At 36.9% G+C, this 72,089-nt stretch overlaps 3 protein-coding genes across 7 annotated transcripts in view; 1 reads left to right on the top strand and 2 right to left on the bottom strand.

Moving 5' to 3' along the window:
- LOC121384345 (solute carrier family 23 member 1-like) overlaps nucleotides 1-1,581 on the bottom strand; it is a 33,940-nt gene extending 32,359 nt beyond the window's left edge. The window contains exon 1 of the mRNA XM_041514699.1: nucleotides 1,273-1,581. The gene's annotated coding sequence lies outside the window, so the exon portion shown is untranslated. The remainder of the gene's footprint in view (nucleotides 1-1,272) is intronic.
- A 17,173-nt stretch (nucleotides 1,582-18,754) lies between these two features.
- LOC121383039 (H/ACA ribonucleoprotein complex subunit 2-like protein) lies at nucleotides 18,755-24,600 on the bottom strand. Its single transcript, XM_041512798.1, has 4 exons — nucleotides 24,381-24,600; nucleotides 22,979-23,048; nucleotides 21,857-21,962; nucleotides 18,755-19,677 (listed from the first exon to the last, which is right to left on the bottom strand). The coding sequence occupies exons 1-4, from the start codon at nucleotides 24,544-24,546 to the stop codon at nucleotides 19,552-19,554; spliced, it is 468 nt and encodes a 155-aa protein (XP_041368732.1). The 5' UTR covers nucleotides 24,547-24,600; the 3' UTR covers nucleotides 18,755-19,551.
- A 6,951-nt stretch (nucleotides 24,601-31,551) lies between these two features.
- Nucleotides 31,552-63,954, top strand: LOC121383125 (poly(U)-binding-splicing factor PUF60-like). Of its 5 annotated transcripts, none has more exons than XM_041512925.1 (14): nucleotides 31,552-31,616; nucleotides 35,093-35,129; nucleotides 46,992-47,106; nucleotides 47,569-47,762; nucleotides 48,412-48,470; nucleotides 50,718-50,931; nucleotides 52,012-52,139; nucleotides 52,639-52,710; nucleotides 53,628-53,730; nucleotides 54,113-54,247; nucleotides 54,778-55,075; nucleotides 55,920-56,107; nucleotides 58,711-58,900; nucleotides 61,070-63,954. In XM_041512925.1, exons 4-14 carry the CDS (start codon nucleotides 47,706-47,708, stop codon nucleotides 61,177-61,179), a joined length of 1,554 nt encoding a protein of 517 aa, XP_041368859.1. In that variant the 5' UTR covers nucleotides 31,552-31,616; nucleotides 35,093-35,129; nucleotides 46,992-47,106; nucleotides 47,569-47,705; the 3' UTR covers nucleotides 61,180-63,954. The 5 variants fall into 5 exon arrangements, with proteins under 5 accessions (XP_041368859.1, XP_041368860.1, XP_041368857.1 ...); XM_041512926.1 differs by having other exon boundaries at nucleotides 31,553-31,616; nucleotides 46,989-47,106; XM_041512927.1 differs by having other exon boundaries at nucleotides 31,588-31,616; nucleotides 35,093-35,133; nucleotides 46,989-47,106.
- The last annotated feature ends 8,135 nt before the right edge of the window (nucleotides 63,955-72,089 follow it).

Raw genomic sequence — 72,089 nt, 5'->3', positions numbered from 1 at the left:
AAACATGTTGTGTATGGAAGAGAAGGAAAAACATTGAAAGAAGGCGATATTGTGACAGACAATTAAGAAGGTTTGCTTTGGACGAAATTATTTCCAGACAAGCTACATTTCTGCTTTTTGTCTGTTGGTAAAAAGAGTGGTATTGTTAAGTTTGATTTAAAATAAAAAAGGTCAAGCCAAGAAATCCATTTTTTATTAAATGTTTCATAGCTATAATTTTTAAAAAGAAGATATTTTTCGATATCAAATTAATTTTTTAACATATTTTAACGCTGTTTATTTATTTTTTGTGCATTTTCATACTGTAGATATAATACTTGATGTTTTAGTTAACCAATTTATAAATCTACTTTTTTTGTTATTATTTATACCAAATATGACAATATATTTGCTGAAATTGATTTCGTTTCCTGTTTTACATAGAATCCTTGTTTTACATCGAATCCATTTATAGATAATAGGTAAACGAATGGATGGATGGATGGATGGACAGTTGGATGGATGGATGGATTGATGTATAGATAGATATAGATATATCAGGCGCCACTGATCGATCGCGCTGCGCCATCAATGGATCCGGGTTGGGGTTTTTTAATATATGAAATATTAACCGTGTCTCCTTTATCAGTAGGGGCGGGACGTGGCCCAGTGGTAAAGCGTCCGCCTGATGCGCGGTCGCTCTGGGACCGATTCCCGTCGGTGGGCCCATTTGGTTATTTCTCGCTTCAGCCAGCGCACCACGACTGGTATATCAAAGGCCGTGGTATGTGCTATCCTGTCAATGGGATGGTGCATATAAAAGATCCCTTGTTACTAATAAAAAGATGTAGCGGGTTTCTTTCTAAGACTATGTCAAAATTATCATATGTTTGACATCCAATAGCCGATGATTAATAAATGAATGTGCTCTAGTGGTGTCGTTAAACAAAACAAACTTCTTCCTTTATCAGTGATGTTTCGATACAGGCTCAATTAAAGCTGCAATCTCGAATATATTTCTAGCATTTGGAATATATCATTTATTTTTGTGTAATGACGCGACATTCTTCGATTTGTGTTGGTTGATATTTGTAACTTGTAAAATACACAGTAAACAAATATATAGAGAACTAATAGGAAACTCTGAGAGCGAGATATTTCTGAATTGTATAGTAAAAGTATGTTTTTTTAATATAAATTGTAAAATAAAAGTATGCAATTTACACAAATATTAACATATTTAAATAGCAACGAGAATGAACAATTTGGATGTAAAATAAAGAAGACACTTACCTCGTGTTTGGGAATCTGTGAGCTCTACCACACGCGTGTCAAATGAGGTCTACCATCAGTGAGTCCTAATATTAAGATGCAAGATCTTGAGTCCCAGTATCAGAATACAAGGTTTCAGGTACAGAATAGAAAGTATGAAGTCACAATCCCTCTGTTCGTGCGGGTATGAGCTTCCATATCGTCGTCACGTCTTCCACTGTGGATGATTCTGTGATCAGGCCTATTCCTTCACATTTGGGTGATTAAAATTCCCACTTCTCGTTGTCTTGCATATTCATATATTTCTCTCTTCTAGCCATTTTGGCGCTGATAATCGTGTCCCTTTGAAATACACACACAATGCAGCAACGCATAATAAATGTTTAAGCATCAGTTCCTCCGTGTTTTAAATATGTAAAATCGTGACATTTGAAACTAGGCTTTCTTTTCGTTCTTTTTTAAATGGTTACCGCAATGACCTATAACAGACTTCAATATATCGATTCTAGGCGTTTAGCGGGCGGGGTGGAGTTCAGTGATGTAACGCTCGCTTTACCAAAGAGGTAAAGATATTTTATGTTAAAGAGAAGATGAACATGTGTATATTATATATATATATATATATATATATATATATATATATATATATATATAGGACAGTGTATATATATATATATATATATATATATATATATATATATATATATATATATAGGACAGTGTATATATATATAGGACAGTGTATATATATATATATATATATATATATATATATATATATATATATATATATCAGGGCTCATGCGACCGGGCGAAGTGAGCCCAAACTTCGCTCTAACCAGCCTGACTTCGCCGTGCTAGTCACCGTAAGGCGAAATTTGTGTCGCCTTTTTGAAAACAGCCATCACTTGCAATTACACAATCAAGGATGAATGGTGAAGAACCCGAGGAACACTTATTCATAGATAATAATTAAGTGTAAATGGCCTGAGAGTTGGAAGAGACGTTTGCGCCACAAACTCATGCGACATGCTCACAGATAGATGGTCTAGCTCAGACAACACCCGTGGCTGGCACTAATAGTTGAAGTAATTATTTAGTTTTATGTAGACTTTGTCATAATGAATAAATTCAACATACAAAACAGATGTAAACAGACCTGTCCTACATAACCAACGGCCACTTGATCCCCAAGTCGCTAAAGTGTCCGTGTTAAGCGGTCACTAATTTTTTTTTTTAAACAACAGTGACAAGGTACAGCATATAAGCAATGTGCACACCTTCCCGGATACTAGTACTCATTCAGTCTGACAACTCCAGTGTATTAATTACGAAAGTGTGACGGTGGAACGCATTTAATTGCCTCTTAGCTTGACAGTGGTAGATTAATCTACTAGGACAATACTCTACATGGAGTAGGTATTAAATGAAATGAGAATACAAACTTGTGAGAGAATGAATTCTAAACGGTTAAATTAGTGCTTCTCAATTACATTTCATTATTTCTAAAGAAGGAAATATTAATAATAATACAGAATATTTAACCTATCCTCGGTTCAGTACCAACAATCACTCGCGGGTGCTACCGATGACCGACTTGTACTCGTATGGTTTAACATTAACACTATTGCACTCGCTCGATATTATGTGGAAAGGTGATTTAAAAAAAACTATAGAGCACATATTCATCAATTAGCAGTACAGACGGTAAATAAAATAAAATAAAATAAAACAAAATACAGATTGTAAAATGTGCACCTGTATTAAGATAACTTCTCTCCTTTTTTAAATTAAAAAATCAAGTCTCCCTGTTGTTAAAAACGTCGCCCTCTCTAAAGTTTGAGAGAGAAGTGACTTCGCTCTATGAAACTACGATAACTCGATCTTGAAGGGGACGAGGAAATAGTTCGAGTTTCAGGGAGTTCGAGTTTTCGAAATTAATATATAAGAGTTCAAATTTGAAACTGCATTGCAGCTGGTTTATTTCGCTTAATATTATAAGAAGCGTGCACTTCGCTGCCTACCCAGTTGGAAGGCTAATTAATATATCAATCACTTCACCCCCACGCCACCCTATCTCATCACACCCCACCCCAGCTGTTGGCATTTTCGACGCCTGTCGTACATTCATTTTGCGTATATTGTAAGTAAATAAACAAAAAGGATCACCCAGATGAATTTGAAATATATGCTTGGGCATATAGGCTACATGTATTTATTGACAGAAAAAAATAACGAAAAAAGAAGGCATTTACATACATATATAAATAACAAAAAGTAACGTTGATGCATAATTCACTGAACATGCGCCTGCTTTGTCAATTTTTCTAATTTTCAAACATTAATTTGGTTTAACATATGACATGTCAGACTCTGGGCTCTATGATATCTTGGTCCGAACCAACTATATCAACGATAAAAAAAAATGTTAATATGTAGAGCTACTGTTTGACAATTATTATTCAATATTTTTATATGAATTATAACTGTATTCATTATGAACTTACATGCCAGTTGATCGGTTTCCTTTTGAAGGAAACAGACTATATACGGTGGGCTGTGCATTTAAATTACAATGTGATAATTGGAGGACTAATTTGAGAAGGGCCAGTAAGATTTGTCTTCAACTGGCCCTGCTGGCGACCATGATTTTCATATTCATTTTCAACCCTGACATTCTGCACTACTGAGTGGCCTAAAACCTTACGGTCTATCAACTAAATTTGGTTGATACATCCATGATGATATGTAGGCAAACACCTAAGCCTGCTTTGAATTTCAATTGCGATGTGATCGAGTTTCCTTTCGCGGTGACCCAACGAATGAAGTCATTGTTCGGTCATTACCGGCCTCGGTGGCGTCGTGGTTAGGCCATCGGTCTACAGGCTGGTAGGTACTGGGTTCGGATCCCAGTCGAGGCATGGGATTTGTAATCGAGATACCGACTCCAAACCCTGAGTGATTGTTCCGCAAGGCTCAATGGGTAGGTGTAAACCACTCGCACCGACCAGTGATCCATAACTGGCTCAACAAAGGCCATGGTTTGTGCTATCCTGCCCGTGGGAAGCGCAAATAAAAGATCCCTTGCTGCTAATCGGAAAGAGTAGCCCATGTAGTGGCGACAGCGGGTTTCCTCTCAAAATCTGTGTGGTCCTTAACCATATGTCTGACGCCATATAACCGTAAATAAAATGTGTTGAGTGCGTCGTTAAATAAAACATTTCTTTCTTCTTTTTTGTTCGGTAATTAGTCCTAATGTTAATTTTTCAGCAACGCATAAATACTACGTCTTAAGTAAAATAAAACAAACCAATAACAGAATGTGGTCTTTATGAATTTATTATTTATGATTTCACTACCTAGCAACATTATTTTTAAAAACTAAAGGTATGTTATTACAGCTAAACTGCACGCACGAATACAGGCATCCATAACCCCACCCCATCACACACAAGCGCGCGCGCGCACGCACACGCACACACACACACACACACACACACACACACACACACACACACAAACATGCATACATACACATACATACATACATACATGGGTGTCTCAATAGCTCAGAGCGTATCGTGCTTAGTCTGCAATTTGCGGGTGATTCGGTGTCACAGGTTCGAGTCCCAGCAACGGCATGGGACAATTTGTGAGGCCAGATAGGATTTAATTATCCCCTGTGCCAGTGCGTTAATATCTATGTATGTAACAGTCAACATCGACATACATACAATATATAGATATTCATACATCAATACATACATACATACATACATACATGATGATTATATATACGTATATTATTTAGTTGTTTGGCAGTATTGTTAATACGAATAAATGTTATCTACATTCGGGCATTTTCGTTCAATTCGGGTAAAAATAGGCCTGTAACCCTAAATAACTTAGAGCCTGTACGTCTATGCGCTAGCTCGCTCTCTCGCTCTCTCTCTCTCTCTCTCACACACACTCATTGACTTTTGACTGTGTGTGTGTGTGTGTGTGTGTGTGTGTGTGTGTGTGGCATTGCATTTGAAACTATTTTTACACATGTATTGCCTGCACTCGTCTCCCTATACAACAACAGGGGCTTTTTTTTAATATGCCACCATTAGTAATGCTGAAAAAAATGCTGCTTTATAGCGAAACAAATCGAGCTGTGTTTGATTGTTTCAAATGTATTTTATTCCACTTTTTCCCAATTTGAACAATATCTTCTTTCACTTACAGTTATTAATATATATATATGACTTCTGTGAGAAAATATCAGCGAAATACCCATTGCGTTATTTATGCCTCTCAATGTGTGTGTGCGTGTGTGTGTGTGTGTGTGTGTGTGTATAAACTGACGAACAAAATAAAGTATACCAATTATTTTTTCAAAGTATTAAAAACAACAAAACACAAGTTGATGCAAATGTTATATTTTGAAAGTATAATAATTTGGCGATAAATAAACACCAGTATACTCAATAAAACCCATAAAATTATAATATCACAGTTCACAACAGCACTACGGGTGAAATGTGCGATTTCATAACGGACCACTCATAACGAAGGTGAATAAATTTGACCACAAAGAACATGTTTCAATAGCGTGTATGTCCACCATGTGCAAGTATGCAAGCATGGACCCGACGTCGGACAGATTTCCGTCAATGACAATAAGGTCTGTCCGCTGTTGGCCACAGATACCGCTCCAAACCATCACAGATCCACCACCAAACAGTTCAGTCTCCTGAACACAGCACAGAGCTGTTCTCTCTCCTGCACGTCGGTATATCCGAGTCCTGCCATCAGCTCTGAATAACTGGAACCTGCTCTCATCAGAAAAGAGTACACGTTGCCAGTTCCGATGTTGCCAACGTTGAAACTGACATGCCCAACGTAAACGTCTAGGTCGATGTTGCTTTGTCAATGTCATCCCTCTGAACGGTCGATAGGCCCTGATACCATGCTGTCGTAGTCGACGACGTACAGTATGACGACTGATGACATGTCCAAGGCCAGTCGCTGCAGATGACGTCATAGTGAGGAATGTGTTACGTAAGTGTAAGATGCAGAGATGGCGGTCCTCGTTGGCTGTTGTGACGTGGGGTTTTCCACTTCATGGTCTGTCTGCAGTCCTGCCAGTCACCCTGTAAAGCTGTATCGATCGTCAGTTTTGTGCAATTCAGGATTCTTGCCACATGGGCATAACTCGCACCCAACTGCACCATACCAATAGCTTTCTTTCTTTCTTCAGCAATTAGCCGTGCCATGTTCTAAGCAATGGCACCCTTTTTTACACCCTTATGTGCACGAGTATCATGTTTCTCGTGCAGTATAAATTTGATAAATAAACTCATTTTGCAAGTGCGGCATTGCCCAAACGTAGCAATGTGCGATTATTCGTCATTGATTGCATTATAACGAACAATACTGGAACCTATCTAACCTTCCATGAACGTGTATTGTGTTTATTTATAATAAAAATACATCATCCTTTTCCGAGAGATTTGTCTAGTGAGACCACGGTTTTTGCGGCCGTTGAGTGACGGGTGTAATGATCGAGGGCGATTTAGCTTGTACCACGCCCCCATTACAGATTTATATTGTAGCTTTATTACTAATTTACTTCCTGCTGAACTATATGTGACCTGTAGGCGTAACTTTCTTCATGATGATGATGATAACTAGTTTAACGTGCCCATATACCACTAGGGTTTCGAACACGCCCATCCCGAGTTCCGGCATCCGATAAGATCGGTGGCCTGACTCGAGATGGAGGGGGGGGGGGGGGGGGGGAGAGAGTTGAAAATGGGCAGAATTTAGAAAATAGCAATTAGTAAAGAAGTTAATAGATTAAATAAAAAAAATAAAAAAGGTTACAAGCCACAAATAAAAAAGAATTGACTGCTCGGCCGAATATTTATATAATTTGGAGCATTTTAGAAGGACAGTCCAAAATTAAATATGAGAAAGAAGAGAGGATCGGACTATTTAATAATATTTAATCTAAAAGTTTAAAGTCCGATCGATATGTCCACGCGAGTGGCCTAGTTAAGGCCGTTTGGGTGCACAGCTTAAAGGGACGAGATGGGTTGCATCCCGTCAAGAAAACCCCTAGATTGACAGTCGATAGACGTTGAAGGTGTAGTGCTGTGCTGAAATACAGATCTTGAGAAGCCGGATCCGTCTGAACGAGAGAGAGTATCAGACTAGGGTATAGTCCAGTCGTCATGGGTTGGTATAGTGGTGCGGACGGGCCCGACTCCGGAGGATACGAGATGGTATCACTATAAAGCAAGGTAAAGTCTAGAAAAAGAGTAGATGGGGCCGACCCCGCTTCCTATTTCTTCTTAGAGTGGGGCGGTCAATCTTCCAGTGCTGCTAGGACAGGTTCGGACATGTAGAGACTAAACGCGAACAACCGTGGCGTTCTGCAGAATGGCCGTCATACGAGTCACGAAAAAAACAAGTCGACAGTCAGACGGAGAAATGACGTGGATGCAAGGAATCTCGCTAAAAAAGAATCCAACCTGGTGGTGCAGGCTGTCGAAACGAGAAGCGTTCCAGCGTTCAATCAGTTCCAATAGCCGCATACATCCCAGTAGAAAACTTCATTTCGCTGACAAAAACAACGAAATGAAGGACCCCCAAGTCGAGCACACGAAAGCACGTGCAGTGTGTACAAGCGAAACAAACGTCTTACCGCGTGGAGCTCCAGACTGGGAATGAACTTTCTTCAGCCATTCGGCAATCGCTAAAATTTAGGTCAGACACGCCCGTGGTCTAACTATGGGATACACCACGGGTAAAATCAAAGGGACCGACACCAAAGGGTGGTACAAATATATATATATATATATACTCTTCAAAAAAAGAAACGCAAAAGGGTACAAATGGGTTATAACTCCGATTTTATGTTTCCTACCGGTTCATGCTTTGTGAATATAAGGTCATTGCATGTTCCAAACACATTCCCACGGTTACATTCGATAAAACGCAGCTACTGTACAATAAAGTTCCAAAATTGAATATTCGCAAAAACGCAGCCACGTGCAAACCATGTCACCACTGCACGTGCGTTGTCTGCACGTGCAACATGAACACCGACAGTATAAAAGTGCAGGGTGTTCGCTTGCCTGGCCTCTGTATCTGGCCGACAGTTGACAATCCAGGACATGCCACGTCTCAGTGAACCGCAGAGAAACAATGCCATCGGCCGACTAGACGCAGGCGAATCCAGAACGGCCGTTGCCAGGGCATTCCATGTGTCCCCAAGCACCATCTCCAGACTGTGGGACCGTTACCAGCAACATGGATCAACACGTGACCTCCCTAGATCCGGTCGACCACGGGTCACTACCCCCGGGCAGGACCGCTACATCCGGGTATGCCACCTTCGGGAACGACTGACTACTGCCACCTCCACAGCCGCAGCAATACCAGGTTTGCGCAGGATATCCGACCAGACCGTACGGAACCGCCTACGTGAGGTAGGAATTCGTGCCAGACGTCCAGTTCGAGGTGTCATCTTAACACCACAACACCACAACACCACAACACCGTCGACTCCGACTGCAGTGGTGCCAGATTCATCGAAAATGGTCTCAACTGCGATGGAGACAGGTGTGGTTCAGTGACGAGTCCCGATTTCTGCTCCGACGTCATGATGGAAGATGTCGCGTGTATAGGCGTCGTGGTGAACGTTATGCGGCAAACTGCGTGCAGGAAGTGGACAGATTCGGCGGGGGTAGTGTCATGGTGTGGGCAGCCATCTCACACACTGGCAGAACTGACCTGGTCCACGTGCAGGGCAACCTGAATGCACAGGGCTACATTGACCAGATCCTCGGCCACACATCGTTCCAGTTATGGCCAACGCCAACGCAGTGTTCCAACATGACAACGCCAGGCCTCACACAGCACGTCTCACAACGGCTTTCCTACAGAACAACAACATTAATGTCCTTCCTTGGCCATCGATATCACCGGATTTGAACCCAATTGAGCATCTATGGGACGAGTTGGACCGACGCCTCCGACAGCGACAACCACAGCCCCAGACCCTGCCCGAGCTGGCAGCAGCCTTGCAGGCCGAGTGGGCCACCATCCCCCGGGACGTCATCCGTACTCTGGTTGCTTCAATGGGCAGGCGGTGCCAGGCAGTTGTCAACACACGCGGAGGCCACACCCGGTATTGACTCCAGATGACCTTGACCTTGGTGGTGTGTCCTATCAGTTACTCACAATGGACTAGAGTGAATTGTGAACAATCCTGCAACATTTGGTAATTATCGGACTTACCATTCAATAATTAAATCAATTCTCCAAATGTTACGACAATGTGGTTTTGCGTTTCTTCTTTTGAAGAGTATATATATATATATATAAGCTTTTTCGGGAACAAAATTATATTGAAACAGATAATGACATTCATTGCCAACGAGAAACACGTGACACAAAGAACATTTGGTTTCACTTCTAGGAATAGTTTTTGATCTTTTAATTTCGACTGGTGGTTTTAGTTTTAGTTTACCTTTAATTTAATGTATTATGATTAATATCCAATTACATAATTTGCATCTAATTGAAAAAATACAAAACTTCATTTAATATTTGATGTTAATAATTCCAATGCTTATTGGTTACTGCAGTGTACTCGGTGTACAGGTAAAACAATTTATTTAAAATGTCAACAAATTTAATTATATAATGTAGCGTGATTCATGCATAATTACTTCTAACCATCCAAGCTAGTACCCCACGACTGTTATATCAAAGGCCATGGTACTATGTTTTTTCTGTCTGTGGAAAAGTGCATATAAGAGATCCCTTGCTACTAATGGAAAACTGTAGCAGGATTCCTCGGACTACGTGTCACAATGACCAAATGTTTGACATCCAATAGCTGATGATTAATAAATCAATGTGCTCTAGTGGTGTCGGTGTCGTTAAACAAAAACAAACTTTAAATTACTGTTAAAGTATTTTATTTAAACAATGCATGTATACAAGTCTCCATTAAATTTAATCTGACATTTGCCAATGGAAATTATCATTTGCATTAATTACTAGTATAAACTTATGGCGGGGTTTAGCTCAGTCGACAGAGTGCTCGTCTGCGGTGCTTTGGTCCTAGCATCGAACCTCCTCTGTGGACCCATTCTCGGATTGGTTTTTGTCATGTTACACGACTGGTATATCAAAGGCTATGGTATGTACTATCCTGTGTCATTAATAACTGTTTGCAAGTTTTATTAATCCTATTCCAGATCATTTAAAAATTTAGCAGAGTTTCACAAATAATTATATTTAAAAAAACTGATAACATGCTTAGCATCCATCATAAATACATCACATTTGAGAACGAGATTGCTAGTATACCATTTGCAAAAAACAATCTAGTGTATATTATGACGCGCTGTAGGGCTCGCTGGATTGTTGGCGGGCTCTCAAGATTTGTAAACAGGGAGTCCTTATGGCATTTTAATTTTTGAAACCAAAATCGCACACTGTATAGTGTGACATTGTTGGTGTTATTTATTGCTATTTATTTACTACATTCAGTTTTGAGAATTTGTTATTGTTTCAATTAATATCTGTTTCGGACAATGACACACTTGAATTTAATAACTGGGGTTTTTTTCTGACGAACTATTTTTTTTTCTCATCTGATTGCCGTCGTTTCCGCGTAGTCATGTTTTTAGTATATAAATGACGGTTAGTAGTTCTTAGTCCTTACAGGGGGCGGGACGTAGCTCAGTGGTACAGCGTTCGCTCCATGCGCTCGGTGTACGATCGATCTCCGTCAGTGGGCCCATTGGGCTATTTTTCGTTCCAGCCAGTGCACCACGACTGGTATATCAAAGGCCGTGGTATGTACTACCCTGTCTGTTGGATGGTGCACATAAAAGATCCCTTGCTGCTAATCGGAAAGAGTAGCCATGAAGTGGCGACAGCGGGATTCCTCTCTCAATATCTGTGTGGTCCTTAACCATATCTCTGACGTTATATAACCGTAAATAAAATGTGTTGAGTGCGTCGTTAAATAAAACATGCCTTTCTTTCTTTCTTTCGTCCTTACAGTTTGGCGTTAATTTGTTATTGTTAATAATTATTGCTTACTAGTTAAACATGTCGGCAAGATAACTTCCTTTGTAGAAACATCACTTGGGGTTTATGGATTTCTATACTCTCTTCGGCTCGAGGTACAAGAGCATACAGAGGGTATAAAAATTCATAAAACCCTAGTGATGTTTCTACAACCGGAAAGGACTATAAGTTTTATCTCCATCATTCTGTATGTCTGTCTGTCTGTCTGTCTGTCTGAAATTGTGTGTATAGCTTTATCATGTACTTTTTCCTCATATAATAAATACTGGAGATAGCTGAAAAAAGTGGAAGTCGAAGTTTATTCCTTTCTCCATTGGGTCGACGACTCGGAGGACATGGAATTGGGACGGTGATGTGAGGCAGGTACAAAGCAAACACAAGAACGAGGATCGTGCAACTGAAAGAATAAAAACAAAAATACAGTCAAAGCTTGGTCTAGACTACACTTTAGGTTCAGAAGACAGGACTGGTTGATCATACTTCAATCTAATTAAAATTAGCTCCAGCCAGTTGGAGCTCATGTCCACCAATCAAAACCTTACCTGCAGAATCCTGCCAGTGATTTAAAACTAACAACACTGCGTAGTCCCCAATGTCCAGGTAACATTTCGTCTGTAAATAATAATTTATTTCATTTCAACTTATTTTCGTGCTTATATCCAATTAAGGTTCAAGCACGCTGTCCTGGGCACACACCTCAGCTATCTGGGCTGTCTGTCCAGGACAGTAGGTTAATTGTTAGTTGGTTAGTAGTTAGTGAGAGAGAAGAGGGTGTAGTGGCCTTACACCTACCCATTGAGCCCTTAAGAACTCGCTCTGGGTTGGAGCCGGTACCGGGCTGCGAAGCTGTACCTACCAGCCTGTAGTCCGATGGCTTAACCACTACGCCACCGAGGCCGGTAATAATAATTTAAATATTGACCAGTCACACTTCGCCTTTTATAACGTTATTTGGGAGCATACAAATTCTAAAAATATCGGGCGAGTCTATTTTAGTGGCCGCAGTACAGTGAACCATACCAATACGTACGGGTGGGTTATCAGTCTTCAATTTTACATTAAAAATTATTTATTTATTTATTAAAAAAACCCAACTAAATCAGTCTTCAGTTTTACATTACAAATTATTTATTTTATAAAATAAAACATGTTTTAAGGCATTCGTAATTCATACGAAACATGTCGTATACCCTCAAGATAATTCGGAATGTTTTCAAATTATTTTTAAATCACTGGCAGGATTCTGCAAGTAAGGTTTTGATTGGTGGACATGAGCTCCAACTGGCTGGGGTTAGATCCACATGTAATAGTGGAGCTAATTTTAATTAGATTGATCATACTTTTAAAGGGACAGAGCCTAATTTTTAAACACTGCAGCATATTGTTCACTATTAGAGCCCTTTATGATCACTGAAATCCCCGTCTGCGGGATGGTGCATATAAAAGATCCCTTGCTGCTAATCGGAAAGAGTAGCCCAGGAAGTGGCGACAGCGGGTTTCCTCTCTCAATATCTGTGTGGTCCTTAACCATATGTCTGACGCCATATAACCGTAAATAAAATGTGTTGAGTGCGTCGTTAAATCAAACATGTCTTTCTTTGTTATCAGTTAGTATTACATATTACAGGTAATTTCAAACCAATGAGTTATTTAATTACTACACAGGTCTACCTACTTGTAATCATCAAAGATTTAAAAATTCATATCAGAATTTTGTAGTATTTTTATATGAGGAACAGTACCTCATTATGTCATAACCGGACTATATTAAGGAGCTACAAGAAACAACAAATGGTGATAGGTTCGCTGTACATGTAGCTTTAAACGAGTAGCCTACTCCTTTTAAGTGGGAAATGTTGTTCTTGTGCATTATAAACCCAATTTGAAGTAATAAAATTCATTTTATTCATATGCAATTTCCAGAAATGACACCCATTAGTTTGATTGTCACATAGTGCTAAACAAATTCAGAGCTTCTTTTTTTTTCTTTTTTTTTTAGAACTAACAATTATGGAGTAGACTTCTGGTCTATTTTTAAAGGGACATACCCTAGTTTTTAAAATATATACTACTCAAAAGAATTTAAGGGTCAGACGATATTTTCGACATTATTTTCTGAATGTCAATTATATTAGCTAGACCATAATGTCACGCATGGTATTGTTCCATTTTGACGAAAGTGGGTCTAAGCAACCCATAAATGAATTAAAATCCGCTGTCATTGACACTGTCGACTAGTTCTAATGGCGAAAACATGCTTACATCTGCACGTAAATTAGGGCGAAAGCGAAAGGTCTGCTAAGTGCCCATAACTTGCTTTTTCACAAAGCGCTTCATTTGCACGCTTTGCATGTGTATTCCATGTTCCCAATGCTGAATTTCCGTATAATTGGAGCCTGCGTTCGTGTACGGTGCACACTCCAAATTCAACAATGGTACGACGTCAACTGACTATCGAAGATCGAGGAAGGGCTATTGCTTGGCTTCGGGATGGCAATACGCAAAGAAATGTTGCTCTGAGACTTGGTGTCAGTCAGAGTGTCGTTGGCCGACTGTGGCAACGGTACCAAGCAACGAATTCTGTTCGAAATCGTCCACGTTCGGGAAGACCCCGAAGCACTACAAATAGAGAGGACCGCTACATCACCAATATGGCTCTACGTCAACGCACAACCACTGCACGCCGATTACGTGACAATCTGCGGACTGCGACTGGAACTCGAGTGTCTGATCAAACCATACGCAATCGTCTGAGAGCCAATAATCTACGCTGCCGTCGCCAGGCTGTTCGACCACCACTCCTACCACGTCACAGAACGGCCAGACGTCACTGGTGCACGCTTCATCTGCGGTGGCAACGTGTTCAGTGGGGTCGAGTGATGTTCACTGATGAGTCCAGGTTTAGTCTCCAGTTCAACGACGGTCGGGTTCGTGTCTACAGACGTTCTGGGGAGCGCTTCGCTGACGTTTACGTTACACAACTTCACCGGTTCGGTGGTGGCAGCGTCATGGTGTGGGGCGGCATCTCTATCCACCACAGGACCCCCCTCTATGTGGTGGATGGCAATCTGAATGGAATCCGCTATCTGAATGAGATTATCCGGCCGTTGGTTCTCCCAGGCCTTCAGCAGATTGGCGGCGGGGCAGTTCTGCAGCATGACAATGCCAGACCCCACAGCGCCAGGGTGGTAACGGACTTTCTCAGACAACAAGGTATCGCCAGGATGGATTGGCCAGCATATTCGCCTGACTTGAGGCAGGAGAGTTCGGGATAACCATGCCCCTCCGGCCAACCTTCATGATCTGGGTCAACTTCTTATGGCAGAGTGGCAGGCCATTCCCCAAGAGTTCTTCAGACGTCTGATCAACAGCATGAGGCAACGATGTGTCGAGTGTATTTCGCGCCAGGGGTGGATTCACACACTATTAAACGAATGTTCTAATGTGTAAAATCCATGTTTGACAACCTTCAACTTTGACAGCATGTCATGTGACTTTCTTGTATACAGTGACGTTTATTTGTGGGTTTTTGTAAATATGGAACAATAAATTAAATTTTTGGTGTAGTTTACATCATCAATCTAATACACTCTGAAACTTATTTGGTTATAACTTTTTGACCCTTAAATTCTTTTGAGTAGGAAATCAAACATTACTTATATTACAACCGAAGTGTTTCTGGTCATCCTGGTGTTTGTAACATCACAAAATGCACTTTTCATATATTTTGTTTAATGCACCTACATCTGAGAAGTAACTGTTACGGAGTCGCATTTTAGTCTATTTTTAAGGGTTTCATTCTATTGTATCCACATTTGTTACAGGCTTGTAAATTAACCAAACTTATATTGGTTGTGCTAGCACTAGGTAGAAGAGAAGAGCATTATCTCCCGTCGTCTCACATGCCAGTTTGATGGTTGCAGCAATCCATCTAGATAAAACATTTTTGGTTATATCTCTCGCCTGTTTAGTATAAGAAATAAACAGTCTCTTCTCTCCACAGTGAAGACGTTTAGTACAATGCAGAACCTTGCTGTGTAAAACTGGGGTTGGGAAGGTATACAGATACAATTCCATCCAGTTCATGCTCAACGCATAGTACTCCAATGCCAGAGTATCGGAAACCGATTACACAAACACCAACAACTCGTGGTTCAGTCTGGTTGCGAACATATCCACTTGTGAACTTCTCGACAACTTCAGAAACCTGTAAGCTATCTCCTTGTGCAAAATCCACTATGTATGGACAGGTGAACGACGACTCGGGGCGTCTGCCAAGACGTTGACTGAAGAAGGAATGTGTTTAACTGTCAACACAACTCCTCGCTTGTAGCACAACTGCATGATCTCCAAGGCCCTGCGATGGTGCGAGACGTAGCCCAGTAGTAAAGCGTTCGCTTGATGCGCGGTCGGTCTAGGATCGATTCCCGTAGGTGGACCCATTTGGCTATGTCTCGTTCTAACCAGTTCTCTACAACTGGTGTAACAAAGGCCGTGGTATGTACTATCCTGTCTGTGGGATGGTGCATATAAAAGATCCCTTGCTGCTGATCGAAACGAGTAGCCCATGAAGTGGCGACAGCGGGTTTCCTTTCTCAATATCTGTGTGGTCATTAACCATATGTCTGACGCCATATAACCGTAAATAAAATGTATTGAGTGCGTCGTTAAATAAAACAGTTTCTTCCTTCCAAGGACCTGCGACTCAGTGCCTCCCCATCGATTGATGTACAATAAAAGATATCGAATAATGCTCCGAAACTGGAGGCAAGCACAACGAACAGCTCCCAACTCGAACAGGTTGATGTGGAGGCTCGTCCCGAAGGTAGTCCACACACTTAACAGATGTTGATCCACAAGGTGTGCACCGAGCCCCTCGGGGAAGCACTGGTGAACAGAACTAACTCCTGAGCATGTGGATGTAAAGGAACGACCAGGCACTCTCGGATCGAATGAACGAGCCAAGATCCCAACAGAATCATTATATCCCAACAACGGCCGTCCCAAACACGGGATAGATGTCACTGGAGAGGTATCTTGAATTGCCTGCACCAACACATTTAGTGCGGCCAGCGACTCGAGATGTTCCAACAACCTGTGCAGCATGCGCATCGAAATACGCTTCTCTCGAGTAAGACCCTGCGCCAGCGTCTTGTCGTGGAGAAAACAATCCATCGGTTGAATGGATACCTCCACCAGCTCAGATTTCATTCAATTGGGAATAATTCCCAATCGAAGAATCATGCCATGCCGGTCAGACATACCTGCTGTCACCACCTCATGGGCTACTCTTTTCGATTAGCAGCAAGGGATCTTTTATATGCACCATCCCACAGACAGGGCAGTAAATACCATAGCAATTTGATATACCAGTCGTGGTGCACTGGCCGGAACGAGAAATATCGAATGCCCAACAGATGCACACGACCTACCACAGCCGTGACTACTTTAGTGAAGACTTGAAAACGGCAGTACTGGAAACTCAAAAGCTTTGTTGCCGCACACTACCAAACCTGGAGGGAACGACCCCAAATTATTCAGCAGCTTCAGGTTGAGAATCGGCCTCCACTCTCCATTTTTCTTTTGGGCAAAGTTAAAGTTTGCTTTGTCTAACGACACCATTAAAGCACATTGATTTTATTAATCACCAGATATTGCATGTCGACCATTTGGTAATTCTGACACATAGAGAAAATCCGCTACATTTTTCAGACAGAAAAGCACATACCATGGCCTTAGACAAGTTGTGGTAAACTTGTTGGAACTAGAAGAAAAAAAACAATCTGTTGAATGGATCCATAGAGGTGGTTCGATCCTCAGACGCAAGCACTCAATCAACTGAGCTAAATCCTGCTCCTCTTTTGGGCAAAGAACAAATAGTAAAACTCATTTGGTGGATGGCACCTTTGCCAAGAAATTCGGCAATCGTATTTTCCACCAGAACCCACCTGTCTAACGATGTCATCGGAAGTGTCTGGAAAGATGAAGTGAAAGGGGGAACCGATGAAAAGGGTACCCTGCATCCCTCCTTGCAGACACAGCGCCGCACCAACAAATCGAGTACCCCTTTCCGAAACAGAAGTAACAAGCGCCGACATCACTGACAAAGACTTGGAAGCCTCCCTTGTAGGTAAACCTTTCTCCGTTTCAGCCAAGACAGAGGACTTTTGTAAAACACTAGCATTGCCGCCAGAGTGACGGGAAGAAGAGGCCTAAATCCAACTACCACTCTTCCTAGATCGTAACTTTGCATGGAGGACAACCCCTCTCGATTCTGTTTCGGGAGTGCTAACATGGATGTCAATAAAATTCATTAATTTTACCATGTACGCATGGATCTATGATAAAATTTAACATAAACAAGTGTTGATTCTGTCAACTAACCAATTCAGGTTGAAATATCGTTTACTGTCCATCTGTTGTCAACTCTTCACCGCCTAAATGTAGAAAAACGCAACACAGCCCCAAATGTCACGCAAATTAGAAAGATGATTCGTAACCCATTAGTGCATAAATGAACGAGATACTGAAGCAGCACATTGTTCCACTAATTAAAGCCACTGGTGATATATCTGCACACAAGTTAAAGTGTTTTGTTCCAACGACACCAATAGAACTCACCGATTTATTAATCAACGACTATTGGATGTCCAAGCATTTGGTAATTTTGACAGTCTTAGAGGAAACTGCCACATTTTTCCATTAGTAGCACGGGATCTTTTATATGCACCATCCCATAGTCAGGATAGCACATACCTCGCCTTTGCTATACCAGCCATGGTGCAGTGGCATATACGAGAAATAGCCCAATGGGCCCACCGATGGGGATCAATCCCAGACCGACCACGCATCAAGCAGGCGCTTAACCATTGAGCTACATCCCATTCCTTCACTGAAGTCACTGGTGATATCTTTGGGCACAAGTTAAAGTTTGTTTTGTTTAACAACACCACTAGAGTACATTGATTTATTAATCATCGGCTATTGGAAGTCAAACATTTGGTAATTCTCCGACAGTCTTGGAGAGGAAACCTGCTACAGTGTCAGTTTCCGATTAGTAGCAAAAGTTCTTTTATTTGCACCATCACACAGACAGGATAGTACAAACCAAATCCTTTGATATACCAATCGTGGTGCACTGGCTGGACCAAAAAAAACAGTCCAATGGCCTACAGACGGAGATCAATCCCAGACCGACCACCTATCAGGTGAGCATTCAGCACAATACCAGGTCCTTGTTAGTGGTCGGCCAAGACTTTGTACAGCAAAACAATATTTGTGTGATGTCAGATTTATCCCCAACTGAACATCTCTGGGACATCACACGACACACCTCAAGTTTAACACTTTAAATAAAGTAAATAAAACATTTTAGATAAAAGAAAGTTTAACAAACTAATCATTGATTCTAAAAAAATCAGTTGGCTTTATTTTGTATAATAATCATACAAGCCCAAAACTGGGTAAATGAAATAAGAAAGGCATTGTTAAAATAAATGTTTGCCGTCAGTAATAACGTTCTACCATATCATTAGATGCTATTAACCTACAAATTTCTGAAGTAGGCATCGAATTTACAACCAAGCACAGTGGCTGGTAACCACAAAATACAGATCTAGTAACCTACAGGTTACTTCAAATTTATCAAGTTTACAATTCCCATTGCAATCAAATCCCTTCACATACAACCTAACACTTTGTTACTTACACCATACACACACTAGTATGTTATAATTGAATAAAACGTAAGTGATCAAAATGGCATATTTGAATAGAAAGTGATTGATGAAAATGATGCATCTGAATAAAACGTAACTGAACAAAAGGTATGTGTTGTTCCAGTCCTCAGCAATCTTGATGGTAATCAGAGTGTCCACGCACAAAAAACCTTTTGCAAAATAGATCTGCAACCACATTTTAATTATTATCAGGTATTTACTTTTATTACTGTCGCAAGATGATCTAAATGTCATGAGCTGGATAGTTTGTATTTAATATGCTGTCGAGAACCATATACTGTTCTCCACTTTGTAATGTTGTTAACCTATTTAACTTCTGAGCATCCATTGCTAAATCATCACTCTCCACTTCATAGCCTTGCATTATGCACACAATCAGTTCAGTGATGTCTTCCAACCCATTTGTAAATGTTTATTGATGGTCTTCATGAAATTTCATCAGCACCTGTTAATGTTGTCATCAGTAGGGAGCAGGAAGTGACTTAAGGTCTTCAAATGCTTCATCGTAAATGTCTTGGTAATCCTCGTGGGATTTGATAAGCAGCATACAGGTCTGACGTTTGGAGCCACACGCAGAGCCTAGATCCTATAAAGAGAAAAGAGACAATTTAATGTCTGGGGGAGGGAAACAAAAAAACGAATAGTGGACAAGCTTTTCATAATAAGCCAATAACCAACCAATTTTATTGGCTATTTGTTACAGTCCATTCCAGCTACATTTTACAGATTAACAAGATAGATTAACTACAGTTTTAAAGGAAAGCAAGAAAAAAGGAAATCCAGAATTCTGTGGAATTAAATAAATGTCTCGTTACCATTAACATATTTGGTGTCGCTCATACTAGTAGTTTCTGCCATACATGTAAATGTTCATCTTAAAAGAAAACAATTATTAAATTTTTTATTACTTTTATTTAAAAATAGATTTGTAATGTAAAATTTACATGTAATAAAAATTTAAAAAACATCTATTGAGATAAAGCATCCATAGATCAGTGCTCTACGAAGCAAGTTCAAATTTACTCATCCCTGGCCAGTAAGTATAATATTTTAGTCACCAGCCACTTATATTTAGTACTAGTAGCCAGCTAATATATATCTGTATTCTGTTTTTTCCAAAATGACAAAATGTAAACCATGTGCTTTTAGTGCCATTCTACGGCACATTACTAATGTCGTAATTGTTAGTATGACCGCATTTGAATGAACTCGTGAAGGGGTAATTCCTAGTTCTTAAATAGTAATTACAACTGTTTGTATCCGGTTCCACTAATACAGTGAATGACTATTAACTTTCATTAGCAAATTCAGTACCCAATAATTTTATTAAACGAAATTAAGCAAAATAATATTTTAACGGCACTAAGATCTGCATTTAAATTGCAGTACTCATTAAAAGTTAAATAAAAGCATTGTGACAATATCTACCCGGCTTCAACGTGTTACCAATCGGCTACTTTACTTTTGGTTTAAATAATATTTATTTTCGTCACATACGGCCTTGGAAATCCATAAATACTGTTTTGTAAATAGTTGTGTCTTTAAAGCGCAAAATTCTAGACTGGTGGAACGGACTCGGGGAGTGCTAATGGTCCACTAGTTAGGGGGCGCAATACTTGCCTTGTCCCTGGCACTGGCAACCCACGCCACGCCACGCCACTGGAGTCATGAAAATAGAAACATGTTTTCATCCTCCACTGGTGAACATGACTTCCGACGTGATTAAAACGACATTCACGCATGGAGAAATCGTTATCATGGAGGGACCAGTTATCACAATAAGCATGAGACAATTGGAGCACAGCATAACACATATATAAGCCAAACATTTAAAATAATTAACGTTTGAGTTTCAGACAGACAAGTAAAGACCCACAGTGACTCTACAATCTCATTTTAATACATAAATAAAACCGGGCTCTAAATGGGACAGGACCGACTTGGTCCAAAACTGAACTGGGGCTGAATTATTTCCAAACGCTTGAAATTAAAGTCAAGGGAGATAAAATCGTAACGAAGTATTACCTCCCTTAATGTGTTTACTCTTGAAAACTGGAAAATAGTTATTCATACTCCATTGTAACTTGTTTCAAACTTTTATTTTTCAAATAAACTACCGATAGAAAACAAGTTTTATAGAAGATAAATTGCTACTGGTCCACTGTGTTTTTCGATGTCCAGTTTTGTTTACAGATTAAAGTAAAATTATTGGACAGTCATCAAGTGGCAACTGTGATTTAATTTTTTAGATGCCAGGGAATCTTTTTAGTGGTCCTGGCGAGTATTTTACTCGCTTTGTAGAGCACTGTAGATGCAAAGACTTAACATCGTTGCTGAATGCAAACATTTACTGTTAACTTTGGAAAAGTAATACCTATATCTGGCCTTCGACTCTGTAAAGGACAAAAAGAAACAATGTAACACAGGTTCACTTTGTTATCAACCAAACTGCATAATTTCTATGACAAAAAGTCAAGGCACATTAAATTACCTTTTAATTTACAAGGATTTTTCTATGGTCACCAACATCATACTACTACAACATTTGTATGTGAATAGCCCAATTTCTTGTGCATTTTAACCTTTTTTTAACGACCAAACTTAAAATTCCATGACTTTACCAAGGCCTGGAAAATGACATTTGCATCTTTAATGACATTCCAGGATTTCCATGACCCTAACGAACCATGAGTAAGGGTGATTTTCTTGGTACTATGGGTCATAGCATGCAACAAATACATTACTGTTGGACATATATATCTTACATCTTTAGAAGGTACGTAGCAGTATGGAATGTTCGATTCTTCACATACAAGTGGCATGTGAGAAATCACGTCCACTGGGCTCACATCGCCAGCAATAACCATGATTCTGAAACACAAACAATCATTGTTTACAGACACAAATGATAAAAAAATAAATCAATAACCAAATACAAAACAGTTAATCACCTTAAATCCACACAGGTAATAAGAGTAAATGTTCTTGAAATTTGCCACAGCACACAGTGCTGCAGTTGGCAATGACACCATACAAGATTTTGCAAAATTGCAATTATAGTTTGAAATGTCATCAGCTAGAGCTGCTGTAGAATGATAAACAGAATTCCAACTTAGTAAATTTATTCAGATGGTCAGCCTGATTCTTGGCACTCATTGTTCAACAAGTAGGTAAGTAACAAGTAAGGAAATGTTTTTTATTTAACGAAGCACTCAACACATTTTATTTAAGGTTATATAGCGTCGGACATATAGTTATGGACCACACAGATATTGAAGGAGGAAACCCGCTGTCGCCACTTCATAGGCTACTCTTTTTGATTAGCAGCAAGGGAGCTTTCATATGTATCATCCCAGACAGGATAACACATACCACTGCCTTTGATATACCAGTTGTGGTGCATTGGCAGGAGCGAGAAATAGCCCAATGGGACCACTGACAGGGATCGATCCCAGACCGACCGTGCATGAAGCGAACGCTTTACCACTGGGCTACGTCCAAGAATTCTGTTCAATAAAATGTCTTGCCTACCATAACATAACTAAAGTTTTTACAATACATTCATCTCAATGCAAAAAAAAAATTCAATTCATAAATTGAATTGAAGAAACTAATTTTTTTAACATATTAAGATGAAAATTCATAGATATAACTGAAAAGCATGTTTCATTGATCTAAGAGGGCTGGCTATCTACACCAAGTCGTATTTTTTTTTTGGGGGGGGGTGAACTCAGTATAACTATAAGACCACCACACACGCTCTAAACTTTCCAGTATCAAGCATGGAATACAACTACATGTAGTTATTAATACAGTTCAATACATCACTGTATGTATGTACTTTATACTTTTAAAAATGTATCAGACTACTAAATATTATTTCTCACCCTTTTTCTCCTTTCCGAACATATTTCTGCACTTCACGCACACCTTTCCGTAACTTATTTTGTTTCCCTGCTGCAAAACAAAAAAATATGTTGAATGCATAGTCACAAATCATTGACTTATTTAATAGGGGTGTAACGAATACACATGGTGGCAAATAGGATACATATCACGAATATGAGGTGACGAATCAATGTGCTCCAGTGGTGTCATTAAACAAAACAAACCTTTTTTGGTGATTGTCAGGCACTTGTCGTATTATTGTATGAGACGGCCCATGGAAGATGGAATGGCTGAGTGGGCGATCATGTGACGCTACATCACGATATAGGTCGGCAAACTTAGAATTCTGCTGTCTGGAGTTTGCCGAAGCTTAGCTGAATGTGGATGCTGTCGGGGTTTTGTCTGTAGTATGTATTAGTGATTACTATCTGGATTTTTTTTAAATCAAGGAGCTCGAAAATTATCGATATAAATGTACTTGATGTCGAACATAGGATTGTTGTGGTATTAGAGCAGGAATCTCTGACCACTCTTTGGTGGGCTGCGATTGAAAGAAAATTACATAGCTTGGTCTCTGACTGTAATGAGAGCATGTAACTATCCAAATGTCCATCTAGCTCTCTTATAGTCAAGAGTACTCTGGCTACATAACAAGATGAATAACAGTTTTAATCATAATTAAAAAATTGTAAAAAAGTAAAGTTTGTTTTATTTAACGACGCCACTAGAGCACACTGATTTTTTTTATCTTATCATCGGCTATTGGACGTCAAACATATTAATATTATGGTCATTCTGACAGTTTTTTAGAGGAAACCTGCTGTCGACACATAGGCTACTCTTTTACGACAGGCAGCAAGGGATCTTTTATTTGCGCTTCCCACAGGCAGGATAGCACAAACCATCAGGAGCGTGCGCAGGGGGGGTTTTGGGGGTCGAAACCCCCCCTGCTCAAGGCGAAACAATTTTTGTCAGAAAGCAGCTCGGCTAGCCAGCAGAAAACACCTCAGAATAGCCCTAGAAGGGGTCAATTTTTCAAAAAAAAATTGGGGGGGGGGGGCCACCCAGACCCCCCACCACAGGTTTCGCAGACACCTCGACGACCCCCTGCATTCCTGCGCACGCCCCTGACCATGGCCTTTGTAACTTGTTGAACAAGTTATGGATCACTGGCCGGTGCAAGTGGTTTACACCTACCCATTCTCGGCCATTGAGCCTTGCTGAGTTAAAAAAATTGTAATGCTTAAAAAAGGTATCCAAAAATTTATAGTTTAAAGATTAATTATTGCAATACACTAAATTTATGAAAATGGCACTTAAAAATGCTTTATCACTTAGTGAATCTAATCTGTAAACAAGATTACTTCAACTGCCCTGGAACTTGTGGAAGCGGTAGGCTACCTTTTTTAATGACTTTATACAGTCGTTTGGTCAATTTTCTGGACGCCAATGGTTGTGCTATTGCACACATGTACTTCGTTTTTTGTTCCCATGTTTCTTCTTTTTCCTCTTTTTCGGTCTCTTCACCACCCTCCGATTTTCTCTTTTCTTTCTTTACTTTACCCATATTTCAGTTCTCCCCACGTGTTACGGCTTCTCGCTTTACAAGGTTTATGTTCAGCAACAACGAGCGACGCTAACGTTCGCACACTATTTGACTGGTCTCTGATGTTGTCATTTGGTTTAACGTGAAGCGATTAAACCAGTCTAGCAAACGTTTTTCTGATCGGACTGGCTGAACTCGACCCAGCGAGTGTGGATAACCGTTAAGAATGCAAAGAATGTTTTCAAAAAACGAATTCAAAACGAATCTGGAATGAAATAATATACAATACAAAAGGTTTGTTTTGTTTAACGACACCACTAGAGTACATTAATTTTTTTTAATAATCGGCTTCTGGATGTCAAACATTTGGTAATTTTGACACATAGTCTTAGAAAGGAACCCGCTACATTCGTCCATTAGTTATTTTTAGCAAGGGTTATTTTATATGCATGTGCACTGGCTGGAACGAGATATAGCCCAATGGTGTGAAAAGTGTGAATTGTTGTATTATATATTGTTCCTCATATGCCGTGGATTACGGCCTGAGAGAAATAAATGTTCATTTCAGTTCAGGCCCACTGACGGGGATCGATTTCAACCCAACTGCGCATCAAGCCACCTATAATATACAATACAGTACAAAATGCTTTATTGTCGTGCTTACATATGATGTATACATATAATTATACATACAAACACAGTCTGGTGACCCAGCAATAATAGAGCTAATGCTAAGAATAATGAACGACTAAATTTATACATTAAACAAAATAAAACAATTTATAGAACTAATAAGTGCTATAGTATAGCGACTTGCCACATATTATTTAATAAGTGTTTTAGCTAACAAACTATTTCTTGCAGATAGATAGAGTCGGAGGGTAATACAAGAATTGAACAACTTTGAAGCTGTATTTTTAAGTTTTTACACTAGGCCTATAACAGAGATTAAGGAATAAAGTAAAGTTTGTTTTATTTAACGGCACCACTGGAGCACACTGATTAATTAACCATCGGCTATTGGATGTCAAACATTTGGTAATTCTGAGCAGTGGCGTAGCAGGGGGGTGCATGGTGGCAATGCTCCTCCCCATCAGACCTTTTTTTTTATCTTTTTTTTTTTTCATTGTATTAAATTTTGTAAAATCATACATACATACATACATACATAGTGTGGGTTGCTTTTAACCTACGACAAAGAGGTTAGTCTAATAAGAGTACGAGGTAGGAGGGTGGGGGGTGGGGGATCCTTAAATTCGGACATAATTAGCTGGCCTGAACACTTCACCATATAATTTCATTGTTAATGTTTGACATCCAACATCTATGATATATATATATATTTGGTGGTAATGCTAATATGAATAAACGTTGTAATCCAGATTCTTCCCCCCCCCCCCCCCCAACAAAATTGAGAGCCCGTACGCCTAGGTAGGCCTATGCGGTCAAAACGGCCCCAGGATGAAACGGCCCTAAACATGCAAGTTAAAACGGCTAAAAGGAAAAAGTCAAAACGACCAAAGGAAATAGTCAAAATGGCCAAAGGAAAGAGTTATCGTACCATAACATTAAATTAATTCTCATTACTAATAATGTTAACCGATATAGGCATAAGCAATATATCACAGGCAGTCCAAAAATATATGTATAAAAACAACAGTATCACTGGTAACATAGAAACATAATCCTTGTTTAAACGTTCATAATTATTAAGGGAAAAACAGAATCCCAAACAAAATATTTTACGAAATTGACCATCTGTTTTGTAGATCTATGGTCGATGACAGTCACTTTTCGCATCCTTATTTTGGCTTCGTACACAATAAATATAGCATATCTTATTGTAATTTCACTTGAAATCCATATTTTCTGAAAGGTACTATTTTTTAATTTAGCTATATTACTTTGCCATATTAAAATAAAAACTGGTCTACTAACCTTGACCCCTGTCAAATTTCTATAACAAGCAGACAACGTTTACAGGTCGGCATTTTTATTTATTTATTCATAAATTTGGGCACAGTATTAATTTTAAGTTTTAAAAGATGAAAGAAATAAAAAGTACCTTTTGTTAAATATAGCATATCAAAAAATTACCGTTGGATATGTTTTATTTATTGTGTACGTAGCCAAAACAAGGGTCCAAAAAGTGACTGTCGTCGACTTTAGTTTTGAGCAATCACGAATCCTATATCTTGTATAAGACATATTGTACTGTTCAAATTATTGGTGTAACAAGAGACGAGGTATGTACTATCCTGTCTGTTGGGTGGTACATATAAAAGATCCCTTTTTTGACTATTATATAATTTTCCTAAAATGTGTCAACCGTAAATATGTCATAATACAGCACCCGTTTTTTCTTCTCTTTTTCATTAGAAAAATGCCACTAAATAATAAAGAGAGGCAAAGACTGTTTAGACAACGAAAGAATGAAAATCCCGAGAAATAAGCTGCCTACTTTGTGCTTAAACGGCAAAAGTAGGCCTACTATGAGGATGTTGGCAGTGGCAAACGTAAATGTATTGCACAGCTCACAGATAGGGAACAACGAAAGCAAATGAAACAATGTCATGTCATGTCATAGGGTTTTACGTGCACATTCAGAACAAGCTGTTGTAGCGCACGCCTGTCGTGGGCGCAAGTGCCGGCCTTGGCCGGCTCCTCCGTCCATGACAGGAAAGGTGGGGGGAGGGGAGAGGAGGGACCGTCTGCACTGGCAGGTGCAAGGGAGCACCAGCAGCCCGATCAAATCGGTAGCAGGCGGGAAAGTGGTGGTGGTGCTATGGAATTTGAATGGAGCAGTTAAATGCCAAAGAGAAAAGGGTGCGCAATTTTGAACGGTCGGTCGAAAGGTAAATGGCCGAGCTAATATAGGCAGGGCCGTACCCTGACCAAAATCCATGGGGGGGGGGGGCACTAAATTTTATAAATAATTTTTAACATACTATAAAGATTAAACATTTCTATGCTATTACTGGAGATATATAAAAAAAAAAAAAGGACAAGATTCTCAGGGGGGGGACAGCTCCCCCCCCCCCCCCGGAGGATACGGCCCTGATATGTTTTGATATTGTGAATCGAGAGTAGCTCGTTAATTTTAGACCTTTACGATGCTGTGGTGTCTCCCTAGGTTGCCCATAGGGCCCTTATAAGGGCCTGACCGCTTCTGGTCGAGGCATCACCAAGTACCAAGTTATTATCAGCAGCAAATATTGGGGGTTTGGGTGGGGGAGGCCGATATTCTTTTGTTCAGCTTCCCCCGGGTGCATTGCAATTGTTTACTCGGAACGGTATTCTTTTGTCCGGTTCCTTATTAGAGTTTAGAGCACTGGCTGAATTTCTAGTCCAATGGGAGCTTCATATTTGGTCACGTGAAGTACATTTATATCCCGATAAAGTACTTCAGACATTCACTTTATAAGCGGTATTGCTGCACGTGCAGTCATAACGATTTTGGCTCTGCTCTAAGACAGTTAGAGGACGAGAAACAATATTTATCGGCGTATAAAGGTAGTGTCGCACGAGAAAACGCTCGGCTAACGCCTTGCCTTTGTCTCGTGCGACACTACCTTTATACGCCGATAAAGTATTGTTACTCGTCCTCTAACTATTACACGTGCTGGGCCAATAAATGGGGGCGGGTGCATTGTTATCATTAGTCAATGCACCCTGTGTACTGATGCAGTGAGCGTGTAGTCTGTGTGTGAATCCTAGTTTTGTGTTACGGTTGTACCTATTGTCTTAAGTCCCTATTCTAGTGAGTTCAACGGTCATTCATAACCACCCATCCCCCTCCGTCCTTGTATAGCATTGAATACAGTGACGGGGGGGGGGGGGTGGGTAAACTAGCCTAGCTATCTAATTTGAAGGGTTAAACCCTTATAGTGTAGGTACTGGTTTAAAAGCCTAGTGCTTGGCATACTTAACTTTATTACCAATGCAATAAAACGAAACTAACGGTGGCAAGTAGCAACTGTATACATATATGCACCGATCTAGGTACTTAGTTTGAAGAATTTTGATTCCCGCCCCCTAAATATAGGATTTTAGTAGGCTTACTTGAAACAATGGAGACGTGACGTTAGCTGTACATGCTCAGTTCAGAGCGAGGTCTTTGACTGCTTGTGTTTTGATCCATCACATTTCAGTTTAATATCTGTCGCAACATCGAACAAAACTACCAAATCTGACCTGGAGAGATCAACACTTAACAACAGTGTTGGTCTAGATCGACCTGAACTCATTAACGATAACTGTGGGAAGGTTCTGTGTTTTAGTATACAATGAAAAGGCATATCCTGGTGAAATAACTGACTACTGAACAAGGTGATGTTCAGGTTAAATGTATGAACAGCATCGGTAGAAATATACCGGCCTCGGTGGCGTCGTGGTTAGGCCATCGGTCTACAGGCTGGTAGGTACTGGGTTCGGATTCCAGTCGAGGCATGGGATTTTTAATCCAGATACCGACTCCAAAACCTGAGTGAGTGCTCCGCAAGGCTCAATGGGTAGGTGTAAACCACTTGCACCGACCAGTGATCCATAACTGGTTCCACATAGGCCATGGTTTGTGCTATCCTGCCTGTGGGAAGCGCAAATAAAAGATCCCTAGCTGCTAATCGGAAAGAGTAGTCCATGTAGTGGCGACAGCGGGTTTCCTCTCAAAATTTGTGTGGTCCTTAACCTGACGCCATATAATCGTAAATAAAATGTGTTCAGTGCGTCGTTAAATAAAACATTTCTTACTTTCGGTAGAAATAAAAAAAATTGGCCAAATTTAAGAGAGGATATCAACTGGTATGATGAAGAAGATATTCTGTGTCTTAATTACTGAGCCGAAAAAGGCTGAGGGCCCCGATAAACTAGGTATTATCAGGTAGAGCCAAAACTTTGGGAAGAAATCAGGGCTTCTAGAATTTTTATAAAATCCACTAGCCATGGGATCAGTGATTTAAAAAATTTACTAGCCACAATTAAAAATTCACTAGCCCTACTTTAGTTTGAGTTAATACAATTTCATTAAGTAATAGTAATAATCAGATATGTCACATAAAGAGAGAGATAGCACTTAAAAACACTAAGATTGGGGGTTGGGGTGGTGGCAGGATATTCATATTTAGAAAATAAGACTTAATTGCAACATTTGACAAAGAAATATTCACTAGCCGTCAGGCATGGCAATAGTAGTTATTTACTAGCCCAACATTGAATATCACTAGCCATGGGAGTGGAGCTACCATAATCTAGAAGCCCTGGAAGAAATAAAAAAGAAACTGGAACTCCGTACACATTAAACATTCACTATCAGTATGAACGTTATAGTTGTTTTTGTAAAAGCATAGTGTTGGTGTAGATGCAATCAAATACGTATAGGCCTATACTAGTGTCGTTTTATTAATTTTAAATTTTCATGTTTCCAAGTTTGGTTATAATCTTTTATTTAAGAGTTTATGTCCATGTCATTGGTGTAACATGGCATCATTGGTGTATCAGTTATGTCATTGGTGTAACATGCTGAAATGTGTCTTTGATTTATTTTAAAGTACTTCGACCAACACATTGTGATGATTCAAGGAATAGCTGTATGTATTATGCCTCTCAATAGCCAACAATATTGCAGATTAGTGTAACCAATAAATTATGAACAATGTTAGAATGCGTGTTACAACAACTGTGATTCAATCATCGGGTACCATTTACAGATATATGCATCTAAAACATATATATATTGACATTTTGTTAGTGAAATATTGATCAAAGACATAATATTTAACATTCTAGTCCGAAAAACACATCACATAGTTATTCCAACATACCTATAAGAGATACCAAGTGTCCCGTTACACCAATGACATGATTTGCATTTAACATGATTATATTTGATTCTATTTTTTTTCAAAATAAAGCTATAGTGCTCGCCAATCTATAGTTTCTTGTCAAGAAAATATTTAATGTTGATATCATGCAAGAATAAAGTTCATTGAATCAACTTATTCCATTACTTATAAAGCTTATGAAAAGTTCCACTTTCTGGAGAATGACTCAGGATGTTTTTAACAAAAAGTGTATCATAATAACATTTTATTACACAAATTTACCACATAAATAATAATAATAATAATAACATACACACACAACATCTCATAAAGATAGCATACCTGTCAACTCTCACGCATTTGGCGTGAAACGGGGAGTCTCACGCATTTGTAATAAACATCACGCTTTCACGCAACGTTACTAGGCAGGCTAATCGCACACTTTTTCTAAAAATAAAAATATTTTATAATCGTGTTTTATATTTTAAAGCTGAATGGAATTATATGCTGATTATGCAGGTCTCTGAATTCGTTACCTATTAATAATAATACAGCATATTGAACCTATCCTCGGTTCAGTACCAACAATCATTCGCGGGTGCTATCGATGATCAACTTGTATAGTTTAACATTAACCGTATTAATTAGTAAAACTTGCACTCGCTCGATTTTTTTTTTTTTTTTTTTTTTTTTTTAGAGATTTCCATTTTGGACTTAAACAAAAAACAACAAAAAACTTCGCCCTGAACCCGATCAAGAGCCTGCAGTCCCTGGACCCTGATTTCTAATTTTCTCATGCCTAAAAATTCTTACAGGCTGACAGTTCTTAGATAGTTTGCCTATAATGGCGAACGACTTAAAATTCAACAGATTAAATTGTGAGATAAATTGGAAAGTTTTTTTATATTATTATTTTTTTAATAATTATTATTGTATTAGATACGCAAATGATAGGCACTTTATAAGAAATATAATTGAAACTGTGAACCAGGTTTGACGGGATTTGAATCACTGTCGTCAGCTTAAAAAAACGGTGGCATGCTCCACCATCCCCACATTTATGGGCATATATTGTTCACATTTCAAAGCAAAAGTTAATAATTGTGTCGTTAACCTGTCATTATTATATTTGCAATTCCTTATTCCGCATCGAATTTTGGATTCTAAATTTATGCAAATCGCTACTTGCATAAGTGTGGAGAATAAATGCAATTTGTAGATCAACTGCCTCTCGGGGATATGGATGGATTCAACGATATTATGCCACCAGAGGTTAGAAATATTTTAACAATAGATACCTAAATAGATGATGATACAAAATTGTCGTATATTTACATAGATTCTGTTATGGCATTTATAAGCGACGGCATTTATAACATTAAATATTCGCAAAATAGAAACATGGCCGCCATGACACTGGGCCTAGCTCAATTTGTCTGCATGATTAGTAAGACTTGACAACATGTAGGGTATTTTTTTTTTTATTGAGGGTTTTCAGCATATCTACTAGTAATATTTGTTTACTCCCAAACAATGTATAGTGTTGTGGGGAATAAAATTGCAATGGCTTTTTGGTGTGTTAAATTACCGGTAAAGACCACAAAACATCACAAATAAACTGAGCTGCCAGGTTGTAGTTCATCAAAATAAATGGCAAATGTACTAGTTGAGTTGATGTTTGTTGTTTTAAACCAAATTCTATATAGTGAAACAAGAAGTTGAAGCTTGTGTGAAATCATTTTAAATTTTAAATAAACATGATACGCCATGAGAATGAAAGTTATAGATTTGCGTCCACCGCCCACATGCCATGAAAGGTAACGCTAAATTTTTTAATTATTTACAAAAAAAAATCATTATTTGCACAAAAAAGGCACTTAATGATCATCACACAAATTCAAGTTCGAAATCGTCAATAGTGGTAATGTCTACGAGGTCCTTCGCGCCAAAACTGCCATCTCCGTCATAAATTCTGAAGTGTAGTCCAGTAGAGCATTGAATCTTCAAGCAGGAAGCAGTATATTCCAAACATTGACGAAAACTGTCGAACTTTTGATGTGTCGACCTCATTTGGACTTGAATCTACTGTGGAAATAATAGATCAAAATAATGAAAAATGAAAAAAAGTCTCATGTGTTTTTAAAATTGTTCGGACGCAAATCTATAACTTTCATTCTCTTGGCCTAACAGGGTATGCACTTGGGATTCTTTTTTGACTGGCCAATCGGGCCACTCACAGCATCACTTTGACTCGCCCATACAACTTTTGAATGGCTCACGACCGAATTTTATTTAAAAAATAACTTACTTAAATTGCACTTTAAAAACATGTTATTATATCATACAAACAATAATAACACAAAAGAACGAAACAGAACTTGTTTTAGTTTATATTACAAACTGTTGTAATTAAATTATAATTATTATGTTGTCACGGGACCCACACTATCAAACATCTGGAATGTTTTACCAAGGCTTGGTCATGGAATGAATAAGATGCTTTTATGGCCGTATGACAAGTAATTAAAAAAATACTAAGCTGACAGCAATCTTTACAAACAATAATCACATCCACTAGAGAAATAAACACACAACACAAGTTAAAAGGTATAATCACTATTTAATTATGAAATGGATAATGATAATGATAACAATATTTCTAAATCATACAAAGTAAATCACTACAATAACGTAGTAGAATATTGTGTCAATATTATACAATAATGTGAGCTAGTACTATTTGTTAATGTCAGCCAATATCAAACCGGGAACTAATTACCAAACCTGACTGTTGACATCGTTTGCAGTGACGATTGGGTGTTTGGAATAGTAGACTCGGTATATTCCATAAGAAACAAAAAAGTTCCAATACAATGTAACTTCAGAAAATCTCAAACTCGTAAACTAAATCTTTCTGCGAAACACAGCGTAGCGGAATGTGACAAGTTGTTCCTATTGTAACTAAATGGAAAGTAAAGACGGACATGGCCGAGGTGTTCCGATTGAACCTACAGATACATTTACATGGTCAACGTTTTCCAAATACATATTCAAAACCGGCCGAGGCATTCTGAATGGTTTTAGACTGTTCGATAAACCGGGGAAGTGGTCACTGTTATGTCCTATATGGGTTTGGTTGCGCTGATACTAATAGGAGCCCAGTTGAAAACCATAAATAAAAAAATAACTTTCCGATCTCTTACAAACATTAGTTATTTGCATTTTGAGACATAATACAATATATGCGGAAATTTTCAGTTGACAGGCGGGTAACAGATGATAAGGTTTTGACTTGCTCGGCTCTATTTTGACTCGCCATAGGCAATTGGCTGACCATAAAATGCACACACTGTGATAAAACTGTTCAGCACTGATTAAGCTGTTATTTATAATGGACATTATTTCATTCATCCAGATATCCCAAAGCTTGTTTTAATATGTTGAAATGTCACGATGAAACTGGTAAAATTATTTGGGTATCACGTGTAAGAACACTGTTGTTTCAGACAGGGTTTTCTTTAGCCTGGAGGGACGTAGTTAGTGTGGTTCTTACTATGTCCGGATCTTGTTACATATCCTATATCTATACCGTATATCGCCGTGTATTAGCTGACTCTGTGGATAAGTCAACCCCTTAGTTTCCCCCTCAGTATTTGGTACAAAATGGTTGGTAAGATGTATAAGCCGACTCAACTTTTATGTAGTTAAAACAGGCAAAAATATAGATATGTCCGATCGAGATACTGTTGATCTCGGACTTGTAACAGTGAATCATGGGGATTTGTTTTGGTGAACCGATCAAAGTACAGTGTACAAAAACTATTTTAATAAAGATTTTACGATAGCTGAACAAGAATATTAACGGTTTATTTTTAAAAATCCTTTAATGTGGAATAACATTATTATGTTCTTTTTATTTCTCATCATATTTCAGTACCCGCCGATATTTGATTGTATTTTCTTAGATATTTTTTGTTGACTCCGTATATTGGCCGATCCCTCTTCTCATGGTGGTATTTAGAGGCTTGAAAAGTTGGCTAATACACAGCGATATATAGTAGCTGGTATTCAAAACTTGTGGCACCATGTTTTAACTGTTTCTCAACTAATATAGTGCAAGAAATGGACACACAAACCAAAAATGTATAACCTACCATACTCAATAAATCCTGATTGAAGTATGTGCATCAAATTATTAACAAAATAAATCTTCCAACAGTAACTTAAAAAATTTCAGCGCCATTTTAAATTTGCTACATAGAGGATGCGGAACGTGACTGTCATCGACATCTGAAGTCCAGACCACATTGTTAACTGATAAATTACTCTTCTACCTTTAATTACTGTTAGATTTCCACCACATTTATAATACTACTTTTAAAGAGAGAATGAGAACCATTTAAAAAAAGCACTAATTTATTTTTGGCCATAAATGAAATAAAAACACACGCATCCCAAGTTAATATTCCTGTAGGTGTCAGAAGCTGGGGATGGGTGGGTGGTGGTGGTAGGGGGATCTGACCTTCAACTCCGAAGATAATGCATCCCCTCCACCCAGTTAACAATTCAGTTGATATACAACTGCCACCACCACCACCACATCCAGCCTCCTCTCCCGAATCCCTCCTATTTTTTTTATTTTTTTTTATTGCAGTTTGAATATAATTGGCTAAAAAAAATTAAAATATCATTTTGATATTTGATAATTAATATATACACTTGTAAATGTGAATTCTTGTCTATTTTAGGATGTTCAGCTGGCCAAGAAAATGAAAATGGACTATGGTAGGTTCATTATGATGACCTTTTGTTCAAGCTGTAAAAGGCTCAACTGGAACTGGTCAAGCAAACTTTGATTATTCAAAGATAACAAATTTGTATGTTTCCATTGTATAATGTTGATCATTAAAAGTTTTAAATTTGCTAAACAGCTTCTTAATAGTAAATTATGTTATGTTCCTGGTAAACATACATCGGGTAATTTCTTGGTTTGCAAATCTTAATACAGATATTAATGTCTTCAAAACTTTCTTAATTTTCTGTTACATAAATTTGCCAGTGGAGGCTGACATTTCTGTTTTTCTGACTTGACTGATTTGTGGGGAAATCTTTCTCTGATGTTGAGAACTGTTTTTAAACTGCATATTCAGGCTGTATGTGAATTTTTCTATTTTATAATTTTTAAAATGCATCTTGACCCCAGTAATGTAATATGCATACATGTATATTGCCAGGGGGCAGGATTTAGCTCCGTCGGTTGAGTGCTCGCTTGAGGTGCTTGCGTCACAGGATCGAACCACCTTGGTGGATCCTTTCAGCTGATTGGGTTTTTTCTCATTCCAACCAGTGCACCACAACTGGACAAAAGCCATAGTATGTGTTTTCCTGTCTGTGGGAAAGTGGATATAAAAGATTCCTTACTGCATTAAAAATATGTTGCAGGTTTCCTCTGTTGAGTACGAGTCAGAATTACCAAATATTTGACATCCAATAGCCGATGATTAATTAATCGATGCGCTCCAGTGGTGTCGTTAAACAAAACAAACTTTACATGCATATTGCCTGACTACATATATTTACTGAATGTCTTGTCTTACAAGTTGTAACAGTTTTTCTTTACAACATATATTTTCATTTGTTTATTTACATCTTGACCATTACCAGTTCAGCTTTTTGTAGTTTGTGCAGTTTTGTTGATTTGTTTATTACATGTAATTTATGCTTGAATCCAGCCTTCTTAAGAATATACGTTTATAACTAAATGTGTTTCATTAAAAATCAATAATGTTAATTTACAATAATTTGCTAGGTCTGCATATATATACATACATATACACCTGTATAAATTTCTATACATGTGGTACGGTTTTTTGTTACACCTTCCACAACAAAGCATCGTGTTTGTTTTGTACTGTTATGTCTTACACGGCCCACTGGGAGCCAGTTATTTTTGTCAGTATTTGTGTGTTCTCATTAAATGCATAACATAAAGCACACTACATGTACAATTGACGATGCACTGTAAAACAGGCTGGTCTTAGTTTTTCTTTTCAGATGGCCCAAAAACGTTGCTTGATCAAAATTAGAACTCCAGTGACCTTGCATTGGGTTTTGCATCCTTTTGTAGGTATTGTCTCCACACCGATGAAATGGTCTCTATTATTCTGTGTACAAACAGTTGTTGATGTTACTGTATATCAACTTGTATATATATGTGTACATTAGATTTTTTAAAATGTGTTCTATTTGCTGTAAACCAACTTGTCTTTATATTGGAGTGTGTGTGTGGGGTGGGGGGGTGGGGAGTGGGGTGGGGGGTATGTGTGTTGCAGTCCAGTATTACTTACAAGACATTCGTGCTACATGCATAGGTTGTGTACTGTATATAGGAATAATAAAACATGATGTTTAGTCCTGTGCAGTCCAGTATTTATAAGCATCTCATGGCAGGTGCATGGGTTGTGTACATTACGAGAATAATAAAACACTAGTATCAGACCTCTGAAAATTAAAACCTACTACAACTACTAAATCATTTAAATAATGGATAAATGGAAAATTGTTTACCCAAACTCAGACTTGACTTTTTTCTTTGGGTTTTCTTTGAGGTTATTTTTTTTTTCATCAATAGTTCAAATTTAACTTAAAATTAGTGGAGGTAAGTTAGACGCTCATTAGCCAAAATGTGTTTAAATACATACTACACAAATGGTCAGTTAATACATACAATTATGGGCCGAATTTACAAAGTCTGTTTGGCTTAAACACAGGTGTTTAAGCATTGTAAATGCATACTAGTTATACACGTGTAAGACATAAACAGGCTTTGTAAATGTTGTGTATATATTTTTTATCAGGTTCTGTTACAGATCAAGTTTAACTTTCATGGCAATTACCTGTTTTTATGGCCCTGGAATTTAGGAGATACGGAAAAAATTGGACCCGGTAGGGGACATGTATTGCTTTAGCAGTACTGTTATAATGCTTGTGTAATCTATGTTGTTTACCAAATAGTAAGATGCAAGCTTACATTAAATTAACAGAGATGTGGACTGTGACACCTTATTAATGTTGGGAACGTCCTACAGACTTGTTTTAATTTAACCATTAGGGGCAAGATGAAGCCATGATGAGGGGGGTAATAGCATTTTGTGTTGGTATAGGCCATTATAATTTGAATACTAGATTTTTATCAAAAACAACGTATGGTGGGGCCTTTATCCTTGGGGCGTGACTGATACTATATATATCAGGGCTCAAAACGGCCTGTATGTTCTGTTTGGGTGACTTAAATATTAAAAAATAATGGTGTTAGTCACCCAAATAATATCTTCTTTAGAGCTATAATACATGAGACACTATTAATATTTGTATTCTACATTAAAATCTTGCTCGTGGTTCGCTTACCATAATTTGTCAACATGCATTATTATTTTTTGGCCCACCATATTTTTGGGCGAGTTTCGAACCCTGATATATGTAGTTTTAATTTATAGTGGCCTTATTTTGCATATGTTATAATTTATCTTACACAGTACTAGTTATTTATTGGTTGTTATTATGTGGTGACATTTACACATGTATCTTCATCTTTGTATTATTGTTGTCATATACATTTTGTAGTACGTACAAGGACATACTATTTTTTGTCGGTATCCATTGCTAATTTAGATACTTATACATTTATGTTCTCAATTTTTGTCAGAATATAGAGGCTATTTCATGGGGGTTTTCGAATACGATTTTTATGTCAACGAGTGGTGTGTGAAAACAATATTTTCACACATCACGAGTTGACACAAAAATCGTATTCGGAAAAATACCATGAAATGGTCTATTCATTATATACATATTTCCTAATTTTTGACAATATCTTTCGCTTTTTGGTAATATCTTTCGCTTATCATATCAAAAACACGTAACGTCATGATATATTTCTTCCTATGGAACTTTGCCAGAAAATTTACTTTACCATAGACTTTTAAAAAGAAATTTGATTAAAATTTATCTTTATTAACATTTATTTAACAATACTGCAGTGCAAACATACCTGACAAACTGATCCTCTAAAAACTCCCACAAAAACAAAACGAGTCGAATGCCGTTAAATCCTTACACTTACACTCGATGACACTACATTGTGTCATCATTATTTAGCTTCGTATTCAATTCGTTTTAGATATTTTATCGTAATTGCACTTCGTATCCCTTTTTTGTAGGTACAGTTGTTTAAATTACGTTTTTTATTTTTCAAATATGATCAGATGCATTGGTAATCATCAAATTTAAATACGAAGAACCGAGACGAAGGGAGATAATTTAATCATGCACTTTAAAAAAAAAGTAAATACGACTTCTATACTTTCACTGTAGCTAAAATACAGTGAAAATATGACACTTCACCGGATATGACTTTTATGGTTTCCGTAGATCTGTATATTTCATTGCTATGTATATAATTAAGATTTTTATGTGATAAATATGGTACCCCAAAATATAGTCTGGAATTTGAAAATGTCCTTTGTTATTTTTCAAATTGGCTTCACACATTTAGTTTGATTAGTTCAAGTTGTGTGTAAAACTAGTCAGTTGGCAGTGTGGATGAAGGATAGAATTACAGATGTTCTCATTATGAAACACAGTTTCAAAAACAAATACCTTGAGGCACTTTGATGTTTTTGCCAGAAAGAACTTGTTCGGTGTTGTGCTATGGGATTGAATGCAACCACAGGGTAAATGGGTATGGTTATGGTTTAGGATTAGGGTCAAAAAAATTATACCTTAATGATAAGGCATTAATTTTGTCAAAAGGTTAACTTAAAAAAATAAAACCTACAATTTTTATTTTGGGTATGGAGCCATACCCGTTTTACCCTCTGGCAGAAACCCTGCCTGAGTGGCAGCCTGTGTAGGGCACAGAGAAAATGGCAGACATCCATTGTGACATACCTTGTATTTGTATGTAGTGAACTTTTTTTTTTCAGAGATTGTTTTAACTTTTAGTATTTATCTAGAGATTGAGCGATTGAGAGTGAGAGATTGAGATTGATTGATTGATTGATTGATTGTGTCTGTGGCAATGAGATAGGCATTACACATGTTCATAAATTTATTGTATGTACTCCAGCTACTAAAGTCTGATTGTGCAACTGCTGAGCAGCCTTATGAATGTGACCCAGACACATCCCATATACATTCAGTCCTGACTCCCAACAATATGACCCCAGAACAAGATCAGGATCATTTCACATTTGGAGCTTTCTCTAATTGTTTGTCACTTGTGATTTACTTTGAGGATGAATTTTAACTGCGCACCCCTTAGCCCCATGGATCTGACTAATGATTATGTGTGATCATTTTACCTTCAGTTGAATTGAATTTAAAAAAAAAAAATATTCTTGAATCCTTGTTGAAGAGTTCATTTCCAAAATGTGATAATAGGTATTTACATCACAGGTATTAAAATAAGCATAGTGCATGGTAACCCATGTAGAAATTTCCACAAAATAGAGGAATGATAACCTATGCATTATGATACATTCATGAAGTTAACAATTCCTATTTTCATTAGGTAAAAAAATCCCATTGCAGATACACTGCTACTTTGTTATTCATTCTTATTGCTTATTGTAATGGTACATGTATATATTTTTGATAAAAACACAACCAATCAAAATTTAGGGTGTGTAGTTTTTGTTTTTGTGGAGAACGACTTTATTGACATGTGGTAACCTCTTGGTAATCTGAACAACCGTTCTGGACTTATTTCGATGTCTGTATTCATTAGGCATAGATTGTGGTTTATTATAAACTTTGTACAGTTGTACTAATTAATGTGTCAGTATGCCTTCACTGTTAACTCTAAAATCTGGAAATGGCATATATCACATTTTGGAATTAAATTCTTCACCGCACAAAAAGTATACATGTATGTAATATTGGCACCAGGGCAAGCTGTAAATTTGTATCAAATAAAGATAATAATTTTATTGTTTGAAACCATATAAAAGCTACTAAGGAGAAGGTAGTTTAATTTTTCTCTAATGTACTCTAGAATGTGTAAAGATACTTAGATAATACTGATTGGTGACACTTCACTCGTGCAAGATAAACGGTATTGCCGAGTAGACAGTTGGGTATAATCTATTTATTATCCATTTTCAATATTTTTATCATTTTATGGAAGATTTTGCGAACCATACTGTCGTTGAAAATTAGTTAGCAAATTGAGAACAAGAGGCAGCGTTGCGTCATAGCTGTGACATACGTATCGCTGATGACGCAAGTTAGTTGTTGATACAACTTCCACCATGGAAACTGTTCTTACACACAATTAACCGCCTATAGTGAAGTACTGTTTATGATGTCAAAACGTATCTAGGGGAAGAAATGAGTTTTTCTTTTCTAAGGGAAAGATTACTCTTTTTTTTTCCCCACTTCTCTCTGTATTGTAGATGAGTGATTGCTTGATTTACATATTGACTGACTGACTGACTTATCTTTTTTCCTTTAAATATACAAACATTATTCAACCTTTTTGCTTTTAAAATTAAAATATTTTTATTATTAAGTGTAGATTCAAATGTTTGAATGAAATAGAATATTAACTTCTAGCAGAAACTTGTAGATATGTTACATATATTAAGTAAAATACAAATGTGATAAATGTATTACACTTTTGCAGCCTTCTGCCATGACCAAAATCAAGGCGAGCTTAAGATCACTCTCCTGAAATGGTTCTAGGCAAGCAATCACTCTCCTCATTAAATGTAATGTAGTCATAATAGCTGTTGATGCATGGTATTGTGGTCTATTAGAGTGCGCCATGCGGCCCAATACCTCTGACTTCAGCACTTGAGGTTTCTGTTAGGGTTACCTCACTCTTAGTCCATATCAGTCTAGCCTCTACCCATTGACCAGTCCAGCTTGGGTGTCCCTAACAGAAGCCAAAGCTCCTGCTGGCATAGTTATCTGGATCACTGAGACATACTAGCCCCCTTACCACATCAAGGAATGGACTATGAAGGGGGATTATTATGACTGTATTAAATGTAATGAGTGATTCATTACTGTTTACTAAATACGTGTATTATGACAAAGATTTTATAGTGTACATGGATTTGTTTCTAACACTGAAAGAAGTAAACTTCAATTTTAAATAAAAAGATAAATACAAGTGTAGAGGGAGTGCTCTCCTAAAACATTTCCAGGCGAGTGCAGAAAGGATTGCAATTGATCACTTGCCTTTCCTTGTGAAGACTGGATTTTTTTAACACTGGACCCCAAAATGTTGAATACATACATGTACATAGACTTAAATATAGGTTTGGGATTTTTTGTTTTTCGTTAGAATACTGTATATATCATCATCACATATTCATCGTCACATATGTGATGTTACGGTTTTATTTGTTGAAGCGACAATTAAAAACAATATATGGCATTTTAAAATTTATTTATTATATTTCAATCTGCACTTGTACGTACATTGTACATGTAATACACCAACAGATGTGACTTAGGTAACTAGGTGCAAGTGATTGGTTCTGAAATAATGCCTTGTTCTCTTTTTCTGTCTGTATTTTTATAGGCAATCAAATCATCTCTGTGCTGTCCTGTGATGCTGAGAGGCAACTGTATACAGCTGACATTTCCACAACATGATTTGATTCTGTTTTAAACGACTTGATTTAAAAAAAAATAATAATATATGAATAAAAGTTGGTTTTTGCAAGCCACATGATTTCAGATTTTATAAGAAACGTTTTTCAATTCAAAGCTCTGTCACAGTCTGTGATCATGTGGAAACCATTCTTCAGTAATCCTGGTAATTGCAGTGATAATGGGTACCAGATATTCGGCTTTGTGATTTTGCCAGTATGCTATTGAGATGCTACTGAAAATTTCCATGGAATCGTGTGGCTTGTTTTTGACTAGTTTAAATGTTACTGGAAATGACATTGACTGATATAAAAAAACACAAAAAAAAAACAACCCCAGAGCAGTGTGGTGTTTATATCTATTTTAACATATTTATTTATAAATTGTAGTATGAAGTAAAAAAAGTTATTGGGTGATGGGGTTAAAAACAAAATCAACAACAGTTACCCTTTTAACCCTCTACCAGTCAACTGGAGTGGACTATAAGTTGTCTGTCCATCCCACATACTGTTTTCCAGATTTAATTTCTTTCACAATGCCACAAAATATGCAGCTGAAATTTTATGTATGTCTTTATTATGTAGAAAGTTAAAGTTTGTTTTGTTTAACGACACCACTAGAGCAAAATTGATTTATTAATCAATGGCTGTTGGATGTCACATTTGATAATTTTGATATATAGTCTTAGAGAGGAAACCTGTTACATTTTTCCATTAGTAGCAAGCGGTCTTTTATATGCACCATCCCACAGACAGGATAGCACATACAGCTTTTGATATACCAGTCGTGCACTGGACATTTAACCATAAAATAGTCGTGTAACCCTGACAGGTGATCTAGGATAGTGAACTTTAAGAAATGTTTTTAAAAGTAAGATAGGTTGCCCTATTGCATCACAGTTTGAGGTGGCAGATGCAAAAAAAAAGAAGAAAAAAGTCTCTTCCTTACATAGTAAAAAGGCAAGATATAGGTATACTTTTCCAGCGATAGCATCAACGTTTACATCAGTTTTTCCTCAAACTATAAATCCTAGATAAATGAAACTTGGTTTATAGTTGTATCTATGGGTGCTCATTGCAGTGCATGTGAAAAGAATTAAAAATTAATAAACTGAACATTTTTATAATTAAAATACTTTTGCATTTAGCTTAATGTCAGGGTTTGATGTTGGCTCCATTTCTCACAAACTAAAAGTCACAAATTGATGAAACTTGTTTTGTAGTTCTTTCTATGGGTGTTCATCATAATGCATGTGAAAAGAATTTAAAATTAATTAAACTTTTTTAATTAAAATATATTTGCTTTTTGTTCAACATTTAAAGTTTCACATTTAGATCCATTTCTCCAACATCAAATGAAACTTGGTTTACAGATGTTCCTATGGATATTCATCACAGTGCATGTGAAAAGAATTAAAAATTAATTAATTAAACATATTTAATTGAAATACTTTTGCGTAAAGCTAAATATTAAAGGTTTGCGTCCAGCTCCATTTAACACAAACTGTAAGTCCTTGATCGATGTTACTTGTTAAATAGTTGTTAGTTAAAAATTAATATTAATTTTTTTAAAGATGAACATCTTATGTATGCAAATGACACCAAACACGTTTATGGTAGGCAAGACATTTAATACTGTGGCTGGGGTGTCGTTAAACATACATATATTCATTTATTTTAATTCTGCGAATAACTTCTGCAAGGAAGAACATTATACACTAAAAATTATTTAATAGGTCTGAATGGTTTCTTACAAGTATTTTAAGGTAAATTGAACATTAAACAACTATTTGAAACTAATATTCAGGTCTGTACTTAAGTGAAAAACATAATATTAGTTTACAAATTTGGTGGGGGGGGGGGGGGGTCATCTAGCATGTTAATATTTTGAGAACTCAGAAGTACCAAAATACATGTACACATACATGTACGTCACGGGAGCCGAAATTAAATTATTTTCTTTTTCTGTCTGTATTTTTGCAGCCGTGCAAACCAAACTGCCCCCATGTTGACCTGTGACGCGGAAACTGAAAGCAGCATCTGTATGCAGCAGTCGTTTCTGGAAGAATAATATTTTACTAATGAGAATAACAATAGATGTTATTTTAAATATACTAGTGTTATTGTGTAACCTGTACATGCAGAGATCTACCATGTTAATTCAGCATGCATTTTTATAAATTTACTGTATTTAAACAAAATGTGCAGAGTTCATTTTTTTTTTTTTTTTTTTTTAATATATATTGCTTTAGTGCAATGCTTAGATTAACATATAGTAACTTGTATAGATTTAAGCAAACAGAAATATTGTGTTAAAACTGACTGATTTGTGTCATATTAATTTTTTTTTTTTCTTCTTCTTTCTTTTTTTCATATTCTTGTTTTTACAGGTACCATATACCTTAAAACCCCAAGTTGACATTTGAAGCACAAGTGACAAGCGAATACATCAATATTGTTTGTTTTCAATTTGAAAAGAAATATGATATAGTTTTTGGTGTTCTTTTGAAAGAATGAGCAAAACTACCTTTGTTGTAAATCATTACCTATGTTAAATATTTAGTGGCTGTGCATTTGTAGTGGGTGGGTGGGGATAAATAAACATTCTTTACTCTCACATTTTCTGTACTTTCAAGAAAGTTGTGGTTGAATAGAGATGCCTTGGTGGTGCTTTCGTTGAGTCACCAGGTTTATGGCTTGTAGGTACTGAGTTCATGTCCCAGTACTGATTCAATGGACTGGTGGTGGGCTATTACAGTGACTTCTAACCTGTTAACCCTGGTCCTGGATAGATGGCCCAGATAGCCAAAATATGTGTCCAGGATATCTTATTTGAACTTTGCATATACATGTATGTGTGCATATATGTATTAAGTAGGATTTTAAAAATCCGAAACAAACCCAGTTGTAATAGTTGTTATTGACCAACAATTAAACATCTTTTTCTCTTTTTTTTTGTTCAAAGCAAATTAACTGGCATCATAAGATATTTAAAATTTATTAAGAAATAGTGAAAAATATATCTTAAATTTTCAGTAAACATTTACCATACTTATACTAATGAACAGTGCATGCAGCTTGTGCAGTTAATGTTAAATCTTTATGTTGCAGGCATGCATCTCAAGGTTCCCTCTGTCTCTGTCTCGACCCCCACCCCACCCCCCAAGCTATTTGGTTCTGTCTGTCGAACAACATATGAAGGTAAAAAAGGTTAATAGTTCAAGAGAAGTTAGTGTAATGGCCTTGCACATCCTGTTTGAGCTTTGTGCACTGAGATAGTACGGAGAGAGAATGAATTCAGTATCTACAAACCTTGAACCCAGTGGCTTGAACCACTTGGTCAAAGTGGCTGGTGCACGTAACTTTACAAATGCTACAATTGATGTAGTGAATGGATTGCCCTTTATAGTGAGGTGGTTTGCAACAGGGTTCATTGTCGTACTGGTACATGGTTCATACATTTCACTTTTCTGTTTCATACACCGAGCCTACACACTGTTCTTGTTTTTAAATCCCAAAATATGGAGTCGTGAAGATGCCACAGTAAACAATCAAATGATGAAACCTGATGGACATTTACCAAATGCAAAAAAAAAAAAAAATGTGTTGATATTTTATTAAAATAAACAATATAAAGCATTGCTGACAGCTAGTATGTTACAGAGGATAAAAATTCTCCTATTTTTTGTTTGTTTGTGGTTAATTCTGGATTTTAGTGCTACCCCAAAACTGTTAATGTTCTTATGACAACACCTGTGCTTCTTTTTTTTAACCTTTGTATTTTTAATATTCATTCTAGAGAGCCAATGTGATTTCCATCCTAGATTAATCATTGGTCTCCAGCTGAAACAAGAAATCAGGGGGGAAGGGGGTTATCATCCTTTCATACATATTACAATTCTTCATGTTGAATATGAAGGTTCTCATCTAATAGAGGTGCATGGATAAGTGAACTTGAAGTCTTCATTCCTTGGTGGGACTGGTATGTCAAAGGCTGTGGTATGTGCTATCCTGTCTATGGGATGGTGCATATAAAAGATACCTTGCTGCTAATCGAAAAAGAGTAGCCCATGAAGTGGCGACAATGGGTTTCCTCTCTCAATATCTGTGTGGTCCTTAACCATATGTCTGATGCCATATAACCGTAATTAAAATGTGTTGAGTGCGTCGTTAAATAAAACATTTCCAGGCCACTAACAAAGCCATTCCACCATCAGCAGTATTGGGTTATTAGTGAAAGAGATAGTTGGCGAAACACTGAAGATTTTGAAATAAAAGCTTGTGTAATATATAACTTGCCGAGTAATCGCAATCTTTTGGTCTACTTTCTTTTTATTTTATTAAATAGGGTTGAACATAAGTTTTGTCTTGTCAAAGGTTGTTCAAATATGAATAATAATATTTTTTATTCCTCTTTTGAAAAAAAAGTTAAAATCAAAATCTCCAGTGATTTTCTTACGGACGGACATACATGTAGGCTTGTGCATACAATATTTTTAACAGGTGGCATAAATAGAAAAGGACTGATTTTGATGACATGGCACATACCTTGATGAGTAGTGATTAAGTATCACAGATGAAAATCTGATGATTTTGTAATTTTTGGTGTGAAATTTTTGTCCTTGTGTTTTGATAAAAAGTTATGTTCATCTAGAAAGCAACAAATAATTTGCAGCTAACAGTTGATCTTTCTTTTTTTTCTTTTTTTTATTCTTTTTTTTCTTTTTTGCCATCTGCCAAATATTATTTACATCCCTGCTTATGGCCAACCAGTTGTAGGAAGTCTGTTGTGTTTTTATAACATAAGCGGCTTTTAGTCTTCTGGTTAATCTGAGTACATACTTTGTAATAGTTTTATTTGCAGGTGTCTTAAGAAAAGGATACAGATCCCCCCAACCAAGGTTTCAAGGAGTTTAGTGCAGGAACCGATTACTTATGTCTCTTTCTTTCTTTCTTTTTCTGTGTTTTTCATATGCAATGGTAGTAGAAGTGAAAAGTGTGCCACCATAACAGTCAACATGTATTTGAAGGCTTCTAGCCAAGAGAACAGGGCCAGCCCTGAAAAAGGGCTATACAGAGGCCTTTCATTCAGCATTGAAGCGGTAAACAATGTTTCATAAGAATCGACTTGCACTCTTACATATTTTTGGTGTGTTTTGAGGTGTATCTGGAGACTTTTTTTTTTTAATTTTTAATTTTTTTTAAATTTGTTTTTATTGCTTGAACTTTTTTCAAGAAGTGCAGAACATGTTATGTTCCGAAAAATTGTTTTTCAGAAAGGAGTATTTTGTATAATTCAGTTTGTGAAATGGTGTTGCATCAGACACAGGTTGTATTGAATACTGAACCTGGAAACTGATAGCAATATGTCTTAATATATATATTTTTTATGTTAATGCAGTATATTGTCGTGTTGGTAAGGCATTGATCGATTGTGTCTATGTGTTGGTAGGAATTTTTTAATAGTGTATTACTAATTCTTTCATTGGCACCAAAGCTTTTGGCAAGTTTTGCTCCTGAGTGCAGCATTTCTTATTTCTTCCTTTTTTTTTTCCTTGGTGCAGAGGACCTCATACTGCAGGCAAACCAGACTGGTCCTTTGTTGGAGGGTCCCGGTGCCAAGCGAGAAATCAAGCTATTCACACCTCCCAAGCTGTCATCGTCCCAGCAAGATCTCATTCAGAAGGCCAAGAAGTATGCAATGGAACAGAGTATCAAAAGCGTGCTGGTTCGGCAGACAATTGCACACCAGCAACAAGTAAGCTTAATTTTGCCATATTTTTTTAGGGTTAGGTAAGCAGAATGTTTTGCCAAATTATCTGGTAAACTTAAAAAATTTGCAGAAACCCACAATTATTTTCCACCAGTATATCAATAATTACATTACTTCATTCGGCCAAATTAAAGTAAAATTTGCTTTTTGTTTTTAATACTTGCAATTAGTGAGTGGCAGAAAAAAATGTTCTGGATGCTGTAACATGACAAGTCCATTCAATTGTCTCTCACTTTGTTTCCGAAGGGAAGTATATTGTCTGTCTGTCCGTCCATCCATCAGTCCCACATATAGTTTTCGGATTAAAAAAAAAAATTCCTTGAGATATTGTGTATAGCTTTATCATATACAATTACAAATAAAGTTGAACGTTTGTGGTGATTTACCCATTTTTCAGTTATAGCCTTGAACTTAAGAGATACATTATTTTTTTTAGTTTTCATGGCTGTTTTTGTTTTTGCACTGCCTCAAGATATTGAGATGAAATTTTAAATGTAACTTTATCATGTACTGTTACAAATCAAGTTTAACTTTCATGGCGATTTACCCATTTTTCACAGAGTTATGGCCCTTGAATTTAGGAGAAATGTTTTGGATCTGTGGATCCTGACTATATATTGTTTCTTCTTCACAGCAAATGCAGAATTTCCAAACGACAGTCCAGAGGCAGCAGGCATTAGCCTTGATGTGCAGGTAGGTTTGGCACTCATTTTCACACACTGTGTTATTCCTTAAATTTAACTCTTGTACCCGTTAGGTAACAAAGGCCATGGTATGTAATATCCTGTCTGTGGGATGGTGCATGTAAAAGATCCCTTGCTGCTAATCGAAAAGAGTAGCCCATGAAGTGGCGATAGCCAGGGTTGAAAATTAGCAGTCGCCCATGGCGACCTTTATTGGCTAAGGGCGACTAAGAGTTTTACAAAGGTAGTCCGTTGGGCGACCATCGATTTTAGTGTCTGGCGAGTATGGTACTTGTTAAAAAGAAACACACTCATACTGAATCGAATGTGACAAAACACACCGCGTCTGTGTTGGTGCGAACTACAAATCTGGCAGGTGAAGACCTAGTGCAGGGTCTATATTTTGACAGCGCCACCATAATGAATAAAGATAAAATTCATATATTAATTTATTAAGTTTTCAACCCATACCGTCTCGAATAAAATTTTATTGGGGGTAAAAGTGCAGTGTAATAAACAAAAATTCTTTACAAATTGCCATGAAACTGCATAGGTTAACTCTTTTTTGTGATATAAGTTTTAAGGCAATTGACGGAACACCCAGTGTAATCTGAATGACACGACCGTAATACATGACCAGGGTCGTGTGTCTGCACAAAGCAGGGTCGAATGGGCATTTGGCAAAACGGTGGAAGATTCCATGGATCTCTATTTAGGAGAACAGCCACTCCCGAGGAAATCATTTGCTGGGAATTTCACCCCTCTTGTATCACTACAAAATGTATTCCATTCCTCTTGCATCCCCACAAAGAGGACTGCCACTCCCAGACTAGTTCACTAAAGCATACGCAGTTTTACATTTAGTCTGTTTTCTACTGCATTATCTTTTACCCTGTATTGAAAATTAGATTTGATATGTTTAATTTAATGGCACTTTGTAAAGAAACATGTTTATTTTTACTGGATTTCTGTTTCAATTTTTTTTTTTTTGAGTTGGTATGGGTTTAAAACGTAACATGTTTTTATTTAAATTTTCACTTTATTCATTATGAAGTCAAACGTCAATTCATCGGTTTTCTTTAACTCAAACGGTTGTTATTCAACAAAAACACTATAGTTTTAATTTTACCTGTGCAGTTAAATTCCAGTGTCATAATTGGAGGGTTATTTGAATTTGAGAAGGGCCAGTAAGATTTTTCTTCAACTGGCCCTACTGGCGACCTTGGTTTTCATGTTAATTTTCAACCCTGGACAGCGGGTTTCCTCTCTCAATATCTGTGTGGTCCTTGACCATGTGTCTGACGCCATATAACCTTAAATAAAATGTGTTGAAAATGTCTACCTGATGTGCAGTCAATCTGGGGCCGATCTCCGTCTTTTGGCCGATTAAAGTATTTTTCATTCCAACCAGTGCTCTTTTTAAAAAGGCCATGGTATGTCCTATCCTGTCAATGGAATGATGCATATATAAAAGATCCCTTGAAGTGATGGTAGTGAGTGTTCTTTATCTCTGTATTCCGTAACAGTATATTTGATGTCATATAGCCATATATAAAAATGTGTTTAGTGCTTTATTAAATAAGCCATTTCCTTGGGTGGGGGGGGGGGGGTCAGAACTTTTTTATATTGTAATCTCTTTATTATGACCGGTCTCAGTGGTGTCGTGGTTAGGCCATCGGTCTACAGGCTGGTAGGTACTGGGTTTGGATCCCAGTCGAGGCATGGGATTTTTAATCCAGATGCCGACTCCAAACCCTGAGTGAGTGCTCCGCAAGGCTCAATTGTTAGGAGTAAACCACTTGCACGGACCAGTGATCCATAACTGGTTCAACAAAGGCCACGGTTTGTGCTATTCTGCCTGTGGGAAGCGCAAATAAAAGATCCCTTTCTGCTAATCGGAAAGAGTAGCCCATGTTCTGGCAACAGCGGGTTTCCTCTTAAAATCTGTGTCGTCCGTAACCATATGTCTGACGACATATAACCGTAAATAAAATGTGTTGAGTGTATCGTTAAATAAAACATTTCTTTCTTTCTTTCTTTATTATGAAATATTTTACAAAACATAATTTTTTTCTATTTCAAATAATTTTCATGTAAAAAGTGTTTATATGATTTATGCAATAAATATAAATAAGATGTTGTAAATGTGACCTTTCTGAAATAGTGGGGGGTTTTTCATTTAAAATTAAAAGAAAAATATTAGGTTTTTTATTATTATTTATCAATGTAAATAAAATGGGTTTTTTTGTTTGTTTAGGATATATGTTGGCAGTATTAACTTTGAAATCAAAGAAGACACGATAAAACAGTCTTTCATTCCATTTGGACCAATCAAGAGTGTGAATCTGTCGTGGGATCCTATTACGAATAAGCACAAAGGTTTTTCCTTTATTGAGTACGAGGTTCCTGAGGCAGCACAGCTTGCACTGGAGCAGATGAATGGCGTCATGATCGGGGGACGCAATATCAAAGTTAGTACATTACTAGACAGCAAACTTTGGCTTCCTTAAAGGGACATTCCTGAGTTTGCTGCATTGTAAGATGTGTCTGACTAATAAAATATTTCTACGATTAAACTTACATATTAAATATATTTTCATGTTTAGAATATCAGTGTCTGTATATTCAATGTGTTTCTGGTCGTCTTCATATTTGTAAGAAGCCCAAATTGGATTTTGTCTTCAAATAATTTTGTACGTACGAAAAAAACATTATTTTAGGAAATAAAATGAAATTTAACCTAGTACAAATATTAGAACGATCAGAAACACATTTAATATACAGCCACTAATATTTTATGCAAAACAATATATTTGATATGTAATTACAATCGTTAAAAAGTATCTGTTTGTCGATAACATCTTAAACATTGCAGCAAACTCAGGAATGCCCCTTTAATATTATATCGTATCTGTAATTGTAACATTTTCTCTTTATTTTATACGATTTATGGTTTGTAGGGAACATTTTGTTGTCAAAATATTGATCAGTGACATTTCTGTCAATTGAAAATTGATTAGCAACTACTGTTTAATGTTTTAAAATTGTGTAGCGAGCTATGAAACTTGGGTATTGCCGCGTCAGTACAGAATTATTCAAGTGCTAGTGTGTACACATATCAGCTGATTTGTTTTAATAATTTGGCTAATAAACTTTTAATAAATTAGGAACTGTTGTATGCAAATAGTTTCTAAGAAAACTCTACACGGTGACTGGTATTTACTGTTCAGATTTCACTTTGTATTTGTCTTTCGCATTATAATAAAAATATTTACGATTTTGTAAAGGCAGATTGGGTGTATTTAAGTGTTCTACCACCAGAATGATGTTGATTGGCACTCAGTGCATACATTTAAAGATCATTACATTCTGTTTTCATGAACGTTTTTAACAAAAACCTTTTAGGGCTACTAGCTGTCGGTGTATACATTTAAAATTTATAACATTTTGTTTTGAGAAATATTTTAATGAAAGTTTTTTGTTGCTCTCCTAGCTGTAAACATTTTCTTTTGGGCAGTGAGCTGTACTTTTCTCTTTTATGTTTGTATCAGGTTGGACGTCCCAGTAACATGCCCCAAGCTCAGCCCATCATAGAGCAGCTGGCCGAGGAAGCAAAGAATTACAATAGGATATATGTAGCATCTATTCACAGTGATTTGTCAGAGTCCGATATACAGAGGTAAGCTTCTTTGCAGTTTTGAGATCAGTTCACCCATTTTTTCTTCTGGATGCTGGTGGATTCTACTTTTAAACAACTTGTCTTGATCACTGTGGAATGGAAGGACTGATTTTTACTTCCATTGCAGCAATTGGTTATTTCAGTTTGGTTTAGCAAATATGCATTGTATTATTTTACAAGAGTTACCAATATCACTGATACATTTTAGTGACCTTAAATGCAATTGCTTGGAATTAGAACTGATCTGTAGTTTGTTGTAATATTTTGTTTGGCCTAGACAGATTTGTTTTGGGACAAAATTCACACAATTTTTAACACTTATTTTCATTCAACTTGAATCTTGAAGCCATGATATATTCTTGTTTTATTTTTTTATTTTTTTTATTCACGTATAATATGTATGTAATACACTTAGTACAACGCTTCAAGTAAATGAAATGCTGCTAAATATTGCTGGTTGTTTCCTGGTTAATAAACCACTGTTGTATTTATCTTTCAGTGTGTTCGAAGCTTTTGGAAAAATTATCACTTGCAAGCTGGCTCAAGATCCCACAAAACCTGGTAAACACAAGTAAGTTCATTTGTACCTCTCTTCCCATCAAATAAAACAGATACCTTTATATTTCTTGAAGCAGAAGCCAATTTGCAAGGAGAACCCCGACTTTTGTTTCTGTTAGCAGTTGGAAAATAGAATGTGGCTTGATTATGGAGCATCAAACTGATATGCGATGTGTAGAAAAATTATCAGATTATTTTTTATTCCGCAAGTAGCAGGGCTCGAACATAAGAATTTGTTAACCTATAGCAATTTTGAAAGGTTTTGCTATGGTAGGTTTTAGCCTGATTATAGCAATTTTTATTTAGTAACTTTTGCAATAAATAAACACCAAATAAAAACACTAAAATTGTCCAGTCTAACCCAAAGCACCATTTGTTTCATGCGTCCATTAAAATGTAACACTAGGTTTACAATAAAGACTGGTCAGTACTGTTCCATGCGAGATTGTTATTAATCTATTGAAAAGGTTTCTGGTAGGAAAAGTTCTTGCATGATTTAGACAATGTTCCTCACAGTCATAGAATAATAAAATATTCTGTAAGATCAAAACTTACTCCAGCACGAGCAAATAATTTGGTACACTTAAATCACTAAAAATATGTGTATATCTGTGAAAATATGTTTCTGTATGTATATGTATGAGTGTATATATATATATATATAGATATGGATATCTATGTACATGAGGACGTTACAAATACTGTCTTAGTCTATGATTCAAGGCTCCCCATCCTTGACATTGTCACTTTGATTTGTGGCAATAAAAAAAAAAAATACTAAGACAAACACACACACACACACACACACACACACCCCCCCCCCCCCCCCCCCCCACCCCCAAACATATTCTGTATACAACATTTTTTTTAGTATATTGTATTGATTGAATACAAGCGACTTGTTTAAAGTGTGATTGTTGTTTATTACAGAGGTTACGGCTTCATTGAGTTTGAGAACCAGCAGTCGGGCCTCGATGCAGTCGCGTCAATGAATCTGTTTGATCTGGGAGGACAGTATCTACGAGTAGGACGGGTAAGTCTTATTTCTCACATACATATTTCAGTTCTCTTTTTATACCATACAGTTTCACCTGCATATACTGCTGTCTTTGGAAAATATCATTATAGAGAGCTCTGAACTGCTACCTGCCTTGCTTTTTGGAATTTTAATTTTTAGTTTTCAATTTTTTTTTTTTTTTTATTAAACATTTTATAGTGTATTTGCTACTTGCTACATATATTTGTGCAATTAATATTGGTATTTTGTGATTTCGGGTCATCACTCCCCATGGAGTGGTGTCGATGGGTTTCCAGTCTAATTATCTCTGTTGTCCATATATCTGACGCTATATAACCATAGTTAAGAATGCGTTGAGTGTCTCACAATGATATTACATTTCTTTCTTTGTTTTCAGGCGATCACTCCACCAAATGCCCTCCAGGCCCCAACAGGTCCCAGCAGCATGCCAACTGCCTCTGCTGTTGCTGCAGCTGCTGTCACGGCCAAGATCACTGCCATGGATGCCCAGCAACAGACGGCCGCTGTTCTGGTAAGTGTGTGAAATGTTTTTACTCTTTGAAGTTTGGTTTCACCTTGATAAAGTCAGAAGGCAAAATATAGTGACTACTTTTGTGGTTAGATCAGTGTTAATTTTTTTTTAAAAATATTGATAATTTATTTTATATTGTAAATTTATTTAGTAAATTTTATTTTTTTAAATTTTATTTAAAAAACTTTTGATGGCCAGTGTCATTTCTGCTTAGCTCAGTGTTAATTTTTAAAACGTTTCTTTGAAAACAATAATTAATTTTATATTCTAAATTTCTTTATAAATCCTTTTAAGCTCATTATTTTCATCAAACTAGTACTTTTTTTTTTTTTTTTTTTTTTCCCTGGGAGTGTGAGATCTTTAAATGGGAGATCTATGAATTAAAAAAATTAGTGAAATAATTTCTTTTTCTTTTTTTAAATAAACATTTCTTTATAAAATAAGTGTGGGTTTTTTAATTAAAAAACTAGTCATCTACCTGTGACATCATTCCTGTTTTATTTGTACATTTTTGGTTTTTTCCATTTCAGGCCCCACCTGGTCTTGCTATGCCGACGACTCTTGGAAATGGCATACCCTCTCCACCAAGTCTGAAACAGTCTTCACCCGTGCCAATACCAATCCTGCCACCACCTCCAATAGCAGTTCCCACGCAGCTCGGCCAGCCCCCAATTATAACCCCTCTACCCATCCCTCCAATACCACCCCCTTCAGTGAGGCCTCTCATGCCTCCAACCCTTGTTCCGTCAACCCTCATACCACCACCAGTGATGCCGCCAAGTCTCATACCATCAACTAACATACCTCTTCCAGTTACAAACTCTCTAGGTAAGTGCAAGTGGAGTTTCTAATCGGCCAGATTCATAGAGTATTAATTGTTTTAATTGGTTGTTCTAATAATCGTTTGCTTTGCAGGGTTAGCTTTGGGTTAGCAAAACATTTCGCCAAATTATTTATTTAACTTAAAAAATTGCAGAAATCAATAGTTATTGTCTAAAAAAAATGTAAATTATTTCGCCAAATTAAAATAAAAATTTGTCAACTGCTTTCACGGTTCACAGTTGGCATATTTAGCAAGTGCCAGAGCTAGCCCTTGTTTTTTTAATCGGATGAAACTGTACATTGTTGACATAATTTCCTTGATGGGCTAATGCATGTCCTTGGTTATTTTCAGTTTCCAGTTACTTTTTATTCAAAGGCAGGCAATGAAATATTTATTCAATACTTGGGTTTATTTTCAAACTGCTTTATATCCATTTAAATCATTTAGTTTAGCTGCACCATAACGTTAAGTATATCACATAAAGCCAAATTTTAACATACTCTTTCAATGGATATAGATAGCGTTTTGGCATAAACATGCATTGTACTAACATAACATAACGAGTACACCTTCACTGCATACTCCTAAATGTAGTTTTTAATAAGTTGGTGCAAAGATCAAATATAAAAGTACAGGTGCCGTTGCAGGAAGCCTATTTTAGAGGGTTATTTTTTGCATGGTTTCCTTTATTCGAATTAATTAATTTTTTATTTAATTCAGTTACTGATAATACTGTTTTTCCAATTGTTATCAGTCTTGAACAGTACCGTAATGACCATTCTGCTTTAATAATTGAAACAGCATTGTGTTGTCGACTAATACACCATGTATGTATATTTGTACTTGCAGCCAATGCCACGGCTATTGCTGCATCATTGTCAGCGGCAAACCCTGATGCGGAGAGAGAAGCGAAGGCGAACGGAAAACAGAAACAGGACGACGACCAGCACCAGTCTCTGGAGCAGCAGGAAAGCATGAAGATTAGTGGCAGCAACGCCAGACACATGGTCATGCAGAAACTGATGAGGCAGTCCGAGGTGAGACGTGGTCATTATGTTTTAAAGTAATACCAGACACATGGTCATTCAGAAACTGATCAGGTGGTCCGAGGTGAGACGTGGTCATTATGTTTTAAAGTAATACCAGACACATGGTCATGCAGAAACTGATGAGGCAGTCCGAGGTGAGACGTGGTCATTATGTTTTAAAGTAATACCAGACACATGGTCATGCAGAAACTGATGAGGCAGTCCGAGGTGAGACGTGGTCATTATGTTTTAAAGTAATACCAGACACATGGTCATGCAGAAACTGATGAGACAGTCCGAGGTGAGACGTGGTCATTATGTTTTAAAGTAATACCAGACACATGGTCATGCAGAAACTGATGAGGCAGTCCGAGGTGAGACGTGGTCATTATGTTTTAAAGTAATACCAGACACATGGTCATGCAGAAACTGATGAGGCAGTCCGAGGTGAGACGTGGTCATTATGTTTTAAAGTAATACCAGACACATGGTCATGCAGAAACTGATGAGGCAGTCCGAGGTGAGACGTGGTCATTATGTTTTAAAGTAATACCAGACACATGGTCATGCAGAAACTGATGAGACAGTCCGAGGTGAGACGTGGTCATTATGTTTTAAAGTAATACCAGACACATGGTCATGCAGAAACTGATGAGGCAGTCCGAGGTGAGACGTGGTCATTATGTTTTAAAGTAATACCAGACACATGGTCATACAGAAACTGATGAGGCAGTCCGAGGTGAGATGTGGTCATTAAAGTAATACCAGACACATGGTCATACAGAAACTGATGAGGCAGTCCGAGGTGAGATGTGGTCATTAAAGTAGTACCAGACACTTTGTCATACAGAAACTGATGAGACAGTCCGAGGTGAGATGTGGTCATTAAAGTAGTATCAGACACATGGTCATGCAGAAACTGATAAGACAGTCCGAGGTGAGATGTGGTCATTAAAGTAATACCAGACACACGGTCATGCAGAAACTGATGAGACAGTCCGAGGTGAGATGTGGTCATTAAAGTAGTACCAGACACATGGTCATGCAGAAATTGATGAGGCAGTCCGAGGTGAGATGTGGTCATTAAAGTATTACCAGACACATGGTCATGCAGAAATTGATGAGGCAGTCCGAGGTGAGATGTGGTCATTAAAGTAGTACCAGACACATGGTCATGCAGAAACTGATGAGGCAGTCCGAGGTGAGATGTGGTCATTAAAGTAATACCAGACACATGGTCATGCAGAAACTGAGGAGGCAGTCCGAGGTGAGGTGTGGTCATCAAAGTAATACCAGACACATGGTCATACAGAAACTGATGAGGCAGTCCGAGGTGAGATGTGGTCATTAAAGTAGTACCAGACACATGGTCATGCAGAAACTGATGAGGCAGTCCGAGGTGAGATGTGGTCATTAAAGTAATACCAGACACATGGTCATGCAGAAACTGAGGAGGCAGTCCGAGGTGAGGTGTGGTCATCAAAGTAATACCAGACACATGGTCATGCAGAAACTGAGGAGGCAGTCCGAGGTGAGGTGTGGTCATCAAAGTAATACCAGACACATGGTCATGCAGAAATTGATGAGGCAGTCCGAGGTGAGGTGTGGTCATCAAAGTAATACCAGACACATGGTCATGCAGAAACTGATGAGGCAGTCCGAGGTGAGGTGTGGTCTGGTCATTAAAGTAATACCAGACACATGGTCATACAGAAACTGATGAGGCAGTCCGAGGTGAGATGTGGTCATTAAAGTAGTACCAGACACATGGTCATGCAGAAACTGATGAGGCAGTCTGAGGTGAGGTGTGGTCATTAAAGTAGTACCAGACACATGGTCATACAGAAACTGATGAGACAGTCCGAGGTGAGATGTGGTCATTAAAGTAGTACCAGACACATGGTCATGCAGAAACTGATGAGACAGTCCGAGGTGAGATGTGGTCATTAAAGTAATACCAGACACATGGTCATGCAGAAACTGAGGAGGCAGTCCGAGGTGAGGTGTGGTCATCAAAGTAATACCAGACACATGGTCATGCAGAAACTGATGAGACAGTCCGAGGTGAGGTGTGGTCATCAAAGTAATACCAGACACATGGTCATGCAGAAACTGAGGAGGCAGTCCGAGGTGAGGTGTGGTCATCAAAGTAATACCAGACACATGGTCATGCAGAAACTGATGAGACAGTCCGAGGTGAGGTGTGGTCATCAAAGTAATACCAGACACATGGTCATGCAGAAACTGATGAGGCAGTCCGAGGTGAGGTGTGGTTATTAAAGTAATACCAGACACATGGTCATGCAGAAATTGATGAGAAAGTAGGTTAAATAGAATATTTGTTATTTAAAGTTGCTTTCTGTTCCTAAAGAATGAGGTGAGATCTGAGTGTATCTATAGTTCCTTTTTCTTTTACAATTGGTTTATGTTTTGGGGGATTTTATTGATGTCATCAATTGTAACAATTTGATTTTAGTACCAAATTATTGATAAATTCACCCATAATGAAAAAAAGTTCTTACAATTGCAAACAATGTTACTAAATAATATAGTTTGAAATCTACAAAAACATTTTTCTTTTTCCCTTACCATGATTGTTTTGTTGCTTTAAGGCTCGAGTGATGGTGCTGCGTAACATGGTGGGGAAAGAAGACCTTGATGATGACCTCGAGGAAGAGGTCACGGAGGAATGTGGCCTGTACGGTGTTGTTAACCGAGTCATCATTTATCAGGAAAAACAGGGCGAAGAGGACGATGCTGAAGTTATTGTTAAAATATTTGTTGAATTTGCATCAATTGAGGGTAAGTTGTGAATACATGTATTAATAATGTTACGGTGGCTTATTTTAAAGGGACATTCCTGAGTTTGTTGCATTGTAAGATGTTTCCGACTAACGAAATATTTCTACGAGTAAACTTACATATTAAATATATTTTCTTGTCTTGAATATCAGTGTCTGTATATTCAATGTGTTTCTGGTCGTCTTAATAATTGTAAGAAGCCCAAACTGGATTTTGTCTTCAAATAATTTTGTATGTACGAAAAAAAAATATGTTAAGAAATAAGATGAAATTTAACCGTGTACAAATATTAGAACGATCAGAAACACGTTTAATATACAGCCACTAATATTGTATGCAGAAAAATATATTTGATATGTAATTACAATCGTTAAAAAGTCTGTTAGTCGATAACATCTTAAAAAGTGCAGCAAACTCAGGAATGTCCCTTTAATTGTTTATGACCAAATCTTTGACACCCGATAGCCAAAGTGGGTGGCACATACCTCAATGGTACAGCGCTCGCTTGATGCACGGTCGGTCTGGGATCAATCCCCAATAGTGGGCCCATTGGGAAGTTTCTAGTTCCAGCCAGTGCACCACGACTTGTATATCAAAGGCCGTGGTATGTGCTATCCTGTCTGTGGGATGGTGCATATAAAAGATCCCTTGCTGCTAATCAAAAAGAGTAGCCCACGCAGTGGCGGCAGCGGGTTTCCTCTCAATATTTGTGTGGTCCTTAACCATGTGTCTGACGCCATATAACCGTAAATAAAATGTATTGTGTGTGTCGTTAAATAAAACATTTCCTTCCTTCCGATGTAGCCAATGATTAATAAATCAGTATGCTCTAGTGGTGTCATTAAACAAAACAAACTTCTTCTTTTCTTTTAGTTATTAATAACAGAGAGATGATTTTTCAATCTGAATTGCAAAATATTTTCCTTTATTTAATTTTTGTATATCAGGTTGTAAATTTAGCAGTATTTTGTACTTGCACACCATTTTTCTTTTTTTAAATCTGTGAGGTTATAATGAACATGTTTCAGGTTGTGGTTCACCAAATCAACATTTCATAATTGAAATTCACCATGAAACTAAAACAAGAATTAGAATGTTTAACAAGTCTTTATGATACGATAGAAATTTGTTTCAGTGACACAAATAGAAATTGGCTAATCATTTTAGGAACTGAGTTATCATTAAACAAACACTCATTTCATTTCATTATCTTTATTGTCTGGCATCAGCTTTGTATTTAGCTCAAGTTATTGAGAAAGACAGAAAGAAAGTTTGTTTTGTTTAACAACACCACTAGAGCACATTGATTTATTAATCATCGGCTACTGGATGTCAAACATTTGGTCATTTTGACATATAGTTTTAGTGGGAAAACCCACTACATTTTTCCATTAGTAGCAAGGGATCTTTTATATGCACCATCCTACAGACAGGATAGCACATACCACGGCCTTTGATATACCAGTCGTGGTGCACTGGCTGGAATGTGAAATAGCCTAATGGGCCCACTCAATGGGGATCGATTAATGTTGACCTCCATTTCTTACAAACTACAATGAAACTTCATTTGGGAAAATGTGGATTTCCTTCAAGACTATCTTTTAGAATTATCAGATGATTGACATACATTAGCCAATAATTAATAAATCAGTGTACTCACGTGTTATTGTTAACTAAAACAAACTTCAACTTAGTTTATGTTGGTTGAGTTCTCGCTTGAGGTACTTGAGTTGCAGGATCGAACCACCTCGGTGGATCCCATTCAGCTAACTGGACAAAAGCCATGGTATGTGCTTTCCTGTCTGTGGGAAAGTGCATATAAAAGATCCCTTTCTGCAGGTTTTCTCTGATGACTACGAATCAGAATTACCAAATGTTTGACATCCAATAGCCGATGATTAATTAATCGATGTACTCCAGTGGTGTCGTTAAACAAAACAAACTAACTTTTTTCAAATTAATTTATAGTTGCACCTATGGATGTTCATCACAAATAATGAGAAAGTAATCTTTAGAAAAAAATTAAATTAAAATTTCAGTTCAATTTTTTTGTATTATTATTATTTTTCTTTTTTTTCTTTAAGTTTATTTTAGGTAAAACATTTAATTCTGCAGAATTTCTGTTTTATGTGTGTAATTTGATATTGAACTTCTCCATTTTCTTTTTAGCGATTGAAAAGGCAATAAGTTCCCTGAATGGCCGTTACTTCGGAGGAAGAATAGTCCGAGCAGAACGTTATGACCAGGATATGTTTGAAGCCCAGGATTTGTCTGGTTGACATCATCAAGTTGGCTGACAATCCTCTATTCTCAGACTGTTTTCAAGTAACGGACAACTTAACTCAACAAGGAGTGACATCATGACATGGAACATCTCACCACCCCCTGGGGAACAAAACACCATCACCATACTTTTGGAAACTTCGTTCAGTGCATTTTTTATTTCATATGAAGTTTGTTGTTCATAACGAGTTGTGCTTCATGAGTGATTCGTTGGGGTGGGGGAGGGGTTTCAGTAATACTTCTACATCGATAATGCATCTCTCAGTCTTGTAACTGTCAATCAGAATACCACCACCTGGGTAGTTAGCCATTTTCTGATTGGCTGTTTGAAAATTGGATCATCCCATTGTGAGAAGAGGAAACTGCAATTAATTTTTTTTACTTTCAGAATAAGTGTTTGAAAAAGAAAAACCATTTACGTTTTCTTCAATCCTTTGTTGGATTTTGTGTATCGGTTCCAACACCAGATTAAGATACAATGTGTCATTGTCCATTAGCAGGCAGTAGGTGGTGATTTTGGGCAGCAACTGATGCCGACACTGGCGCCTAAATTTTATGCTTGCACCTTATTGCACAGAGTAAAATAAAGATATAGCAATCTACCTACTTTTCTTAAACAGCCTCCTGCTTTCAAAGAAATGAATACATTTCATTATGGTTACTGTGATCTTGTATTGTTTGATGAGTATTATTATTACCCATATGGCTAAAAATATCTTGGTACATATCAAAGTGACAAGTCCCACTAGAAAGCCAAGTGGAACGTAACACTTTAACGTCACACAGTGTCATTGATTGACGCACTATAACCTTACAGGAACGTTAACCAAACGAGTTGAGTGATGTAAATTAAGATCGATTATGGGTAGTAAATAGGATATTAAACTTGCTACCATTTTGTATCATGTTTATGTCCCTCATCAAATAATGTTCAGTGTCACTTGGAAAAGCTCATGACAACTGAAAATTATTTCACTCGGGACATAAACATGATACGAAATGGAAACTTGTTTAATGTCCTATAATTATGTGTAATCAGAATTTGGTAACAATATGTAATGGTGGAATTAAGTGGAATAAGGAGAAGTAAATCCGGATTATTAGTATGTGGGTGGAAAATGTGTTTACAAAGTGATGAAAATGTCACAAAAACCCTAGCAATAAAAAAACATTGACTTTTGAGTGAGTTATTCGCTGTACAAGTTCTTGCTTTCATGTGCTTAGTGTATGCTATAGCAGCTTCACAAAATGCTGGAGGACCTGACCGTAGTTATGACAAAATTCTATGACTAGATAAGTGTGTATATTTTTGGTCCGTGACTAAAAATCTATGTCACATGACATATGCCTAACTTGACTCATTTTCTTCAAGCTATTATTTCAGTGTATCATTGATATTTATAAATAAAGTGGGGGGTTTGTGATGCAAATAAGAAAACTTGTATTTATGTGAATTAAAGAGTTCACAAATGCTATTTTGATGTGAAGAAATGTGGCTAGCGTCTTACAAAGAATGACAATCGTGCAAGTATGATGTTATACTGCAAAATATTTGCTAGATTTATGTTACACAATCTGTGTAGCAAAACTGGAATAAATGTGATTATTATACTATTCTCGTTGGATTGCAGGATAAATAACATAACTGGTTACTGTCTTAACATATCAGCTTTATCCTGCTGAGGTCAAATAGCAAAATTGTTTTTGCAGATCGCTGACATAATTTAGTCCCCTACAAGTTCAACAGGAGCGGACTATAGGTTTCGTCTCCGATAATCTGTCTGTCTCTCTGTCCGTCTGTCTGTCCCACATACAGTTTTCTGGATCTTTTTGGCACAATGTCTCAAGATATTGAGATAGAATTTTGAGATTGCCTTTGTGATGTGAAAATTTGTCTTCCAGACTTTTTCCCTCCTTATGCCTGAAGATATTGAGATGACATTTTGAATATTTCTTTATCAAGTAAAGGTGTTGTTTTTTTTTTTTTGTTGGGCTCGGTAGGGAACATGTATTGCTTTAGCAGTACTCTCAAAATATATGTTAACCATTCTATTCTTCACAGGATAAAGCTGATAACTTGTGGCAGTAACAAGTTATTCTCTATTTATGTGACACGGAAAAGTATGCACCTTCAGAACTAGCGTCGGTGAGTACGACTGGATTTGTATGCAATATTACATTAATGTGCACAGTTCTGTTTGAGAAGCAACTTGTATAAGTTATAACAATTCAGAAGCAGTCCAAGGACCTGCGGATACCTTGTGCCTCACACACTGTGCCCTGACAATACATAGCCTGCCCTGACAATACATAGCCTGCCCTGACAATACATAGCCTGCCCTGACAATACATAGCCTGCCCTGACAATACATAGCCTGCCCTGACAATACATAGCCTGCCCTGTAAATATTGTGGCCATGATAAACCATTTGTATTACACTGGTTATTGTATCAACTAAACCAAGTTGATGGCTTTCGATTAATTTAATGCTAACTTCCAAACACACCGTCTTTATTCTGCAAGTGGTATGCTATTAAACTGTGTAGATTAATTCATTTGAGGAAGTTGTGTGCATGGATAAAAGTGATGTTACAGTTTACAAGTTGATACATAATTTTGAGCTTCTCAAACCACAGTGCATTTTCCCTTAAAATATATTAATAGACCATGGTCACAAAGATCTCTTAGGCTCTGCTAGACAACAAAGCATCCTCTTTGCAAGTCTTTTAGCATTGCACTGCGAGATTGCAAAGTTGCGAGAATTTAGTGAATTAGGTCCCAGGGGCCTAATTCACAAAGGTCTCTTAGGCTCTGCTAGACAACAAAGCATCCTCTTTGCAAGTCTTTTAGCATTGCACTGTTAGATCGCAAAGTTGCGAGAATTTAGTGAATTAGGTCCCAGGGGCCTAATTTCACAAAGGTCTCTTAGGCTCTGCTAGACAACAAAGCATCCTCTTTGCAAGTCTTTTAGCATTGCACTGCGAGATCGCAAAGTTGCGAGAATTTAGTGAATTAGGCCCCATGTCAATACATTGGATGAATACAGCCGATTGACAGTTTTCGACTAAATTAATGGATAGTTACAATGCTTCAGCATACTTGTTCCATAAAATTGGCAGACATATTTCTTTCAAGTTGAATGTTGTGTTGGCTTCTGTTTACATAAACATCTAATTGTTCCCTGGTTGGTGTTCTTTGGTTAATCAGCCTTTTCACAGTTCATTTTTTTAATTATTTTTATAGAACATTTGTAAAAAAAACAATCTTTCATTGATAGAACTTTTTATTGGAATTGACAGTGCTTTCCATCTTTTCATCTTCGTACATGAACCAGTCATTAAATGGGGCAATGTGTGTTAGTGTTGATCATTAATGGAATATTTCGTCTGTTGTCCATTGTGCATTTTTATTCATACAGCCGTGTATTCTCATATTGTATACTCATGCTAGTTTTTTAAATTGATGTGCAAGTTTTTCAGAATAGGGTCTTGGGTAGCCATTAATTAAACAAAGAATTGTGATGCTAAAGATTTTTACAATTATTGTTGAAAATAAAACCATTTGAAAAAAAAATAAGGTGAAAGGCAGTGTACCCAAAGAAAGTTTAAATATTAACACAATGAAAGGCCGTCTGGTAATGAATGGAAGTTTTGACCTATGATTTATTTGACAAGTTCACAAACGTTATGAGCCTAATTTACGAAGCCTCTTTTTTTTTGTTAAACGCAGGTGTTTAAAGCATTTTAAACCAGCGATAGATATGAGCAGAAATTTGCAGTAGTCCACCGGACAAGTACATCTAGAAATCTACTTGTCTGCCAATATTTTCACTTGTCCAAGTAAGCGATTTGTTTTATTCAAGTGCAAGAGCAATGTTTTTGATTTATCAGAATGAAACTGCTCAGAGCAATTTCACTTGTCCACTGGACAACCATTGAGGTACACTTTGCTTGTCCAAGCAGATTTTCACTTGTTGGGATAAATGGACAAGTGCTTATTTTGAACACTGTATGTAAGTCTTAAACAGTCTCTGTAAATTCAGCCCGTTATTTGTAAGATTGGGCTTTCATCAGGGGTGGGAATTCTCCTCGGATCAGCTGTTTTCATTTCATGGAACATTGCATTTCCTTGCATTTTAATCATCCTTTCCTCTAAAATGTGGCATATGGCACAGATTTTAACTTACGATTTCAAGAATTTCTGGGACCCCTCTAGATTTTTTTTTTTTTTTTTACAGTTCACCAATTCCCACCCCTGTTTCATACATCCCATTTGAATGAATATCTTGATATTTTCTTATACCTAGTATATAGGGTATGTTCATTTATAGATATTCGGATTGGCTGATCCATGGTGATAACCTAGATGTAAAAGCCAAACTGTTCATTGAATTAACATTGCCGATTCCTACTTAAGACATAACTTAATGGTGTCGGTACCAATAAATACATTTTATTTGGAACACGTGGTTAAATTTCTTTCACATCTGGTTTTTGAAGAAGTATACAATAAATATTAATTTTAAAAAAAAAAGAAAAAAAGAATACTATAGTCTGTTAGGTACCATTTATCTTACAATTTGTTTCTTAAAAATGTATCTTAACTCCCATTATTCTCTTTAGATTATGTTTTAAAATGACGTAAGATACTGCAGATCCAGAAATTAATGTGATCATAATATTAATGTAAAAAAACTGCAAGTGGATGTTAGTTGCATTAATAAATTGACACATTTATTTCTTTTTCCTTTCTGTGTCACAGATCATTCAGTCGAAATCGAAATTAAAATACTGCTACTGGTATATTTTATAAAGCACACTTCAGTGTATGTGATGATTCAATAGCCCGGATAGCTGCCAGCCATGTGTCATGGTCGCAGTATTTTTTACAATACTGTCACAAACTGAAATGATTGACCATGCATGAATTTGAAGGTCTGCCATTTCTTTGTGTTTATTGTTTACAATGTTGACTGGCCTGCACACTACTTTGTGAATTGTTCTTGCATTTCATGATTACAGTAAATGGTTTCTAACAGCTACTTAGGTAGTATTCTCTATTACAAACTTTAAAATAAAGGGTTGACAGGGCTAGTTCTGGATATACAAAATATTTCGCCAAATTATCTATTAAACTTAAAAAAAATTGCTGAAACCTACCATTATTTTAAAGAAACTTTCAACCATTATATAAAATTATTTCGCAAAATTAAAATTAAATTCGCCAGTTGTGCTTAAAATTTGTAATTAGCGAATTTGGAGAGTGGCAGAGCAAGCCCTGGTTGAGAAGGTAATAAATACTGAACAGTACCCTTTACTTTGCACAGTGAATTGTCCGTTATACTCCATGGTTCAGTTTTGTTTTCATTGCTTGTGTTAAACATTGCTTTATTCTGCAGTGCATAGCTGATTCTTTCAGCCCCAGTTACCTAACATGAGTGGAATGGTGTTTTGTAAAACAGTTAATCACTTCTCAAGTTGTACAGAAGTAATTTGCTTTAAGTATGTAGAAATGTATTTTTTTAAATCATTCTTTGGGGTTTTATTTAATCAGATGCTTTTTTTTATTATTTTTTTTTTTTTACAAAGTGAAAAGGTGAGAGAAGGTATTACTTTTCTGCCAGTGTGAATGTTAAAGTTTCACATTTCTCAAACTATGGGTTCTAGATCAATGAAACTTGGTTTATAGTTTCACCAGTGGATGTTCATCACCATGCCGGTGAAAGAAATACAAACTTAATTATAATTGATTTGGGGGGTTTTAAAGTTGTTTTTTTTAAAAAGTTTTTGTTGTTTTTTTAAGGATTTTTTTTCAATACATGCATCAAGTGCCACATCTTACTGATGCCACTATCAGTGACACCGAATAAGTTTATGGTAGGCGAAACAGTTCACAGATTTCTTGTAGTAATCAATTCATTTGTTGTTACGTTGTTATTGGTTTGTTGACTGGATTGGTGTGTGATGAAAGTGGTTGGAATATTTGTGCAGTGTGTAATGAGGCTATTCTACGTGAACATTTACTAAAATTGTTGGATACAGATTTTGAAGCAATCGTTAACTGTGCTGAATTATTAATTCAACAATGTAATTCACTGTAAATAAATCATCAACATATTGACTGTTTTCGGTTGTATTTTCTAAATGTTTATAAATGTAATTGTTTGGTAGCCTTCATAAACCATGTACACCCCTATCCCATCTCAAAATAACAAGAAAAATTACGGTTAACGGTAGTGCAACATGGTATATTTCTTTTTTGAAATAAATGCATTACAAAGAAAGACGTACTTCAGTGGCGAGTTGCAGCTCAGTAGTAGTCCTCATCTGATGTGTGTCAAATTGAACACCCAATCAGTGCTCCAGAACTGGTATATTGTGAGCTGTGGTCTATTTTTCTCTATGAGAAGAGCATGATCCCTTTTAGAAACTGGTAGTAGCATACTTATAAACCAGGATCAATCGGGCTTTTATTTTTGAGAGACATCTTGTGAGCAAGAAGAATAGTGGTTTTATTTAACAACGCTCAACTCCTTGTAATTTGGTTATGTGGTGTTGGAGATATGGTTACATGTCACACGGATAATGAGAGGAAACCCTATGCTGCCAGCAAGGGATCTTTTATATACACCATGTTGGACAGGACAGTACATACTATGGCCTTGTTTCACACCAGTTGTGGAGCACTAGCTGGAACAAGAAATACCCCAATGGGCTCACAGACTAGGATCGTTCGGCACTTTACCACTGGGCTACATCTAGTACCCATCACACACTAACAAACCGGCATAACATACACTGAAGTCAGTTATGATTTTTACACCTGTTCCCATCAATTTATCCTTAGTAATTTGATGTCCTATGTTTTAAAAACTGCAACAGTTTGTACAATCACTTACTAAAAATGCCACAAAAAACACGAGTTCTCATTTTTTCCAAAGTTTAGCAATACTAGTCTGCCTGGAAAACCATGTAGCCTTCTTCAGACCTGACCAGCTCTCCATATTATTTATACATGTTGTATTAGAGGTACATGTATGCACTGTCCTATTAATGGGAAAATATGTAAAAGATTTCAGTCTGCTAATTTGTCATAAGAGAGTAACTTTGCTGGTGATAAAGTTTGTTTTGTTTAACGACCCCACTAGAGCACATTGATTAATAGCCAGAGTACTCGCTGTAAGAGAGCTTGACGGACATTTGGAAGGTTATACGTTCTCATTACTGACCGCGTATAACCTTTCAAATGTCTGTCTAGCTCTCTTAGTCATATTTGGGCTAACTGTTAATTACTCATCGGCTATATGTATGTCAAACATTTAGCAATTCAAGACACATAGTCATCGGAGGAAACCTGCTATATTTTCCTGATGCAGCAAGGGATCTTTTATATGCACTTTCCCACATACAGGAAAGGACATACCACAACCGTTGACCAGTTGTGTACTGGTTGGAACGAGAAAAACCCAATCTGTTGAATGGATTTATCGATGTGGTTCGATCCTGTGACACAAGCACCTCAAGTGAGCACTTGCAGACTGAGCTAAATCACTCCCCCTGGCTGGTGAAATTAAACCCATTAATCTTTGTCCTGAACAGTGCATGGGGTTGCAGGTTTGAAGTTTTGAACCATCAAAAATTAATTATTTCCTGATCACTTTTACACCATCCAGTAACTGAATTCATTTTGTACTTTTACTTAGTTTTTAAAAGGTCAACTTAATATTAAAATAAAAATGGACTAAGAGTTAACCCTCTTGAATAGTGTTGAACATATACAGTGAAACCTCTCAAAACCAGACCCTCTATAAACTGGAATTCTCTCAAAAACTGGACATTTTTCATGGTCCCTTTTTAAATATCTGTACAGAAGAGAACCTCTCTAAACTGGATACCCCTTAAAAAGAGGACGTTTTACTTGGTCACGGGGGTGTCCGGTTTAAGAGTAGTTCATATGAATTTCTCTAGTTTACAGTGATGTAATTTGTTTGATTTGCTATATACTCGTAGTGTACATAGACAATAATAAACGAGTTACCAGTTATTATCATATTTACAGGCATGTCCAGAGTGAAATAATTTTCAGTTGTCGGGAGCTTTAAGCGAGTGACAAATGAAAATTATTTCACGAAGGACATAAATTGGATAACAACTAGTATCGAGTTTGTTATTCTATTTATTACCTGACTTATTTTTTCACTAAAAGCCTTTATTTTCGACACTAACATGTATAGAAACCATATAAACCACTTTACGCACTGTTCTGCACTGAGTATTGTTATAACAATAATTTAATCAAGTTTATAGATAATTTTCAAAAACAAAAGTTATCTTTAATCTGGTACAAAATCTATAATGAATTGCATTAAAATGACATTTTGTTATAAATTTAACACCAAAAACAGATGGCCTTAAACAAAAACTCTTTAAACTAGATGACCTCATTGTGCATGTTTGCCAAATTGTGATGACGTCATATTTGGTACCGACAAGGTCATTGGTTTGTTAGCGTCAAATCATCCAATAGTATTGTTCGTTAGACCAATGCATGAGAAATTATGATTTTTATTTTCCCCGTTGTGAGTGCCTGCTGGGGTAATAAATACTGAAAAGACCGGCCTCGGTGGGGTCGTGGTAGGCCATCGGTCTACAGGCTGGTAGGTACTGGGTTCGGATCCCAGTCGAGGCATGGGGTTTTAAATCCAGATACCGACTCCAAACCCTGAGTGAGTGCTCCGCAAGGCTCAATGGGTAGGTGTAAACCACTTGCACTGACCAGTGATCCATAACTGGTTCAACAAAGGCCATGGTTTGTGCTATCCTGCCTGTGGGAAGCGCAAATAAAAGATCCCTTGCTGCCTGTCGTAAAAAGAGTAGCCTATGTGGCGACAGCGGGTTTCCTCTCAAAATCTGTGTGGTCCTTAACCATATGTCTGACGCCATATAACCGTAAATAAAATGTGTTGAGTGCGTCGTTAAATAAAACATTTTTCTTTCTTTCTTAAATACTGAAAACACATCATGCATAATGCATCCTTGTTTTCGCATAAAGTTTAGAATTGGCATTCTGCAAGATGCTTTGTAAGCTCTTACGTGAAAGCAAAATTAGGAATAACATTTTTTGTTTCTGCTAATACAAATCATACAGTACAAAGATTTAACACGTTCAGTTCACAGTTCATAATTTTATATAAAGTTAACCATTGATATAAAATTAAAAAATATATAATATATAAATGACACAACTACGACAGCATTTACAAACATTTATTACACAAATTCACTCTTAACTGATCAATGAGCCATGAGCTTCCTGTAACAGAAGATAGCTGGCTCTCTGAGGATCGTAAACACAAAACTGTGTACAGACAACTGTACTTGTGTACGCACACACACATACGCACATGCACACGCATACACGCACACCAGAATACTTCATTAAGCTCATCACTCGTACAAACCTGCAGTAACTCATCTTGAGGTCATCACTCATCCAGTCTGGTTGCAAAATATTTATAATGTAAAGTTTCCTTCTTGGTTTTTTTCTTTCTCTATAAAAAACCCAAACATTTTGCATTATAAAACTAGGTACCCTGTAATTAAAAAAAAAAATTAAAAAAAAGTTGATATTATAGTTAAATTTGTAATTACTATTTATTTACTATTATGATAATCTTTTTTTTTTTTTTTTTTTTTTTTTTTACCTCATTCTACTAAGAATTACATTAATGCATGAATCTGCATTAAATTCAACATCAATAATTTGGATTTTATTATAGTACAGTAGTTTGTTTTTTGTTTTTGTTCCACAACAATAAAATGTGTGTGTATGTATGTGTATATATATATATATATATATATATATATATATATATATATATATATACTTGAATAGCACTAACACAAACATGTTTTGCCACAAGCAAAAAGTTCCAAATGGAACTACAGTATGTTAAATTAGCATGTTTGATCTCGTATTACATAACATGGCATCAAATATTAATGATGAAGCAAGAGTTAAAATAATTGAATTTTAATATATAATCATAACATTGCTGCTCACCATCTCCCAATTTTTTTTATCTAGCTGAGAGCAGAATATTAAATCAGATGTGATGTGGCCTCCATTGAAAACGCACCATCCAATTTTTAGTTATTCCTATTGCTTTTAAGAGTTTGCAATAAAAAACACAACAACCCTTATATACATTCTTCATGTTATTTATTGCCTACAAGAAGACAAAATCAGTTAAATATATTATTTTTTCTTCTCAAATCCTCTTTACAACTAGGCCTACATATACGACTGGTGCATTTTCTATAGAGTACAGTATATATTTGTTTTATTGGCCACCTAATTAGTATAGGCTAGGCATGGCCTATATAATACAATTTTACTTATTTACCTGATTACATATAACAATTATTGTATCGTTTTAGAACCTATCTGTATTCCATAGGTGTATAACTTCAATGTCCCTTTACTCTGTAGGTCCATTACTCCAAAGATTCATTGTTAAGGGTTAGGATCAGTTATTTTAGGGGTAATGGGCATTCAGAATACAGATCTACCACCATAAATTTCCACGGAAAGTAATATTAATAGCATTCTGATATCGTATGCAGCTACAGCATGTCTGCAAGAAAATAAAGTTAGAAACGTAACAGTTACTATATTTTTTACAACATTCTGTACAGAAAGAAAAAAAAATCCACTTTAATAATATCAATAATTCGAATACAGTATGTACAATGCAGTCATAACAGAAAGAAATACTAACAATACCAATAAATAACATGATCTGCTTGTATTTTTTAACATTATTACCCATGATGTAACAAAGGTTCCCCATAGTTAAAGGAACAGACCCTAGTTTCAGCTCATGAAAATGAACACTAAGTTTAG

This window comes from Gigantopelta aegis, chromosome 10, assembly GCF_016097555.1.
Source record: "Gigantopelta aegis isolate Gae_Host chromosome 10, Gae_host_genome, whole genome shotgun sequence".
Taxonomy (NCBI): Eukaryota; Metazoa; Mollusca; class Gastropoda; order Neomphalida; family Peltospiridae; genus Gigantopelta; species Gigantopelta aegis.
This window is presented reverse-complemented; position numbering and strand designations above follow the sequence as displayed.

Bases quoted from the DNA above. Each gene is read 5' to 3' on its own strand.
- LOC121383125 (XM_041512923.1), top strand. From the start codon at position 31,584: ATGGATGGATTCAACGATATTATGCCACCAGAG. The intron at 50,932-52,011 runs GTTAGTACATTA...TGTTTGTATCAG, and splicing joins TCGGGGGACGCAATATCAAA to GTTGGACGTCCCAGTAACAT. The intron at 55,076-55,919 runs GTAAGTGCAAGT...TTGTACTTGCAG, and splicing joins TCCAGTTACAAACTCTCTAG to CCAATGCCACGGCTATTGCT.
- LOC121383039 (XM_041512798.1), bottom strand. From the start codon at position 24,546: ATGGGTAAAGTAAAGAAAGAAAAGAGAAAATCGGAGGGTGGTGAAGAG. The intron at 21,963-22,978 runs GTGAGAAATAAT...TTTGTGTTTCAG, and splicing joins GTTCGGAAAGGAGAAAAAGG to AATCATGGTTATTGCTGGCG. The intron at 19,678-21,856 runs GTAAGATATATA...TTCTCTTTATAG, and splicing joins GCTACGTACCTTCTAAAGAT to GATCTAGGCTCTGCGTGTGG.